We start from the raw sequence: 72089 nt of genomic DNA, 5'->3' as shown, positions 1-72089 counted from the left end.
GCTACTAAAGGCGAAGATCAAGAACACAAACACCGACACAAACATACGTACGCATGAAGAAAATCCGTGGATGTAATCTTCAGCTTTTCTAGCTCCTCCCAATCCTTATTTCTTCGAAGTCGTGATGTTCGATCGAAGTAGAAGAATGCGAGCCCTTTGAAAGTACGTAGCAGTGCCGTAGTACACCTTCTTCTTGTATTCCAGGCTGTCGGTGAAGGAAGAGAGGAAACAAACTAGAGAGCAACATAGCCTGACAAGCGCGACGAGGTACTTGTTGAAGATGTGGCGTCTGCCGTTGTAGGAGAGGGAAGGTGTGATGCATGGCTTAGAATGCTAGAACGGTGCATGTTGGTAACAGGTTTGCTAGCTTCCAACGTTGCTCAGTGCCTTTTAATTTGCTTGTGCCTGTTAAGGGTCATCAGAAATTCCTGTCACAATGTAGTCCTCAACTTTCTCTGCGTTTCTTCTTCTTCCATCTTCTTCCATAGTTGAAATTCTAGTATGGTATTAGAGCGGGTTATCCTACATGTACATGTCTCACGGCCACACGGATTCCACGTCACCCAAAGTTATTCATGTGTATAGCTTGAATATTCTCCACACGTGTTGAGAATACACACACACACACACACACACATCCCACATGGGAAAAAATGAGATATTGCTTGTGAGTTTATAAGGGTTTGAACCACTTAATCCATTGCCAATTGATTCTTGATGTGAACCCCAGTGTCTTCCATAGTTGAAATTCTAGCAGTGCCTTCCTCTTTTGTGGTGGAGGAGGAGGAGGTGTTGGCATGGTGTTGATGGACTGAGATTTTGTTGGTAATTAAGAAGGGGCAGTGTTGATGATTTTGTGTAGCAAAATGGCTGAGTTACCTTGAGGTTTAAGGTACCATGGCATGATGCTGGTACTGGTGGGTTGGTTTTGTTAGCTTTAGCATAAGAAATAAATAAGCAGAGAGAATTGAAGAAGCAACGAACTGGTACGTATCAAGTATTTGTGTAACTTGTTACAGAAATAGGAGTACAATTGCATCTATTTATACATGTAGCTAGAGATGTAGTACAGCTGTAAAAAAGTCTCCTAACTAACAAATAAGACTATACTAAATTTTTACTATTTTGCTAACAATTATCCTTAACACCCTCCCTCAAGCTGATGGGAGAGAAGATACCATCAGATTGCATCAACAAAGAGCCAAAGACTTCAGCAATATAGTAACGTACCCATGATATTGGTTTCAACAAGGAGTAATGAGTGGCAGTGATTGGCATAGCTTCATAGGATAAGCTGCCTGCCTACAATGTAGTGTAGTTTGATCCAAAGGAGTAGATAACAGCCGCCAAGTGCCTTGCATCGGAAAAGCTTCAATTTCCTTGAGCAGTTCTTGTTGCCATTTGGAGAGGTCAGAGGGAGCTGGAGTTGCATTGTTAATATGCAAGGGAAGACTTTTACTAGCATCTGAGACATAATTTGGTGGCTGAAAAGTATAGTTATGCCTGTACAAGCATTCAACTGCACTGTGACCTGACTTCATGCAAATCTGACACTGCATATAAGATCCAGAGGCAATAATTTGCCGAGGAGCAGATCTTTGAGGACAAATTCCAGCAATGTGTCCAAATCATTTACATATTTGACAAATTTTGCTAGAACACACACTTTGAGAGTCATTAGATCTTGCTTGAGAAACTTTATTATTGTGCACAAATGGATCAATCCTCCCACCATCAGAACTAGACTTATGGACAGAGACTTATTTCTCTGTCCATAGACACCATTATTCTTATCTTGACCACAAGAATCATTGCTTTTCAGAGAATTATCAGGAGCTTGCTGCACAAAGCCATCATTTTGACATGAAAAAGTACCATGTGGTTCAATAAATCCTCCATTATGTTGAATTTTACCATTGGGATGAATGAATTCTGAGTTGACTTGTGACTGAACCAAACCATTATTATAAGGAGAATAACCAACATCTTGAGTTTAGACATTGAACATGTATATATGGTGAAGGAGAAGGATAAATGATGCAGCCATTTAATGTAGCAGGAGCAACACTCATCATAAACTCAAAATTAGGCATGTATTGCATAGTGCATCCAGTAGGAGAAGCAACACTACTCGTAAGCATCATAGTATTAGAGGCATGTATATTACTAGTAGCATGAGTTGATGCAGAAACATACCCAGGTGTGGTAGATATAACAGTCGGTTGAGGTACACAACCAAATTGAGTAACAGGTTTTGAAGAATTTCTTGTAAGAGTAGCAGCAGGTGTAGTAGATGAGCTAACCATTTCGGAATTAGGTAAATTATTATTCAAAGAATGAGAAGGTAAAGTACCTCTGAAATTATCATCAAATGCAGCAATAGCAGCCTCCAAAGACAAAGAAATGGACTTCACAGATTGATTAATCTCATCTTCCGCAATTAACAAGAGAGATCTTAATTCTTCCATTGAAACAGGGGATTTTTGTGTTTTGAACCTTATTATAGTTTTCATGGTAGCAAACTCAGAAGGCAATCCATTCAAAATCAAAATAACTATATCTTCATCAGGAATAGAAACTCCAGCTACTGAAAGTTGATCCCTCATAGTTTTAAAACGTTGCATATACTTGTCAATACTATCATTACCTTTTTGAATTTTCTGCATCGAGGTCTTGAGCTCAAAAGCTTTATATTTCAAAAGTTTACCATATCTCTGCTCGAGTGAAAACCACACTTCTTTAGATGTTTTACTCCCAACAATGAATGAAAGTGCATCAGATGACAAAGTAGTAGCTAGTAAAGTGATCAAAGTAGAGTCATTCTTCCTCCATCCTTAAAGTCTTGTGTAAGCTCTGAGCTAATACAACCCTCTATTATTGTTTTGTATTGTGGGGGACACGGAATATACCCATCAATGTATCCCATTAGAGCACACCCTACCAACATTGACTCGAGCATAAATCTCCAAGTTACGTAATTAGTGTCATCCAAGCGAACTGTGATTACATTGCTAAAGTTGGAGAGTAAAGAAACTTGTAGCTCACTGTTCTGATGCATGATTCAAGGTGGGAAAGTCTGACAATATGATTCTTTTAATGTAGAAAAGCAGAGAAAACAAGAATTCCTATCTTGAATAACCAGCAAACAACCTACTCCAAAACCTGGAGTAACAATAATATGAAAGCTACTGAAATTTTCTTCACAAAACTGATAACCAAGACCAATTGTTAACAAGTAGTACTGAAGCCCTTCTTATCTTTGTATGAAATCATTGAATGCAAAACCCAACTTCTCAAATGGTTCATATCTTGATTTGAAGTCAAAAGAACCCGGAGCTATACCAGAACCCAATCTTATCAAGACACCAATACAGCCACGAATTGAGGGCAGAGAGAACACCTCAACAAACTTCAATAATTGGCAGAAAACTTGTAATAACTGACTATCATTCTTCAATAGGAGCCCAAAATGAGCATATACTCCTCTCATACAGAAATACCCATATACAGAACCAAAGAAAATTATCCCAAAAATTCAAGGAAGTTCTGGGCTTCAATCAAAGTTCCCTTAAATATAATCGATTCTAGCAATAAACTTGTATGGAATTCAGGCAGTGAACATGAACTAGTATCAGATTGTTCAACAAGTAGTAGAATCAAAGTATGCGTTTCTTCAACAAATCTAGGGTTTTCACTTTTCTTCAATCTTTTAACAAATCTCTAGGAATAACCTTTTTCAATCAGTAATAGAGTGCATAGAACACAATTTCAAGGCTCCGATGTAAGAAATCAACAGCAAATGTCAACAATCTTGATGAAATTTCATAACTCGATCTATGAAAATGAACGATGAACTTTATCTGAATAGCTTGAATGCTTGAATCATAAGCAGACAGAAATAGAGAGGATGGATTTCTTAAAGGAAATCTAGGTCGCCGGTGAAAAATTTCAATCCCGATCGAACCTGGCTCTTTGATACCATGTTAGCTTTAGCATAAGAAATAGATAAGCAGAGAGAATTGAAGAAGCAACGAACTGGTATCAAGTATTTTTGTAACTTGTTACAGAAATAGGAGTACAGTTGCATCTATTTATACCTGTAGCTAGAGATGTAGTACAGTTGTAAAAAAGTCTCCTAACTAACAAATAAGACTATACTAAATTTTTACTATTTTACTAACAATTATCCTTAACATGATAAAGTAATCTGGAGTTCACATCCAAAACCAATTGGCAATGGATGAAGTGGCCCAAACCCTTATAAACTCATAGGCAATGTCTCATTTTTCCCATGTGGGATGGTATATATTCTCAACACGCCCCCACAAGTGTGGCGAATTTTCAAGCCATACATGTGGATAATTTTTTGGTGACGTGGAGCCCGTGTGGCCGTTAGGCATGCACACGTGGGTAACCCGCTCTGATTCCATGATAAAGTAATCTGGGGTTTAGAGATCGAAGATGATGTAATGGTATGGGAATAAAAAGAATTTGTGTACTGGTACGAGGCAAACCTTACTCCGTATAGATAAGGCGTGGGTGGATATATAGCTTGGGTACGTATATAAGAATGATATTTGCTAGTTTAAAATTGACGTAGAGGCGAGGAGCCGTTATTAATTAATAATTAATCTATTAATTATATTTATATGGCCAAATTAATTTTTCCACCATGCCATGAGAAACTTGATCAAAGCCTCATTCAAAGTTCATAATGTCAATAAAAGGAACAAACTTTGATCAATATATGACTTGCAGCCTTTCTTTCAGAATCATGATCTCATCCCATTTGAAACCTTACCAAACTCAGTCAGGCCCTCCAGTAAGTACTACGTACTCCTTCACGTACCAAGTAATAAGCCAATATTTAGCCATTCCGACCTTTCAATCTCCAACGCCCATTCTGTTAGTATATCATGTTTGGCATTCCTCACATTAACAAAACATTTCTACCCGAGAGTTAGAAGCCTAAATATGCAGCCCAAGCCCATAATTGTTTAAATACAATTGTTGTGGTTGTCTTGCTGTCAAAAACTCATTTGAAGACTTGAAGATCAGTTTGCTGCCTTGCTGTCAGCTTCCCTATCTTGGCATAATAGTTTAATTGTAACTTGGTTCTTCTTCTCTTTTGTGTGGTTGTGTTGCTGTCGAAAGCCAAGGCCAAGTTTGAAGAATTAGTTCAATTACAACTTGATAACCTCATCACAGTTTGCTGCGTTGCTGCCTTGTTGTTGTGGTTCCCAATCCCATCTCATCTTGCTATCTTGTCCAAGATCAAGCTTCAAACTTGAAGATCAAAAGAAGACCAATCTTCATCATGGCTCAAGTAAGCTCATACATGGCATCTCTTTCAAAAAGTCAATGGTTTTTCATGGGTTCCCTTCCTATGTCAGTTTTGATTATGGAGCTTGAGTGTTTTGGGTTCTTGAATTGGTTTCCCAATTGAAATTAGGAGCATGGGTTTACACGGGCAATCTGAAATTATGGGTATGGGTTTACCTACTCCAATTGAGATTAAGGGTTCTTTGAGTGAACTGTCCCTTCTCTTCTTCCTCTATATATATGGGTTCTCTGTTCCATTTCGGATATTGAAAACACTTGTGCTTTTCAGTCCCTTTGTTTATCAAGAGTTTATCTCTTTGGTTTTCTGCTTTTCAAAAATGTCTTGTTCCATGTTGAAAACAATTTGAAAAACACAAAACCATTCATGCATATTCATCTCTTGCATCCCATGAGTTCAGTTGGGTATTGCAAACTTCAAAGGTGAAATCTCCAAGAAGGACTTGCTGCCTTCATAGCTTGTTTCATTGTTGGGATTCACTACTAGAAATCTGTTCATTTACATCACGTCATTTAAATCGGTCAAACTTACACATGATGTAAAAAAGTAAGTTAACATCGTTTTAGAAAAATACCGATTTAAATGTATACCATTAATATCGGTTGTTAAAATGACCGATGTTAAAAGTTTTGTTTGAAAATTTGCGGGAACCTCATTTTTGTGGACGCGCTAAGTGTTTTAATGAATTCAAGGACGCGGGGACTAAACTTAAAATTTTCACACTTAGAAAAAAATAGAGCCCCCAAAACTGAAACAGAAACCCTAAGCTCAGTCTCGAGCTCCTCCCAAACTCGAGCACCTCTCTCCTCACTCGAACTCGCCGCTCTTGTTACCTTAATCTACCTCCTCGCCTCCTTCATCTACCTCCTCCAACCTTGACCCCAACTTCCTCCTGCTTTCTCCGCCTCCTACCCCATCTTCTGATAACAACTATAATCTGTGATTGAAAGAGGTTGAATCGGTTCGACCTCGACCCCGATTGCAGTTTCTCCAACTATAATTTCTGACTACCGAACTCGAAATCGAAGATGGGCACAACCGAAATGCCATTTGATGCCCAGATCTAGAGTGAAGAGAAGTAAAATGAAAAGCGAAAAGAAGTAAGTGACCACGGTGAAGTTTTGTTTGCACCAAGACTAGATGTTCTGTTTCACCTGTACAGGTTAGTTTGCACCAAGACTTGGAACCCACCGCTTCCTCTTCTCTTAGTTTGAGTTTCTCCCGCATCATTCAACAGAAAAACCTCTCAAATCTTTCTCCGGCCATCGATGTCAACCCCCGAAAGATTATGTTCGGGCTGTTCAATCTATTAAGGTGAGTATGTCTTTGACTTGCTACCATTGTATATAACATTAGATTTATGGTTATAATTTTGATAGTTTTATACATGTGGGAAAGTTCGATTCACGATGTGGATTAATTGTATAATTCACCCCCACTCCAACCCATTTTGGCCTTCTGGGAATCTGTATTTATTGTCCACAAAAGGTTTCATCTTTATTTGTCATAGAATATAGTAGCTGAAGCTGTTGATTTTGTGTGTTGAAACAGGCCGCCATAGCTGAGAGAGCAAATGCCTTCAGGCGACAGTGTTGCTATCTGAAACTGATGTTAGGCTGGTGTATATATATGTGAACAACATATAAGTAGTAGCTACTGTCAATCTGTAGTTTAAATAAAACAAAATTGGTTCAGAACAAAAGAATTGCAAAATAGTGCAGATGATAAACATTTCATTTAACTGAAGTAGGCTGGAGTTTTGCACTGTTATTGATTGTATGGCTGGAGTTTTGTTTCTAATTGTGGCAACATGTGTGGAGAAGGCACACTATAAGTTAGATTTTTTCGCTCTGCTCTTTAAGTAACTTTTTGATTCATTTTCTGTATTTGTTTGACTTTGATTGTTGTATAGTCTTTAACTAATTAGTGTTTCTTATGTTCTGTTTTGACAAGTGATGCCCAAGTAAGTCTATTTATGATAGAGTGATCTTGCTTTTAGTCAAGGGTATTAGTTGTACTTTTGACATGAAGGATGTTATAGGTGTATATTGAGAATGATGCAGTATATTGTTAACTTCGGCTAGTTTCTGAGATTAGATATGCTACATCAAGAAAAATAATCAATGATTTAAAGTCAATTCTGAATCACCAGTATCAAAGGTCGTTCCCCATTTTAAGTTATCAATTTTATTTCATAACAGTTAAGAAAGAAAGAAAAAATAGGTTGTTAGATATATGAAGCCAGCACATGTTCATGAGGTTGCTTATAGCTCGAGATATATTCCTCCTTCTAGAATAGATTAGCTTTGTGGAGTCTCATATGCAGATTGCATGTTTTGCTACCTCTTGTGCAGAACTCGTATATAACTCCTTACTTGGAAGCTGAAAGTGCATGCATTCAAAATATGCAGGATATATCGCAGCTAAAGTATGGCAGTGCTTCTAATTTGAGCAATACATATATTGAAATGCTTGAAGATTGTGATAGATTGGACAATGAATCTGTTATGCATATTGGGTCAACCTCTTATGAAGTGATAAATCCTTTCATGTTAAACGGGTATTTCAATTCATTCAATCTTCTTTCATGTTGCAAGATTAATTTGTTTTGGTTGGTTGTTTGAGTTCATGTTTCTTTTTCTGTTTGTTCCAGCTATTTTGATTATGGGATAGAACAAATTGAAATTGTTTTTGTTCCTAGAATCACCAGTACCACTTCTCTTGAGGAAAAGAGAGGAGACAATTTGTGGGTTCTCTTAAAGCATCAGCTGTGAGTCATTCTCTGCTCTTGAAATATACCAAATTTAATTTGAATGTTCAAGTGAATTGTTTTGTTTATTATCTTCATTGTCTTCCCCTAATTTTACATCACTTTCCATATGCCTATTTGCTAAGAAAGTTCGGTAATTTTGAGTTCTAGGTAGAATTCATACGAATTCTAAATTTGAATTCAATATATATAAACCTAATTTTGTTTTTTTTTTCTTTCACACTCCCACAGATTGACTATGCATGTTTATATATAATCTAATGCCTGGAATCCCTTCTGCCCAGTAATAAATATATAGCTTTTCTTTCACTTTGAATATATATGTATTCCCTTTTAATTCAAAGAAGAAAAAAATGTGTTGTGTCAGACAACATACTTGAATTATTGTCATATATATGCTGAGTGGCTTGCTAGCTAGCTAGCTAGCCAGCTAGAGATCAGACTCGCACTCCGTTTCAAGCGGGGGAGCAGATTGATGATGATTAGAGAAAGATGGGTAGATAGACTGAGGAAAGATGCATTTATAATAATTTGAGGAGTGTGGTATGGATGAAAGGAAGGAATGTGAGGAAGTTATGGCACACATTTGTTTGGGGTTTTGGTTTTGCTTGCATCAATCCCTCAAATAAATGTCTGAAAAATATGGACCTCTGCAACTGCCTAATGCTTTAAAAGCGGCCAGTAAAACTTTGCAAATAAATTATATGAACAGAGCAGCATTTTAAGCTGTTTGCTTGAGCTGAAGGGGAAGAGAGTGGGAGAGGTTTAGAGAGGGTCAGTGGCTTTAACTTTGGACTGGAGAGAGATAACCACATTCAGATTTTCGGAAAACTATGTTATCAAAATACATTCTTTTGATTGTGCAAAATTGTCATCATTATGTAGTACGTTCACAGATCAAAAGCTTTCTTTTAGTCATGTTCTGGCAATTTCATTATTTTTATTCTTAAGATTGTATCCAATGTGTATTGGATTTAAATATCCATTGTAATTGTGGCTTTTGAGTGGTTCTCCAGCTCTTCCTTAGTCACAAATACTAGGTACAAAAGAATCTCAATTGCTGAGAGGAGAGGGTTTATCTGAAATGAGCTGATGTGTTGTTGGTTCTCTTACTTGGTTCTTCTGGTCTATTTTTTGCAGTTTATGTAATGCTCCTCTTAATCTTGGTTTCCAGTAATCTCTCCATGCATATTTTTTCTTCTTCTATTTACCAGTTAATCAACTAATAATCAAGGAAAGTTTGTAACTCTTCATTGTAATTTTTTTTCAGCAATAGGAGTCATCAACCATGCAGAAGATGTTGAAGTGCCATTGGTTTTGCATTGAAACTTGCTCTTTCAACTCAGAAAATCCAGAAAGAAAGCATGGACTATCTAGCTTTATTTAGGGTTGAGCTAAAAGATAATTATTGTTTATGTACTCTGATAAACTGAAAACACATATCGATAATAAAAATACCCGCAGCAAAGCGCGGGCTATCTATCTAGTGAGATAGATTATAATTGCATGTCATTTTGTTTCTAATTTTGTATCTTCATTCGACTACAGGAGGCAAGAGCTGTCAAGAAGAGAAAACAAGAAGGGTATACAGAACATATAAGTTGTGCATTCTTTGGTATGCCAAAATTGAATGAATCTTCATTTTGGCACTCAGTGAGATGCTTCTAAACCTATTAGTTTGTGTATGTTCATAAATCTCAGTACTATCAGCAAGAAGCTGCCAAACTGCTTGCCCAAATAACCACTTTGCAGAACAGTAACAAGTAACCTCAAAGAGACTAGGTCAACCCTATATATATATAACAAAATAATTTCACCTTGGTAGATATATATTGACATACTGTTGATATCCAAGGGTTATATGGCTGAGGGTTTAGCAATATGTCTATCAAGGAGATCAAGGGCGTGGGGACCAAACTTGAGAAAGCAATTAGCCGAATTAGATCCAAGAAGGTATCTCTTCCATCTGAGTATTTGATATTCTTTGTGGTATCTCTCTCTCTCTCTCTCTGATTTTTTTCTTTGATTTGTTGTAACTTTGTTTCGTCTTCTCTTTTCTCAGGATTGGAAGATATGTTCTCTTAAAAGAAAAGCAGGTAAACTGCTTGTTTTTGCAATAAAGAGAGAAGCCATAACTAATTGATAAGAAGCTGTAGGATTTATATTTTATGATTCTTTTGTTTAAAATTTAGTTTTGTCCACTCAGCAAGATTAAAATGGACTGCTTTGTATGTAAAATTCATCTTTTCTTTGTAAGTAACATTGAAATTCATCGTTTCAGTTACTCAAAGCTTAGTTGTGCATAAAAATATAAGGGCAAAGGAGGCATGGTGAAAAAGAAAAGGAGAGGAGAGAGGGCAAAGAAAGACGGGACGACAGGGATTTTAACCATGATGGCAGAAGGGACTTCAACATGCAGCGTTTTCCACACAAATGGAAATCCATTCGTAGAAGTGAAGACATACTTAGCTGCTGACCAATTGCATCAAGGTGGGGAAGACAATGAAAGCCTGGGTGAACATCTCATTTCATCTTCTCATGACGATAAAAATTCTGCAAAAAGTGAGAATTGTGATGTTTTTGTGAAAATGAGCAATTTTATGAAAACTTAATTTGTTTTCTGGATGTGTGTGCACAACCAAGTAGCTAAAACTTTAAACTTGCAGCTTCATAATCTCAGTAAAAAGTTTCTTGTCATTAGAAATCAGTATCAAAATAAAAATCAATGTCTCATGATTATCAACATATCGAAATGTGACCCCAAAATCGATGTACACAAAACCAATGCACATCGATATCCAAACACCAAACCGTTATCTACTATCAACGTACAAATCAGCTATTATAAAGTAAACTGATTTGCCATGAAATACAGGACATCGATTTTGAAAAATAGAAATGATGTCTACAAAACTACTAGACATCGTTTCAACCAACAAAAAGCGATTTTCCTAGTAACATAAAACATCATTCTTAATAGATTAACCGATGTTGCCTAAAGGCACATACATCATTCTCAGGAGAATAAGGCTGCAAGATGCACGTAAAAATGGACACGAACAAACAAAAGTTTTTGGAGACTGATGTCTACGAGAGTATTAGACATCATTTCTGAAATTGTAATCGATTTAAATGTTCATTTAGGTATTGTTTGAGATATACTTTATTAAGCATAAAATGTGAAAATATGAAGAATTAAATATAGTTAACATATAAGATTATGATGATTATAACGATTATACATCGATTTGTGTTTCAGAATCGATGTTAGTTATTGTCTGGGACATCGGTTAAAAACTTGCTTATACTGATGTCTATATCTTTTACATCAGCCACAAAGAGATCGGTCAGAATTTAGTTTTACATCGGTTCTGGACTGATGTAAATGAACAGAATTCTAGTAGTGATTTCAAAGTGTATCACTTGTATAAACAATTAGCAAGGAGTTATTACCACAGCCTAGTGAGTCAGTCTAGGAAGGATTGCCGCGTCCAGTTCAATCCCTGTGTTGTAAACTTGTAATTTGTTTTTCTTTAGTGATTTGGTTTTGGTCTTTCAAGAGTAAAGGCCACGCAGATGTTTCTCCCTCGATAGGATGTTTACTACGTTAACAAAAATCTATGTTCTTTAATGCTTTAGTTGGTTTGTTTGATTGTTCAATACATTCGGTTCAATATCAGCTCTCAGGATTGATCACCCAGTTGCAATCCCTGAGAAAGTTTTTGAACGAAAAAATTGGTTGTGAGCCTATTCACCCCCCTCTAGGCTCCCTCTAGGATCCACACATTCCTCATCACAAATCACTAGCATGCAAAAGTCATGCCAAGCCATCAGACTCTGAAAGAGTACTCGATAACTTACCAAGTTCAACAACTCCATGTGTATGCGTTCAGGGAACGTTCTGTGATGGGTAGGGCCTGCCTGCACTAGCTAGCCAATTCTTGGGTTGCTATATTGCTTCTTTTGATCTTGTAGTAAGAAGACAATTTACTTCATTGTATAACAAAAAGAGAGATAAAATCAATAGACGAATTTACGAGTTTATTGTTGCAGTAAAACGTCTATTTACATCATCGTTGACACACATTATCAATTGACGAACTTTCATTTTAAACTTTATTATAGGGAAAATGATCATTTACCCGATTTTAGGCTAAAAATTGCCCACTTGCTCCACCAACTGTTTTTTAACCCCATTTACCCAAAACACTCTAAGGGATTATTTCCCCTTTACCCAATTAATTCTTTTTCTTTTTTTGAGACTTTTTTGCCCTCTCCTTCTTTCTCACTTGTCTCTCCTTCCACCTTGCTGTGCTACGGTGACTAGTGGCCGGCGCAGTCTCCGGCGACCAGACTCCGGCAACCGGTGACCGGACTCCGGCGAACGGTGACTGGACTCCGGCGAACGGTGACCGGATTCTGACGACCGGTGATCGGATTCCAGAATCCGGCTATTATTGCCCCCCAGTAATCATATTATTGCCTCCCAAAAATCATATTATTGACGTCCAGTGAATTGTATGAACTCCCAAAACCAAAATGAATACACTACAGGAACAATTGATCAATTTATAATCATATTACTGCCCCCCAGTAATCATATTATTGCCCCCAAATACAAAGTCTAATGTTTCTACTGCCTCCCAATAGACCACCAAAAATGCACATTTTTGTAGGATTCACAGATAATTTGACTTTAATACACAGAAAACAACATGTAACTTATCAAAACACCACACTATAGTGATCCATGTACCTCGTATCAAAGTCTACTGGGGGCCAATAATGTGTCTACTGCCCCCAGTAATCATATTATTGCCTCACAATACTCACTTTTATACGTTTTCTTTCCTTCTGGGCATTCTGCCCCAATTTTACCAAAAAAAAAAAATTACGGTGAAGCAAACCGAGCTTCAGATCCATGAGCAAACCGAGCAAGCAAAATTGGGGCAAGCAAACCGAGCTTTAATCTTTCCTTCTCAGATCCATGAGCAAAAAAAAAAAAAAAAAAAAAGAAGAAGGATTACGGTGAAGCAAACCGAGCTTCAGATCCATGAGCAAACCGAGCAAGCAAAATTGGGCAAGCAAACCGAGCTTCAATCTTTCCTTCTCAGATCCATGAGATTCAGATCGCCGCACTCTTCATCTCCACCAAGCAAACCGAGTTCCAGACCTCACAGTCTCATCTCCACAAACTCATCGCCCTCGAGAACCCGTCTTCCACGGCAACGATAACGTCGTCCACTAGCTCACCGCCACCGATTGCCACTTTGCCTACCTCGACATCCCCGCTGCCGACGGAGTCAAGATCGCCACCACTAGCTTGCGCGGCGACGCGAGCCCCTGGTTCTGCTGGTATGAGTCTCGGCACCCGGCGAGTTCACCGTGGTCGATTCATCGCCACCGTGTGTAATTTGGAGCAGAAGAGGTCGCTGAAGGAGTATGAGGTGGAGTTTCTGAGGCTGGCTGCCGGAGGTGGACATCTCAGAGCCGTGGTTGAACAATTCAGAGAGAGAGAGAGAGTCTGGGAGAAGGGGAGTCGAGAGAGAAAGAGGGCAATACTGTCAAATATTGTTTGATTGGGTAAATGGGGTTAAAAAACTCTTAGTGGAGTAAGTGGGCAATTTTTAAGCTAAAATTGGGTAAGTGGTCACGACCCCTTTATTATAAGTTGTTTACAATATAATAAGTAACTCATTTTTCCGTGCACCTGATGGGTGAACCATTATATGTAATTTAACTAACTCTACTGAGATATAGACATTTCTGCTAAAACAAAAATGAAAATAAAATATCTAGTTCAATTAGGATTCAGAACAGAACGACCACACAAAAAAATCAGAACATGATCCGTTTGTGAAAAGAAAAAAAATCGTATCATAATTCAACTATGAAACATAATATATGATAAAGTATAAAACCCTACGGGGTAGAGGTTGTAATGGAGGCCCTGGCCTCAGCCTCGGCTCCTCCTACGACCACACTCCCCATTTCCAAGTCCGATCTTTTGGACGTGGTCGTGGTGGTCGAGGTCATGTTCCCACTTTTTTTTTCCTTATTTGCCCGGGGCTGCGTGTATCCTATCCCTCTTCGAGTAGTCGGAAAAATTGTGAATAAGAAGGATACGAAAACCCCAGCTCCTAGAGGCAAATTGATAATGATTTGATTGAGATCATCTCCCGCTTCCGGAAAGAAACAATTTTTCACATTGAGGTCGGTAAGAGCAAATATCAAGAACACAATTAGTGACAAAAAAGCGTGAAAATAATCTATAGGCTTTATTCTATACTTTCTCAAGCGCTTTGTTTCGTCATCAGTAACCTCTTTGGCTCTAGGGTTTAAGATGTGCATGCCGTCGCGAGTGATGATACCATAATAGAATTTTCCATCGGTACTGTCTATGAAGCTATCAGTAAAGGAGGAGAAGAAGCAGATAAGGGCACAGATTAAAATGATGGATATTGAAAGGCCTATATTGGCGGGATGGCATGCTCCGTTATTGGAGAAACTAGGAATGAGGGTCTGGAATGCGAGGACGGTGCCGGTAGGTAGGAGGTTAGCAAGATTGGCTGCACTGGCTATGGTCTTTTGAGTAGGTGTTGAGTCTTCGTCTTTTGTTACGGTAGTCATGGTAAAGAAGAAGCTAGCTAGAGAGATAAGAAATGCGTTCTACGTATGTTGGGTGCTGAAATTGAAACTATATATGCAATCTGTGATTTATATAGGGATTTTCATGTATTGGATCACGACTCCAAAGTTCAAACAATTAAGGGTTCCACTTAGGCGGCTTATTAATTACATATTAATGTATATAGAGCTCGATCAATTATGGGCAAATTAAGATAGGAATAGAAAATGAGAGATCTAGGTAGGAGAGACTATAGAGACTGTAGTAGGTTATGCTGGGTCCAACGTACGTATTGAAATTTTCCTGCAACTAGTCTCTGAACTTTCAACTAGTCTTTGAACCTTCCAAAGTCTTTGTTATATTGGCTGCAACTAGTCTCTGAACTTTCAACTAGTCTTTGAACCTTCCAAAGTCTTTGTTATATTGGTCATGATGAACATTCCACTAGTCTATCTGAAAACGCAAATTTCCTCCAAAATAATCTTATCGTATTTATTGTTTTGTATTGCTTTAGGCCAAATAAACCTTTCAACTTCTAGGTGATCAAAGGGGAAGAAAAATGGCATGGCTTGGGTATGCTTTGTCTTTCCCTAATAGGCCTGTGTGTATTCTTTGAATTGTCAAAAGCACGCACTTCGACCCGACGACATTTCCGACACCAACTGTGTAATTAATTAATCAAAAGCAAGAGAGCACAGAAGTCATGCATAGAGAAAGATCTGCATGAAACCAAACTATTTGTACGTACATGAGTTTGAATTGACTCCTCTAAAGCTCATTGATTCACTGTAAGACCATTTTTATTCTAGGCAGAAATATCACTTTGGTCATCGAACTATGGCTCGCTCGACACTTTGGTCATCCAACTTTTAAAAATTTCATTTTGGTCATCGAACTATATCATCACATATCACTTTGGTCATTCTGTCTGTTTTCTCTGTTAACTCCAAGGGTATTTTAGAGATTTAAAGGTTTACTCGCCATTTTTATAACTTAATCCAACTTTTCCCGCCTAAACATAAAACTTTAACCAATTTTGCCAACTTTTCCCTCCTTTTATAATTCCTCAATTTATTAAATCAATATTTTTCTTCCTATTATATTCCCTCACTTTGAATCATTCTCTGACTCGATTATTTTTCTTTGTTGCATGCTTTGATTATTGATGATGAATGCATGAATAAAAGGAAGGAAAAGTTGGCAAAATTGGATGGAGTTTTATGCTTAGGCGGGGAAAATTAGATTAAGTTATAAAAATGGCGGGTAAAACATTTCATCTCCAAATACCCCTAGAGTTAACAGAGAAAACGGAGAAAACTGACGGAATGACCAAAGTGATATACGGTGATATAGTTCGATGACCAAAATGAAGTTTTTAAAAGTTGGATGACCAAAGTGTCGAGCGAGCCATAGTTCGATGACCAAAGTGATATTTCTCCCTTTATTCTAATTAAGTACAGAGACGTCAAGAAAAGGAACAAACTTCAATCAATATATGGCTTGCTTACAACTATTTCTTTGAGAATCATGACCTCCGATCACCCCTTTGAGACTTGTCAACGGCCAGTTAGGCCTTCCGGTAAGTACTCCTTCAATTCACGTACCAATAAGCCATTCCGACCATTCAATCTCCAACGTCGATTTCTCACAATACATCATTCACTTACAAAATCCATGCATGCCAAGCCAACAGTTTCTGAAAGAGTAGTCGATCACTTCCCAAGTTCAACAACTCCATGGTGAGCATCCGGGTGATCAATGACGTGGAGCCTAGCCCAGAAGTTGAGCCAACTCTAGCTCCTAAGAGCATCAGCAATGGGGACTCAAATTTGGGTCCAAAACCTAAATTTGAGTACAAAAGTAATGGATTGAAGTTACAATGAGTTATAATAATTTGAACCTATATCTGTCGCAGACCAAAATAAAAAATCAAATCTGATCCAAGAGAGGATCAAAAAAAAATTGGACCATAATCTGATGGGACCCACCACATTGCATTGCTGATGCATGCAAGTGAGCTATGGGATCAGAAAAGCCTAGGCCCCACAATTTTTCTTAACCAAACGGCTGTTTTTGAACTAAGGGCTATGATTGAATGTTTAATTCAATCTAACGGCCAGAAATTGATTCAATCAATTATATAAAAATTTGTTTTACAGTTTTTATTTTGTTTTGAGAAACGTAAAATTTTGAATTTTACTGATAAAACAACTTTCTAATGAATTTTTTTTAATGTTGCAACGGTTATGTTTAGAAAAAAAATTAATTACTTTTTCTATATAAATTCATTTTACTTCACCATTTTTCTTGGCTCGTTACACTCAGCTCAGGAGTAGCCGACACCACGACCAACTCAAACAAGATCTTATTGAATCATTTATGGAATCTTAGAGGCGGTCGGCCTTAAGCAGTTCTCATTTTTCAAGTGTGTTATTGTTTTTATTAGTGTTAGTTGTGTTATGTTTCTTTAAATAAAATAAGCACAAGGACGGCCTCCTAGCTTGAGCGGGTTTCGGTCCTCGTTTTTTTATATTGTAATGAATAAATTTAATGAATGTTATGTTTAATGTTTGATGATTAACTTTTATTTATCCTAATTTGTTAGGAATTTTTTTATCTTAATTTAAAATATATGTGTGTGTATTAAAACAAATATAAAGTAGAAGACTCAAATATGAATTTGTTCCACAGTGGCAAAATTTGTGTTCTGGACCCAAATTTGAGTCTAAAAAAATGAGTCCAAAATATGGGTCATAAAATATGTCCTGCACCACTGCAGCACCAAATGAAAGTAAGTCATTTTGTACACTATTCAGATGGACTCAAATTACTATTCCACCTTATTTGGACCCAAATTTGAGTCTAAAAAATGAGTCTCCACTGCTGATGCTCTAAGGCATGTGATGAGGCCAATACCATTGCTTCTTTTCTTTTTTGTTTTTTTTTTTTTTTTTAAAAAGAATAACTTTATATTGAGAATATGAATCTCACGTGAGAAAATATGAACTTACCAAATTGATATTCAATTTTTAGCATTAAGTTTTGATCAAATCTGATCCATGGGCAAATCTACCTAAAATCTATCTAACCTCAAACATGCACTTGTATCTTATTTTGTTATAGTAAATGTTCTAAGGGCAACCGAAAACGTGGAACGAGTCAATCTTTATACATAAACAGTGTGTGTAAGATACACTAATGCACACTAGCATTTTTCCACTTATACTCTGAATGTGCAAGTTATTAATTTTTTTTTCTTTAGAAAATTAAAAAGAAAAAAGTTGGTTGTTGCAGAGAAAAGAAAGTGGGAGAGAGAAAAGTAGGTTGTGGATACTTTTTTTTCAAATTTTTTAAAGAAAAATACATTTTGTAAATGTCTTAATTATCCTTGTGATTTAATTAATTCTCAAAGTTTATTAATATTCTAGGGTCAATTATGTCAAAATTTTAGATCTTGGTTAACAAACCATCTTCTCTCAATAATAGTATAGATATATACTTAACTATATGCCCATTCTTAAGTTGAAGATGTATAAACAAAAGTAACAAACTACAACTCACAATTAATAGTGATGACTACAAAGCGCTATAGACAATGATTCTCTTTACTAATAAGAGCGGCTGCCGGAATGGTTGAGGATTGGAGTCGAGGTTGTGGCCAAGGGCTGGGCATCGGCTTCTATTTCAACTACAACCTCCTTTTTCAAGGTTAATCCTTGGGGTGTGGTCGTGGTGGTCGAGGCTTGGCCCTCGGCTTCTTTTACCTTTTCCGGAGGGTGAATCCAATTCCTCTTCTTGTAGTTGGAAAAATAGTGAATAATAAGCATGCGAAAATCCCAGCTCCTAATGGCAAATTGATAATGACTTGAGAAAGATTATCTCCTGCTTCGGGAAAGAAACAATCTTTCACGTTGAGGTTGGTTAAAGCATAGATCAAGAACAGAGTTAGTGACATAAAGGCGTGAAAATGATCTACAGGCATTCTCCTATACCCTTTCAAGCGACGCCTTCGTTGTTTACTGTTTTGTATCTTCTGACGTGGAGTTTAAGATATACATGCCTTCACTAGTGACAATACCATAATAGAATTGTCCATCGGTACTGTCTATGAAGCTATCAGTAAAAGAAGAGAAGAAGCATAAGAGGGCACAGATTACAATGATGGATATCGTAAGGTCCTTATTGGAAGGATGACATGATCCGTTGCTAGAGAAGCTAGGGATGAGGGTCTGGAATGCGAGGACGGTGCCGGTAGGTAGGAGGTTGGCAAGATTGGCTGTGCTGGATATAGTCTTTGGAATGTGTGCTGGTGCGAGCGTTTCGGGTTTTTCAGTAGACATGGGAACGAAGAGAGGAAAGATAAGGGTTTACTTACATTACGTAATGGAGCTGAACTCTGCAATCACTCATTTATAGGGATTTATGTATAACATTAGGACTTCAACAAAAGCCTAGTCTACTTGGGCATAATATATGACAATAATGTATATGCAGTTCGATCAATTAAGGGGGGTGTATTGTATTTGGATTTGTGCAGACTTTTTTTAAATGACAGACTTTTTGAAAAGTCCATAGACTCTTTAAAAAGTTGATAGACTGTTATGGATTTCTTAAAACCATTGATTTTGGCAACATACTTTTATTGATTCATGAAAATCTATATACTTTATTTTGAATGACTTCTACAGATTTCCTAGGATGTACAAAATAAAATAAAATTAAAAACAAAAAACAAAAAAAAACAAAAATAAAAATAAAAAAATAAAACAAATGCAGCCCAAACACAAAACAAAATAATAACTTGTTGTCTCTTCAATGCTACAGTATCTTCTAATAGAAATTGACTCAAATAAATGATTGTTAGTCTGTCTAGCGAGTTAATTTGTTCTCATTCCTAATCTCCCAACAACATAAATATACAATATAGATCACTTGATGTTTATGGTTAATTATTCTCATTAATTTTGTTTTCGCCGATTAACATATATTGTAGCAATATTCATCAATGTCTTGATCTATAATCAATCAATTTAAATTCAATTGTTCAACCTTTTTTTGAACCATAATATAAATTTAAATTAATTAGAATAATTAATTAATAAAATAAAATTTAGTATGGTTCAAGGTCTTAGGGTTAGACCACAATATTTGAGTTTTAGGGTTTCATAAATCATTTTTATTGCTATTAGGGTTCGAAGTATCACAATTGAAAAAAAAAATCACATTCAATAACTACAATGAACATGTTGGGTATCAAAAAAGGTTGATATCATAAAAGATTAGAGAAAAGACAAAAAATTAAGAGAGGGATGATGAAGGACAAACTTCTTCGTGCGTAGAGAGAAGAACTTTGATAAACTTTTTTTTTTTTTTGAAGAGGAAACTTTGATAGACTTTTTGAAATCTTTGGTCTGGAGGCTGGAAAATTATTGGAGTTTGGTATGTATAGTTAACACTACAAAGTCCATGATTATCCATGATTTTCTAATTCCATGAGTATGAATGATATTTTGAATACATCTGTACTTTTATTCATTTTTAAAAATCCTAATTGAATACCCCTAGATTTCGGTGGAATTCATGAAGTCTTTAAAAATCCTAATTGAATACCTCAAGACTTTTATGGACTATTAAAAGTCTATATTGAATACACCCAGACTTTTAAATTATATAGATTTCTTTAAAAGTTCCACTAATTCTATATACAATACACCCCCCTAAGGCCGAATATCAAGAAGGATAGAAATTAGAAAATGAGAAATGGAGGTGGATCGAGAGTCTGATAGAGATGGACTTACGTACAGAGAGAAAACTGAGGTTAGCTGGAGACTGGAGTGATAGAGAAGCATGCATTGCTAGGTCCAACGTAATTAAGATTCACTTCCCACTAGGCCTCTTTTTTTGGGGACTAAATCTTCAGTAGTCTTTCTCTTTTTTCTTTTTTTTTGGCCATGAACGTACCTTCTGTTAAGGTGATATAAGGGAGTCAAAGGTCAAAAGGTGCATCAGCAGCAAAGTGGTATAAATAGGGAAAACCTCTCTTATTGTAGTTAGTTGCAACCATTTTGTAAAGTTACCAAAAATTGAATACCAGTTCCTTCTCTGCTTTTCTCTCTGTTTTTTCTTCGTCTTCTTCCTCAGCTTAGGGTTTCGTTCACCACCATTGTTACTTCAATTTCAAGCTTTTTCACTGTGACTATGAATTTTAGCATGGTATCAGAGCTCATGGTAGCCGGACCTGTGCTCATTTCGTTTCTATCCGCTGCAATCTTCCTTTTGTTTGAGTACCAAACAGAAATTCCCAAATTACCAGATCAAGAACCCTAGAAATTGCATCTTCTTCATCATTTATACAATTACCAAATCAAATACCAAATTCCTGTACGACTACGAAGCAAAATCATCAAGCACCGATTTGAAGAAATCTCAGAGTTTTGATTAGATTTGTAGCTGTTCATTCTCGATTTCTCAGATACTTTACTCTTCACGAAGTTCGCTCGAAGATTCAAGGTGAATTTCATCCTCAAGATTCATTCTTGTAGCTGTTCTCATCAAGATCGATTTGGTATGGCAAACTCAAATCAACTTTGTGATGCTATCTCTATTCGACTTGACGAAACAAATTACCCGACCTGGGTTTTCCAGATGCATCACTACCTTCGTGGCCATGGTTTACTGAAATATGTTGATGGGTCTCATCCTTGCCCACCCCAATTTCACGTCTCTGGTGACAGTTCTCTCATTTCTGATAATACTGGAGCTTATGAAAAATGGTTGGAACAAGATAGTTTACTCATCTTCATGATCACGACTACACTTTCTGCAGAAGCTTTGACTTGGGTAATCGGTTGTCAAACATCTATGGAGGTATGGGTTACTCTCAAGCATAGATATGCTACAATTTCAGAATCTCATGTGATGAAATTGAAAAGAAATTTGCAATCTATACACAAAGGTTCTGATAGTATTGACTAGTACTTGTTGTGTTTTAAATCAGTTAGAGACAAATTGGCTGTTGCTGGGGTGTGTATGTCTGACCAAGATATTAAAGTTTTTATTCTTGCTGGATTACCTAGTGAATATGGCCACACAGGACAAATCATAAGAGGGAAAAATAATATAGCTTTGGAAGAAGTTAGGTCACTATTGCTCTCTGCTGAATATGAGATTGAACTGGAAAATAAAGCATTACCATTGTCTTCTCTTGCTGCTATGGTAGCACAAAATGGTGTTGTTAATTCCTCTCAAGCTATGCAGTATGGAATACCAAATACAGGGACATCATCTCATGCCATTTTTCCATCTCAATATGTTGGAAATTGGTCTTTGGCATCTACTCTACACACTGCTGCATCAAGTATGGGTTTAATGCCTACTGACTATGGGATACCACAGAATTACATGATTTCAAGTACTGCTATCAATGTGCCTAATGTTACCTCGAGTTGTCAAGACATGACTCCATTTACTACCAATTTTGGTGCCTCTCAGACAATGCATACTTCTGGATACATGTTGAATTACAATATTGGTAATGGAAGTTGCTTTTCTGCACCTATACCTTCTTATGGCTATGCACCTCAAACTCGTGGTTTCATGCCCCAACATGACAATGATGTTCATACTCCTGTTTCTCAGCAAGGTTTCTCTCAGAATAATGTGTCACAACAGCAGGATTCATTTTCACAAGCTTCAAACAACTCACACTCTGATGGCGGCTATGCAAAAGACAATTTGGGTTATCCCAATTTTCCAAACAAGGGTGCAAACTACTCTGACAGGAACCATGGCAATAGGATCGACAACAATAGGCCAAGAAACAATGACATCTCATCTTTCAACAATCCTATTGTGTGCCAAATTTGCGAAAAAAACAGGGCACAATGCTTCCATATGCTATTACAGGTTTGGTGTTGAGGCTTCCACATCTATTGTTAAGTGTCAAATCTGCAAGAGACTTGGTCACAGTGCTAAAACCTGCAGATATAGACAACAATCAAACAACTCTGAGAATAGCCCAATATCTATGGTTGCTCGTAATAGCATCAATTATTTCGAGGTTCCATTATTTCACTCAAGTTCATCTCCTCTTGGTTCTGTTACACAAATGGAGTATTTGCCATCATTGAATTCCATGCCTACAAGCTCAAGATGTATTCCTGCACCTGGTATGCCAATTAATTTGCCTCTCAATGACCTCAATACTGCCTATGTTGCAAATAGTGGTCAGCATATTGGTTTTTCTGGCCAGCCCCAAGTCTATCATCAAATCAGTAGTCCAGCCCAGAAAAATAGTGGGTTTTCTCATAAAAATGTCTCATTTCAGTCAACCACCGGTCTCACTCAACAGCAGCATTACCCTGCAATCAATGGTTATGCTACTAGCAATATCTATCAACAAAGTCAAGACTATATTGGAGACTTCACTTTGAATCTACTTTCTAATCCTCCATATGAGCCTAAAACGAAATGCGGACACGTGTATCAGTTCATGGACATAATGCACTGGCTGCCGCTAATTCCTACAAGTTGAAACAAGTGTATTTGTTTCTTGTTACTGTTTTGTGCAACCTGATGATTGGTCCCCCAACCATCAGTTTGAGGGGGGATGTTAAGGTGATATAAGGGAGTCAAAGGTCAAAAGGTGCATCAGCAGCAAAGTGGTATAAATAGGGAAAACCTCTCTTATTGTAGTTAGTTGCAACCATTTTGTAAAGTTACCAAAAATTGAATACCAGTTCCTTCTCTGCTTTTCTCTCTGTTTTTTCTTCGTCTTCTTCCTCAGCTTAGGGTTTCGTTCACCACCATTGTTGCTTCAATTTCAAGCTTTTTCACGGTGACTATGAATTTTAGCACCTTCCACTAGGGAATCCACCTCACAAATAATTTCTGTGGATAATTAACATTTAGTTTTGGGTTCACGCCAATCAAGCCTTTCAAATTTGACGTGATCCTACGACGTAGGGTTGTATGGAATGGCTTGGCTATGCGTCGGTTACCTGGCACTGTCAAGTAGGAACTTATTAATATCAGTACAGCCTTTGTGTCCCCGGCCTTCTTCATTTCTACTGTAAATATTCATTTCATGGCCAAAAAACTCTGCGCACAAGTCAGAAAGTCCGTATCGTTTAAATATTTTGTTTGAAAGGAGATGCTTGAACAACTAAATAATCCCGTGGAATCTAGCTTTTAAAGGCATGGGAGGCCAATGTCATTTCCACCGTTACTCTTTCCCAAACACCTGTTATTATATATATATATACACACACACACACACACACACATATATATATATATATATTATATAATATATGAAATCCGGATTAAATGCCCAAATTTAGCCTAAAAACTTACTTACCTGGCAAAAACTCTCTGCTAGGGTTTTCTGAAAAAACTCTCTTGCCTCCGTCTGGCGACGCGTCAATGGACGCTGTAGTCGGACGAGCCTTGTTGTTGGGTGATCGTGGTCCCTTGTTGCTGGATGGCTGGTGGTAGGGGAGATCAGAGTTGCTGGGGGGTGGTGGTTAAATACTTGCAGGTGGAAGTTGTGGGTTGATTGGGCGGCTTGTCTGGGGATGAAGAGGGCAGGGGAGATGGGATTTGTGGCGGGTCAAATCCTGGATGGTCAGAGATGGTGGACTTCTGGATTAGGGATTTTCGATCCATTCCGGGTTGGCGCTACGAGTCCTCGACTTGATCTGGGTTGGGTGGACTTCTGGATTGGGGTGTGGGCTGTGAAGCTCTAGCGGTGGCGCGACCGAGTTGGTGGATCGCTGGCGCTGGTGTGAGACAACCGGTTTAGGGGCTCGCGGATGGTGGCGGTTCGTCACAGGTGGTGGCATGTCAGGAATGAGGGGACGAAGGTGGGGGTCGTCAGGAACTGGGCTGGGCCTGTTTGGTGGCTCTGATTTCTCTTCTACTTCTGCTGGATGTGGGGTTTGGGCTCAATTTTGGGCCCTGTCTTGGTTGTTTTTTTAATGCTTGTTTTTTAAGTTGTTTTTTAGTAATAAGTCTCTACCAAGGTGGTGGTGCTACCAAGGTGGTGGTGCGATGGTGGATCGGGTTTGCCATGGGTTTGGTTTTATTTTATTGTTGGTAATATGACACTACTAATGGTGTGGCAGAGACAATCTTCTCTGTCGCGGTCTCGGAGATCGTTCTTGTTCTGGAGTTGGGTCAGTAGCTGTGGCGAAACAGTTTGGATAGACAATCATCCTTGGCCTTCTAGTGGGTCCTTCCTCTCTGGGATCGGGTCGGAGGCGATGGCGTTTTGGAGCAGTGGTGGATGGATGGTGTCTACAATAGGGTGGTGATGGTGTTGGGTTTTCTTTAGTCCCAGGTTTGAAGGTCCGGCAATCCTTTTGGTCAAGTTTAGGTCACAACGAGTGTTGGCTTGGTCAATCAAAAGCTGGTCAGGAGGACTCTGGTTGGTGAGTTAGTGTCGACACAAGTGAGTTGTCTAGTTTTAGAGTTCTTACTTGCTGGATGAGAGGTGAGATGTCAAGGATTTACTGCTCCTGCGCTTGTTGTCTTTGTCATACAGTTGTAGTGCAAGTTTAGAGTCAGTATATAGGTTTCCAGTGGGAAGTCTAGTGGCCATTTCTGAGTAAGAGATGTCGCCCAAAACTCGTTGTAAGCAGTTCATTATTAATGAAGTTCTTATTTGATCAAAAAAAAAAAACTTACTTACCTCATTAATAAATTTGTGTGTCTGTTCACCTCATTTAAACGGAGAAGGACAATCTTAAATTCATCTCATTTATCAAATTACAATGCCTCCCCCCCCCCCCTCACAACAAACGACGCCGACTCATTCCGTCTCTCCCTCCGGAAACTGAGCCTCCTAATGCTTCTTAACCGGTGAGGGAGCTGACGATAGCCTCTACGACGGGACAGCTAGCACCCGTGCAGTCACCGCCGGAGAGGAGGCAGCCTCCTAATGCTTCTCTCCCCGATTCAAATCTTAGACCCACAGCGTCATCAAAATCTCAGACCCTCTTGTGGAGGAACTGCCTGTAATCGACGGCCACCATGGCTCGGGTTTCGAAGGTTTCGGTGAGAAAGTTGATGGGCGGAGTTCCGAGCTCTCATGGCTCGGTGCTGTAAATGTCGAGTTTCGATCTATTACGTGTTGTGAATTTCTGATTTTAGTTTCGAACTAAGGTTTTGGTGATTTGCTTATTTTTTTCACTTGTGGAATTATGAACGGAATTATCAATTTGGATTGGGTTTTAATTGCGGGGTTATGCTGGTATGAGTTTGTGATTAGTGTTTGTGGTGATTGTTTCTACGCTTGCAATGGTGTTGATTGTTTCAGAAGAAAAGGAAGCTTGGGTTATTATCAAATCAGTGTTGTCCCAAAACGTAATATAGTGCATGCTGACTATGATTGCATTTACTATCAATAATCTCCAGTAATAAAACTGTTTGGCCCCAACACCAGTTGGCGTGCAAACTGTCTCTTTTGAGCGTGTGCGCTGGTGTGCCAGCACCGTGGGGTGCAGTCGTCGGGGGAGTCCCTTGCAATGGTGTTGATTATTTCAGAAGAAAAGGAAGCTTGGGTTATTATCAAATCAGTGTTGTCCCAAAACGTAATATAGTGCATGCTGACTATGATTGCATTTACTATCAATAATCTCCAATAATCAAACTGTTTGGCCCCAACACCAGTTGGAGTGCAAACTGTCTCTTTTGAGCGTGTGCGCGGGCGTGCCAGCACCGTGGGGTGCAGTCGTCGGGGGAGTCTCTTGACCTGACTTTTTCTTCAAACGTTGTGGACGAGGAGAGCACCAACCTCGCCACAAGGTTCTTCTCTAGCCTTCCGAGAAAGGACTTTTTGCCTTATAGATAAGGACTTTGGATGTGATCTCTTCGCGTCACCGAATCGATACTCAACTTTGTAGGCTGAGCAGAGCAATCACTGGGAAGTTTGGAGAAAGCACGGGTTTTGCTAAAGCGTGACTTTAGCTTTGCTGGGTTGCGAGGGCGTTACCCTTGCTTCGCTAGTTGAGAGAGTCTCGGTGGCAGTGGTACTGACAGTCGGCTCTTGGAGAGACTAGGACTGGAAGTACGATCGCCGGGTTGATATGGTGATACTGACAATCGGCTCTTAGAGAGACTAGGACTTGCGCGCGATCACCGGGTTTCAACGAGGTTGAAGGTTTGCTCCGGGGAGGCTTTGTAATCGCTGGGATTGATTGATTTGAGAGAGCTCCATATTTGTCCTTTAAACCTGGTATTTATACCTAGGGTTTCGAGTGTTCCTTGCTACAGAAGGATTACTGATTGAAGTTTCCTATTCAATCTCTGCTACTTGACTCCAATAAGGTTTCGTTTTCCTTATGGATCACGGAATAGGCGAAGCTATAACCCAAACCCAAGTAGACTTATTTTTGGGCCGCAGGTATCGGCCCGCTGTGCTAAATCCACTAAAGTATCTTGCTAAAATTACTTTTGGGCTCAAACGCAAACTACTCCTACTGCTTTACATAATTGGACAAGATTACGGTTTACCGATGATGACTATGTGCTTCACAAAAATTCTCGACTGTGATACATATACTAGTCAAGATGTGCTGGAGATCAAATTATTCTGGAACCAGATGCATTATGCAGGGTTGCAGGTGTTAAAGGGTATATATTTTTCCCAGATTGAAATTTTTGTCAGCCACAAAAGGCTCTTGAGTAGCTTAATGGTGAATCGATCATGATCTGGTACGGTAGATGGGTCCCTGGTATTCCTGCTGGAAAACTAATTGCTTCTGATCTTGGAAGCGTCAGACCTTGTTATCATATATTTGGGTTTCAAGGTCCAATCATTTGGGGCACTTATTGCGGTTTTATTCTATGACAGTCATTGTTTTTTTTTGTTTTTTGTTTTGTTTTTTTTTTCTGAAAAGGGCAATCATTGTTTAGTATAACTCAATTTCCATTAAGCATATAATGAAGGGCATGTGTTGGGTTACAATCTTTGCCTTCTTTATTTTACTAGTGCTTTCATGTATTAAGCTCAAGATAAAGCAATTTTTGAGTGCTTTCAGTTTCTGTGCTGTCATCAGAGCTGGTTCTGAGATTTTGAAGCCTCAGGCAAGAAAAAAATTCGGTACCCAACAACCCATATATAAATAGACATATAATGTTTATTTAAAATGTCAAACTCTATTTTTTTTTTTAGAGATTTAAAACCCAGTTAAGCTGGGTGGCTAATTTTCACGTCGATTTTATTAGATAAAAAATATGAATTATGCATCAATTTCAGGTTGCAATGCGGCGATTGTGAATTATCCACCAACAGATCTATTCCAAATTTAAACGGAAAATTTGTCTGATTTCAGGGTTTTGGAGAGAGTGGGAGACTCTTAAAATTTGTTTGCTATAATTGTGTTTATAGTTCTCGAAAACAATAGAAGAGAATACGTAAAAATGTTATATTGTGTCTGGAACACTACTAGAATTATGTTAATAGACATCACAACATTTAAATCGGTCAGACTTGCACACGATGTAAAAAAATAAGTTAACATCGCTTTCGAAAAATACCGATTTAAATGTGTATCATTAACATCAATTCTTAAAATGACCGATGTTAAAATTTTTGTTTCAAAATTTGCTGGAACCAAATTTTGGTGGAAGCGCTAAGTGTTTAAGTGAATTTTGGGAAGTGGGTTCTAAAACTTAAAATTTTTACACTTACGAAAAAAAACGGCCATCCCCAAAACAGAAATAGATCTACAAACCCTAACTCGTGCTCTGTCTCAACTCTAGCTCGACCTCCATTCTGAACCATCCTGGAGCTCCTTCCAAACTCGAGCTCCTCCTCCTCAGTCGAAGTCGCCGCCATTGTTACCGTCTTGGGCTTATTCATCATCGACTTGGTCCAGTCAGAAGCTCACGACCCTCCCACTAGGACGGCGACACCGCTTCTGCCCTCCCCTAGCCAACCCCAAAATCGTCGGCGCCGACTACTCATTGTGCTTCGAGGAGGACGAGGACATCATCCAAGCCGTTCTGAACAGCAGCTTTCAATCTTAGTGAGACCTGCCACTTGGTAGCTCATTGTCTTGTTGTTGTTGTTCCTGAAATTAAATAAACTTTAGTAAAAAATAGCCAAGAAGAGAAGAATGAATGACCAAAAATAGCTAACTACAATAGTTGGTAAAATTTTGAAACCAGTAGAGACCATAATATGTTTGTTTTCATTTCTCACAATTTGACGTCAATATGTTTAGAATGCTGGCATGTAAATTCTAACTATTTGGATTGGCTATGGTACCTACAAAATTCTAGCTATCATAGTTTAATTATATAGATTCTTCAAAGTTCATGCATATTTTTTGGTTAGGTATCAGTGCTCTAGAGCACTACATAATATCTCCTAACTTGGGTTAGTTTTGGCACATGATACACATGCATGTTTGTAACACTTTAATTATTCAAAATTTTGTTGCCCAATGTCTACCATGCTCTCAAGTCTATGAAACTACAGGACAAGAGAATTGAAGTGGAAAGAAAGAAATCCAACAACCAGATGGTTAGATAGCACACTAGTTAGCACCAACCTTTCAAGCCATACCAAGTTAACCAAAAAAACTACAATTATAGAGGAGTAACTATTAACGTATAAATGACAAAAACTGAGCTCCTCCAAAAGAAGAAACAGAGCTACCAATAAGGTGCGGAAAAGAATAGATGTAATAACTGTAGAATGATAATTCTCAAAGTTGAAAATTTCAATAATTTACCTTGTGCATTTGCAAGTCTTTTAGTCTATGTAATTCCTTGATAGGACTCCCTTCCTTATTTCTTCCATAATCGAGATAATCTTCTACTTGTAATTGAATGCTAGAAATATGATGCATAATGCAAATAGGATAATTAAGTATGATACAATGGTCAGTGATTTTAGGGTTTACATTGGAGGAGAAGGTTTTCTCTAAGTTGATGACTACTGTTGTTCATAGAGGTAAGAAGAGAGCTTCCCCTCCCCCCCCCTTGTGTCTTTATTGATAATTTGATATGAGTTGACAAAGTAAACTATTACTCGAAAAAGAGAGATCAAAATAACAATTTTTGGAGGTATAAATAGAACCTCCCGTATTAGGTATTAGGGAAGAAAATGAGTAATCTTATAAATAAGAGTGCAAGTTTATAATGAGGTTAGTGGGGTCATTAGTGTATCTCTAATTAGAATAAAGGAACATTTTTCCTAAATTAAATTGTAATAAAATGCAGGGCCGGTTCTCAACAGGTGCAATAAGAGCGACAACACAGGGCCCCAAATTGAGAGAGCCCCATTTGTTTTCTTCTAAAGGCTTTAGGTTTGTATAACTAAATATTACAGACTAAAAGTAATATGAAATTGGGCCCTAGAGGACAAATTCTTATCCTCTTTTTCTGCGTTCACTCTCTGTCTCTCTACACACTGAGAGGTTCCAATTTTTTTAAAGGCCTTATATTTATATAATAACATATTAAAACTAAAAGTAATATGAAATAGGGCCTCATGCCTCTCTCCTCTATTTTTTTTGCGTTCACTCTCTCTCCCAACACCCCCCCCCCACCAATTCTCATCGACCTCTGTCTCTCTTCCCATCGATATTTTTTGTGAGTTTGTCCTTCTCCATTCTCTGCTTGCGCTAAAAAATTAAAAATCTCAAGTTAGAGTGGCCCCAGTTCTCTCCCACAGTGCTACTTCAAGTCTTCATTCTTCAATTAGAAATTTATAAGCTCATCAGTAATCCCACTTCAACACTTTGCTGGAAGAATGTGTTATTTTGAGGGTTTTATGTGAGATCTTTTTGTAATTTTTTCTTTTGCTGTAGACTTTTCATTTGTCTTTATTTGGCGTTTTTTGCAGCTCATCTTAGTGAGGTATCATTGATCACACATTGTTGGTTATTTGATTTGATTTTATTAAATTAGATATTGTCAGTTAGTTCAAGTATAAATTTCAGTTATGAATTTGATGAGATTTCGGTGATTTTGTCTTCCTAATATTTTTATATAAGACTACAACGTAGAGGGCCGCATTTAAGCTTTCGCACAGAGCCTCCGAAAAGTTTGAGACGGCTCTGATAAAATAGTTAAGCATATAAGCATAAAAGGTCATCATTACCATGCATAATCTTGATTTCTTTCAGGCCCTCCAGTAAGTACCACGTACTCCTTCACGTACCAATTAACCAATGAGCCAATAAACCATTCTGACCATTAATTCAATCTCCAACGCACATTTTTCACCACAAATCACTAGCATGCAAAAGTCATGCACTCATGCCAAGCCATCAGACTGAAAGGGTACTCGAGAACTTACCAAGTTCATCAACAACCTCATGTGTTTGAGTTCAGTGAAGGTACGGTGATGGGGAGGCCCTGCCTGCATATTAGCCAATTTTGGATTGATACATTGCTTCGTTTGCTCTTATTGTAAGAAGACAATTTACGTCATCGTATAACAAAAAGATAGATAAAATAATTATAGGGATCAAGGGACACACAATTGTACACAATTTTTTACAGTCTTCTTGAGTCCTTAGATTTTAAAACATTCAATGGTCTCGATTAAATGTGAGAATGACATGGCATAAATAACAAAAATAATAATAATTTGTTTTTCAACCAAAATTAATAAATAAACTTCTTTTTTTTTTTTTTAAGGAAAAGTAAAATAACAAAATAATAAAGTATAATGAAATTAAACAAATGGAGAACGATAAAAATGAAAAGCACTTAAGAATAGAATAACAAGAACAAGAACACCACATTGCCTTCCCTAAGCTCCATCCCCATGCCCATCCGCTTCCTCAAATTCCAAATATAGGAATTAAGATTTCACAAGATCGCCCATGTGCAATTTTTTCTTCTTTTGTTTTTTGGAATATGGAGAACTTCAATTCATTACCAAACAAAGAAGAAAACAACATGAAGGGCACACAAATCCCATAATTCCAACCCAATACAAGCTGAGGGAGGATTATGGGAAGCATTAACAGAGAAAAAATCGGATATTTGTTTCGTACTTGGGAAATTGCTTTCTTTTGCTGTTTCACTCTTTATTTTGTTCCGCACACAACAATAATGCATATATTGTGATTTGTCATATTCAATGAATATCAGGTACATTTGAATGTTAGAGAACATATGTCTGAGGATTAATTCAGTAAGAGAAATGTCATGACCATGGTTTAATTGATCTCAATGTTCATACTAACCTGTACGAGTCTAGATATAGATCCAAGAACAACAATAGGTAGTATCAAACATACAAGATCGAAAAAATTTCAATCAAGGGGTTAATAATTGGGAAGAAGGAGTTTAAACTGATTTTAGGAAAAGGGCATGAAAATTACTTAATGACGATGAACACCATTGTTTTTTTTCTTTTCTTTTGGTGTTATTGTAGTTGTTTTGCTTCTTTAATCATATTCTTCTAATTCCAGTAATATTTATTTTTGTATTTTACTCTTTATAAAAATAAAATAAAACAGTTTAATTCACTTTTATTTATCTTTTGTTTTTTTGTTGGGAAATAATTGAATGCCATGTCATTCTCACATCTAATCTAAACCATTGAATATTTTAAAATCTAAAGGCTCACGAGGAGTGTAAAAAATTGTGTACAATTTTGTGTCCCTTGATCCGGACCCATTTAGAAATTTATTGTTGCAGTAAGTAGTCTATTTACCTAATCGTCCTAATCGTTCACAAACCTAAGCAATTGACGATTTTCAGTTTATAATAAGTTGCTTACAATTGAGTAAGTGACTCAATCTGTCTTGAACCTGAGGGTGAGTTATTATTATATGTAATTTTACGTACTCTATTAAGATATAGAACTTTATGCTAAATATATATATATATATATATATATATATATATATATTTCAATTAGGATTTAGAACAGATTTATAAAACAAACAAAAAAATTCAGAACATGATCCAATAGTGAAAAGAAAAAATTGTATCATAATTCAACTATGAAACATAATATTTGATTATGTTCTAATAACATAAAGCACTATGGGGTAGAGGTTGTGATGGAGGCCCTGGCCACAGCCTTGGCTCCTCCTACGACCTCACCTCTTTTTCCAAGTCCGTGGTGGTCGAGGTATGGTTCTCACTTTTTTTTCCCTTATTTGGCCGGGGCTGCGTGTATCCTATACCTCTTCGAGTAGTTGGAAAAATTGTGAATAATAAGGATACAAAAACCCCAGTTCCTAGAGGCAAATTGATAATGATTTGCTTGAGATCATCTCCCGCGTCCGGAAAGAAACAATTTTTCACGTGGAGGTCGGTAAGAGCAAATATCAAGAACACAGTTAGTGACAAAAAAGCGTGAAAATAATCTACAGGCTTTATTTTATACTTTCTCAAGCGCTTTTTTTCGTCAATCGTAAGCTCCTTTGCTCTAGGATTTAAGATGTATATGCCTTCACGAGTGATGATACCATAGTAGAATTTTCCATCGGTACTGTCTATGAAGCTATCAGTAAAGGAGCAGAAGCAGCAGATAATGGCACAGATTATAATGATGGATATTGAAAGGCCCTTATTGGCAGGATGGCATGCTCCATTGTTAGAGAAACTAGGAATGAGGGTCTCAAATGCCAGGACGGTGCCGGTAGGTAGGAGGTTAGCAAGATTAGCTGCACTGGCTATGGTCTTTTGAGTAGGTGTTATGTGATCTTCGTTTTTTGTTTCGTTAGTCATGGGAAAGAAGAAGCTAGCTACTAGCTAGAGAGATTAGAAATGCGTTCTACGTATTAGTTGGGTGCTGAAATTGAAACTATATATGCAATATCTGTGATTTATATAGCCATTTTCATGTATTGTATCGCGACTCCAAAGTTCAAACAATCAAGGGTTCTACGTACTTAGGCGGCTTAATGACATGTGGAGGAGAGTAATCCATGTGGTAGTTTTACGTACTACATGAGGACACATGTTTTCTACTATTCCTTTGTTATATGGAGTTCAATCAATTAGGGCGCGAAGATCAAGAAGTTTAGAAAATGAGAGATGAAGGATCGAGAGAGTCTGATAGAGATGGACGAAGAGAAAACTGATCGAGCTTAGCTGGAGTGATAGAGTTTGCATCGGTAGGTCCAACAAAATTAAGATTTGCTTGCCTGTTTTTTTTTGGGACAGAATCTTCAGTAGTCTTTCTCTTTTCTCTTTTCTCTTTTCTTGTTTTGGCCATGAACGTACCTTCCAATATTATATCTAAACGGAATCCTCCTCACAAATAATTTTCGTGGATTATTATCATTTTGTTTTGGGATCAGGCCAATCAAGCTTTTCAAATTTGACGTGATCATATGACGTAGGGTTGTATGGAATGGCTTGGCTATGCTTCTGTTACCTGGCATTGTCAAGTAGGAACTTAATACTAATGGCCTTTGAGTCCCCTTCTTCATTAATTCTACTGTAAATGAACCCTTCTTCATCTGATGGCCGAAAAAAAAAGAGATCATACTATATGTCTAGAGAAAAGGAATGATCTAAGGCTTGCTCAATAACCTCTTCTTTGAGAATCATCACCTCGATCTTTATCCCCTCCCTGAAACTTGCCAAACCAATCAGGCGGTCAGGCCGGCCATCCCATTCCTATACGAGGCACTATGATTACCCTTCAATCCCAAACTCCATTAATTTCTCTCCAAAAATCTCAACCACTTAATTTTCCGTGCCAAGAAAATTACTGGATCAACCGGTCAGACTTTGAAACTGAAAATTCTTGTATACACGGCGATACAAGTCCACATACAACAAACATGCAAATCTCAGCCGTCCATATGTGGAGTCAGTTATTTATTATTCAAAATAGTCCTATCTCAGCAGTATGTAAAGTTACACGTACCCAAGCAAAAACTCTTGCACATAACACAAATCAGAAAGTTCATATCGTTTACACATTTGTTTGAAAGGAGATGCTAAATAAAATCCTAACAAGTAGTTTCTGTATTTGGGGTTACTTCCATGTCATCTGTAATTGCTAAAACTAACCACTACGAAAAAAATGCAGCGGATCGAAAAACATGAACATATTAGAGTGCTACTTCAAGTCTAGCACTTCATTATAAGTATTACTATTTAGGCAAATCATTCTTTCAATTATGTTTTTGTCAAAGTCAGTTTTCAGAACTACAGACTGATTGAGGTAAACAACATACCCTAAGGGTGTACATGAGGATGACAAGTCAAGAATTGGATAATCCCTCGAAGGCTTGAACTGAGCCGTCTGGAATCTCTCTCAGACTCAAACCCTCTCTACCTCCCATTGACTCGATCTCTCCTTCGAAACCCAAACTATCCAATAATCAAACACATAAAGTGTTAATCTGTTCATTCAAATCGTGTCTACAGCCGGTGAGTCTTTTCTTTTGGTTAATTTTTGTTTTAATTTTAGTTAGAAGCTCTTGGATTCATTCAATTCATGTTCTAAGTTGAGTGATTTCTAATGTTTTTGCTGTTTTACATCTTGCTTACTGATGTTGAATCTCAAGTGGAATCGATCTCTGTTGCAGTATTGCCATTAATCTCAAGTGAAATCGAATCGGTCTCTTTCAAGTAGATATTTTATCTATGAGTTCTGAACCCATTACTTTTTTTTTTTTGGTCGGAATCGATCTCTGCAGGGTCTCTCAATTATGTGATGTTCTAGGTTTTCAAGTTTTGGAGATTAACTAATTCTGGGCTTTGTTTTTTGTTTGGGTATTTGCTTTTGGATATCAGGTCCCGATTGGCATTGCTTTTAGATAGTTGGAAAGCTAAAAGCTCATCATTATTATAGAGGTGAGGTGAGGTCCAGTTTGTGACTTTGTTACTTTGTTTGATAATTGATTGTTTCTGTCATTTTGTGGTTGTTGATATACTTATATAGAGCTCTTATTTTTGTTTGATTGTTTCTGTGGTCCAGTTTGAATGTTTGATTAGGTTGCATTTTTGTGGTCCATTTTTAATGTAATGTTTGATTAGGTTTTAATGTAATGATTATGTGGTCTAGTTTTAATTTGTAATGTTTCGTACTATTAATCAGGCATTTTCAAACTTAACAGTTCATGCTTCCATCATCATTGATGGAAGGTTAGTCAAACTAAGGAAACTTCCTTAGTTTTGATTCTATTTATCTTTGCATCTTGTTGCTGTGAATTACTGAATTGAGTGAATTCTGTAATCAGAAATCAATCAATGACAAGTCTTTTGTTTTATTTTTTGTTCCAATATGTTCTTTTTTTTTTTAATGTGTCTCTTACTCTGTTTTTTTTTTCCAATCTCAAGCATTGAAGGCTTCAAGGTCGAGCAGAATAGGAGCATTGGAGCAAACGTTTGGAACAAGAGGTCAATTTATGTACTAAGCTATGGAATGATCAAGGATGTGATATGTTATATATGCTAGTGCTAAGAATTAGACAATTTGTGAACTGTTTTTCACCTTTTTGTTATATATGGAAGGATGTTACGTGTTATAATGTTACATATGCTAGTGAACTGTTTTTGACCTTTTTGTTGAATTAGACCAATTAGTGAACAAATTTGTGAAGCGTTGATGCTGTGTGAACTTGTGATGTGTGAATTGTTGTTGGGTTTGTTAATTTATGGTTTTTGTTTTCTTCCTTTTTTCTGTAGCTATGGGTACACAAAGCAGAAATCTGAGTCAAACCAGTAGCTTAAGCCCTTCTATTAGTTCTGCCATGCATATAGAGTGTACTGCAGCTTTAGGGCAATCCCCTTTAGGACCACCCACTCAAACACTCCCACCTTCAGCTATAGGTTCAGGTTCAGGTGTTGAATCTGAATCTGGCAGTGACAACATACAACCCCCTGCTGTAATTGGGCAGAAAAGAAAAAAGCCTGCTACCAAAAGTCCTCTTTGGGCATAGTTTACTAGATGTAAACTCCCGAACTCAGACCAAATAGATACATGTTGGTGCACTTGTAAATATTGTAATGAGAAAGTCTTGTGTGATAGTAAAAAGAATGGGACAAGCTCAATGTGGTCACATACTAGGAAATGTGGCAGTCATCCGTTACACGCAGAATCTGATCCCAAGCAGGCTAAGTTAAATAAGGATAATGTGAGTGGAGCCTCAACATACCATAAGTATTGCCGGAAGAGGTGTGATGATAGGTGCATAGATATGATTATCAAGGATGAACTTCCTTTTAGGCATGTAGAGAAAGAATGATTTCAAGCTTTCTATAAAGAATTAGAGCCTCAATGGCCTGGAATGAACATAAAGCAGGTTGCTAACGGTGTCTTAGATAGGTTTAATTTTGAAAAGGCTGTATTGTTTAGTCAATTAAGGGCAAATGAGACAAGGATCTCAATTACCACCAACACTTAGATCTCGATCCAGAATATAAATTACTTGGTGTTAACTGCCCATTTTATGGACAGTGACTGGAAATTGCACAAAAGGATCATAAACTTTTGTACAATTACTAGTCATAAAGGATAGGAGATTGGAAGGGTAGTAGAGCAGTGTTTGAGGCAGTGGGAGATCACTAAAGTGTTTACCATCGCGGTAGACAATGCTAGCGCTAATGATGTAGTTGTGGCATACATGATGAGAAGGTTGAGGGGTTACAAGACTTTGATGTTTGGGGGAGAGTTTCTACATTTAAGATGTGCATGCCACATCATAAATTTAATAGTTAGGGATGGTTTGAAGGAGTTAGAAGCTGGGATTGCTGCTATATGGAACTGTGCTAAGTATGTTAGGAGTTCATCGCAAAGACTTGACAAGTTTAGGGAGTTTGTTGTTTTGGAACAATGCAGGGCAAATGCCAATATTCCATTAGATGTAATCACAAGATGGAATAGCACATATCTCATGCTTGAAGCTGCACTCAAGTATGAGACTGTGTTTGAAAGAATGGTTGAAGAAGATAGTCAGTTTAAAGCATATTTCAATGAAACTGACAAAAATGGCAGAAGCAGGGTTGGACTCCCATCTAATGAGGACTGGAGGAATGCACAAGCCTTTTGCTTGTTCTTGAAAAAGTTTTATGAAGCTATGGTGAAGCTTAGTGCTTGGAAAAAAATCACAGCAAATATATTATTTGTTGAAATGATAACTTTACAAACTGAGATTGACAAGGCCATGAACGCAGAAGATGAAGTTTTAAAGAGGGTTGCTACTTCAATGAAGACCAAGTTTAACAAATATTGGGGAAGCTTTGAATCGGTGAACAAGATAATTATGATAGCTAATGTTCTTGACCCAAGATACAAGCTACAGTGGGCAGAAGTAGCTATGGAAAAGGTCGATGCAAGCTATGAAACGATTAACTCAATACAAGGGGACTTGAAGAAAATATTGTTGAACATGTATGATGAATATAAGGGCAGCGAAGGTAGCAACCAAACTGAACAAAGCATGGCAGAAGATTTTGGATTGGAAGGGGATGACTTGGAGAACCTTGATGAAGTCAGCAGGAAAATAGCAAGGGAGAGGATGGCAGAGCAATCCCAATGCATAAGAAATGAAGTTGATCAATATTTATCGGATAGGTATGTCAGCCTCTTGGCAAAAAAAATTGAAATTCACAAGTGGTGGAAGGCCAATGAGCAAACCTATCCAGTCCTATCAAAGCTAGCAAATGATATTTTTGCTATTCCATGCTCAATAGTGGCTTCGGAGAATGCATTCAGTTTAGGATCAAAAGTGGTGGATCCTTTTAGAGCTTCATTGACACCAAAAATGGTGGAAGCCCTTGTTTGCACTTCGGATTGGTTAAAATATGATCCCCCAAACTTCTATAAAGATCCCGCTAAAGATGACCTTGAGATGCACCACACTTTGGAGGAACTTGAGAGCGGTAAGCCATTGAAAATGTGGATTTTCTGATTCATAACTGAGCAAGCATAATATTGTTATTAACCTCTTTTTTGTTCTTTTCCATAAAATGCTTTTAATTAGGGAATTGATGCATCAATTAACAGTACCACTTCTGTTCAAACTGATGTCTAGCAGCCTACAGGTGCTTGTAAGGTATGCAGCTGTCTAATTCCATCTCTAACTAGCTTGTTTTAATTATTGTATGTTTGTGAAGTTAAAATAGTTGTTTGACTTACTTCAAACCTAATCGAGATTATAACTGATAAGTGTTGTAGTCTTCTCTTAAGTGTTATTAGATTTTTGGTTCATTGCTGAACTTCATTGACACCAAATTTCATGTGTTTGGCAACATTGCAGTTTGGCAGATTGTAGATTGCAGATTTTTGGTTCAACTGCTACTGTCTATTTGTTGTTTTGTTTAATTCCCTTGTTTTTTCATATGAACTTTCAGTTTAGTTATTCAGATTATTGTACATTTATTTGAACTTTCAGTGAAGTGATTTTATGAACTATGAATTGGAATTCTTGAATTTGTATGAAGTATGAACAATTAAGTGATGAAATGAAGCAATGAAGTTGATGTATCATGAATGAGACTTATATACTTATTTTCCAATTTTTTTCCTTTACTTATTAATCTGGGCTTTTTAAAATTACAGATGGGTCACATTGGAATTTTGGCCCAAGCATAAACTTGGTTGGAGGCCCAACCAACCGATACCAACCAAGTCTCTCGGTATACCGACTTCGGTGGCCGGTAGTGGTTTTCCATTTTATGTATCAAACTAAGCCGATACGGTACATGATTTTGGCCCTGCGACTCTGGTACCGAACCGAGCCCAGCCCTAATTAAGCATAAAAGGTCATATTACCATGCATAATCTTGATATCTTTCAGGCCCTCCAGTAAGGACAACGTACTCCTTCACGTACCAATTAAACAATAAGCCAATAAGCCATTCTGACCATTCAATCTCCAACGCGCATTTCTTACCACAAATCATTAGCATGCAGAAGTCATGCCAAGCCATCAGACTCTGATAGAGTACTCGTCAACTTACCAAGTTCAACGACTCCATGCAAAAATTGCCTGCACTAGCCAACTTTTGGGTTGTTACGTTGCTTCTTTTAAGTAGGAAGACAATTTACGTCATCGTATAACAAAAAGATAGATAAAATTATAGGCTGCAATTGACGAATTTACTAATTTATTGTTGCAGTAAGAAGTCTATTTACTAATCGTTCACAAACCTTGGCAATTGACGATTTTCATTTAGAACTATATTATAAGTTGTTTACAATTTAATAAGTGACTCGATCTGTCGTGGTCCTAGGTGCATGGTGAGCTATTATATAATTGTAATTTTACGTACTCCATTAATTAAGATATAGACATTTCTGCTATTAAAATAATAATAATAATAATATAATAAAATAATCTAGTTCAATTAGGATTTAGAACAGATCGAAAAATTAAAAAAAAAAATTCAGAACATGATCTAATAGTGAATAGAAAAGGCTGAATCATAATTCAACTATGAAACGTACATAATATCTGATTATGTTCTAATAACATAAAGCACTATGGATCGGAGTGGAGGCTGTGGCGGAGGCCCGAGCTTGAGCCTGAACTGCTCCTTCTACGACCACATTCACCATTTTCGCGTCCGGTCCGTTGGATGTGGTATGGTTCCAACTTTTTTTTCCCTTATCTGCAGGGGCGGATCTAGGTATGGGGTGGGGAGGACTCAAGCCCTCCCCAAACTTTTGGGTTGAAAAAAAATCTATATATATGATGTATATTTTTTGTTTATATGTATGTTTGTTTAACGAAACCCACCCGAACTCCCGAATTATCAAAGTCAAACTCTCTAGCTCTCCCATTCTCTCCGTCCATCACAAATTCTCATTCTTCGTCTTCTTCTTCTTCCCAAAAAGGCCTAAATTCCTAACTAAATTCAATCTTTAAACACTTGAACTCTCAAGTTCTCATCTCCCCACTCTTGCATTCCCACACTTGTGCATAATTGTACTAAAAAAATTTATGTAGCCCTCCCTATTTTCGAATCCTAGATCCGCCACTGCTTATCTGGCCGGGGATGCGTGTGTCCTATCCCTCTTAGAGTAGTTGGAAAAATTGTGAATAATAAGGATACGAATACCCCAGCTCCTAGAGGCAAATTGATGATGATTTGATTGAGACCATATCCCGCGTGCGGAAAGAAATAATTTTTCACGTTGAGGTCGGTAAAAGCAAAGATCAAGAACACAGTTAGTGACAAAAAAGCGTGAAAATAATCTATAGGCTTTATTCACCCTTCAATCCCAAACTCCATTGATTTCTCTCTAAAAATCTCAACCACTTAATTTTCCGTGCCAAGAAAATCACTGGTTCAACCTGATAAAGTAATTTGGGGTTCACATCCAAAACCAATTGGCAATGGATGAAGTGGCCCAAACCCTTATGAACTCATAGGCAAGGTCCCATTTTTCCCATGTGGGATGTATATATTCTCAACACGCCCCCGCACGAGTGACGAATTTTCAAGCCATACATGTGGACAACTTTTGGGTGACGTGGAGCCCGTGTGGCCGTGAGGCATGCACACGTGGGTAACCCGCTCTGATACCATGATAAAGTAATCTGGGGTTTACATCCAAAACCAATTGGCAATGGATGAAGTGGCCCAAACCCTTATAAACTCATAGGCAATGTCCCATTTTTCCCATGTGGGATGTATATATTCTCAACACAACCCGTCAGACTCTGAAACAGTACTACTCACTTTCCAAGTGCAAAAACTCCTGCACACAAGTCAAAAAGTCCGTATCGTTTACACATTTTGTTTGAAAGGAGATGGTTGAACAACTTACCAATCCCGTGGAGTCTAGCTTCTGAAGGCATGGGAAGCCACTGCCATTGCCAGCGTTACTCAGTCCCAAACACTTATTACATATAACGCACGTATGATGTACTACTTTAAATTTTTACCTCAAACTTTACCTAAAATTAGGACCGTCATTTTATTTGGATTGGATTAACATAAATCCACTTTCTTTTTATTCAAATCTTTGCATAATTGGTTTCGGAATGTATTCAAGGTACCAAATTTTACTCATTAATCCATATTTACTAACATAAAGTAGTGATCAAATATATCGGATATAAATAGAGTATAGGGTCATTGTACCTTGTCAACACAAACATAAAAGCACGAATAAAAGTGCGCTCCTAAATGGACGAGCAATTCTGCTTCACGAAGAGTTTATATAGGTGACGTGACCGGGTCATTGTGCCTTGAGTTGTGTTCCCCACTTCCTTGCAGTTCTGAAGAGTTTCCAATTATGTTTTCTCCTACTTTTGAGGTAAATTCTTCCTTTTCCCATTTATATTTGGACTGGACTCCTCATGTAGGCCTCATCATGGGTCGGGCTAGGGCCAGCCCTACCCTAAATTTTAGGGCTTAGCGTAGGGCTGGGTTGGGTTTTGACCAAGTCAACAAAATTTAGGGTCGGGCCGGGCCGAGGCTTCAATACGTAAGCCCTTACCCGCCCTTAAGGCCCATTCCGCAAGGGCCGAAAGGGCGAGCTGGGCCAGCCCTTTTCAAATAGGGTAGGGCCGGGCCTTTGTTTAACTCTCATAAAATAGAATTTCGGTAAAACTGTATCGTTCATATATTCAATAATCTGAAACTCAAAAGAAAAGGGAAGAAAAAAAAATCCGAACTGAAAAACAACTTCAATCATCATACATTCATACTTGAGAATATGCTACTTGAGAACCTAAGGTTCTAAGCTAATTACAAATAAGTGAACTGTGAATAACTAAAAATCCCACTGAACCTTTAATTACACATTCTCATTGAAATTGCACTGAGACTGAGCCACTGAGGCTACAAACAATACTATTCATCAATTAACAAAAGTTGCAATCTCTTTACAAAAACTAAAGCAGTGTTCGATTTAACACTTGCAATCTTCCTTCTTAAGCTAAGCTTCCTTCATCTCTTACTAAACAGAGAACCAGCAATAGTGCAATACATACATATATTTCAGTTCATTTTCACTTTCTGCAACATTAAAGTTCCACGCCAATCCATTAAAGACATATATTCTTAAATCATGATCAATTGATGTAACAAATTATATGGTAACCAAGAATTTGGAACACTCACCAACGACATCAATCAGTAGCAAGATGACCTTAGTATGATGTGCCAAATATTCCATGAAAGATTGTACAACATAAGTGCAGCCTTGCACATTAAACATTACAAATTAATGCAACAGCAAGAGAATCCAACATGTGGTAAAAGAGATCAGATATAAGTGATCAGTAGCACATCAAACATCAAACATTGGGAATCTGTGAACAACAATAAAAAAACTCTATATAAACTAACTTACCCACTGCCCCGCTCCATACAAATTGGGTAGTGATAGATCATATATGTTTCAACAACCAAGATAACTTTCATTGCCAAGAACAGAAATAAACATTTAGACTACACTCACCAGATTAGTCACACACAATATTGCCGGCATCTTCTTCAAATCTGGGAGTCTCTTCTTCCTTCTCTCTCAACCCAACCAGAAAACCACAAACGTCACTCAAAAACTCAAATTGAACAGTAACTATGTAAAAAGAGTACCGAATGAACAACTACTGCACGCTGAACAGAAAACACAATTCCTCCTCCTTGCAAGTCTGTTATTGCTTTCATCTCTTCCACTATTATAAACTTATAACCAAGGTTCAAAAAATCGCTAGGCGCTAGTCGGGCGGTGACTAGGAGATCAGCACCCAGGCGCCTAGGAGGTTTTTATTTTTTATAAATTTTATTTTATTATATAACATATAGTTATATAAAATCTAAATATATTCATCAATCCCACCTTTGACTTGGTCAATTACTATCATGAATGTTGCAAAATGTGAGTAGTGTCATAAAATATAATTTTAGAGCTATTGTATCTGACATAAGCCTTTTTTTTTTTCACCATTTTAGCAAACTATGCCTTAATTGTCTAAAACAAAAAGCAAACAGTGGAAATCTTTTAAGCATTCCAAGTTTTTAGTCTCTCTCTCTGTGTTCTACGATCTAAAATCTCCAGATGCCTTCTTCTCTCTGTTGGTTACTCTCTCAGTGAGTCCTACATATTTTAGATATTAAATTCTCAGATCCCTTCTTCTTGCCAAGCCCCTCGCTCACACCAAGCATCTGGATCTTCTTCATCTTAAACCCAGATCTTGATTCTTGAACTTCAATTTCCTATGTCTCTTAAATCCTAGGCAGATATGGCTTCTCTTTCAAAAGCAGCAGCAGGAATGATGCACGTATGGTTAGTTACAAAAGCAGCAGCAGAAATACCCAACCCCGCCTAGCCCAGACACGACGACTGAGCATCTACCGCCCAGCCACCTAGGCAGTCTGCCCTCCCAAAGCCACTGATTACACATTAATCGAGTCAGGAAGCTGCCGCCCAGGCCGCCTAGCCCAGACAAGATGATTGAGCATCTACTGCCCAGCCGCCTAGTCCGCCCAGGCGCCCGCCTAGGCCGTCTGCCCACCCAAAGCCACTGATTACACATTAATTGAGTCGGGAAGCCGCCGCCCAGCGTCTGGGCGGCCGATTTTTAGAACACTGCTTATAACACACACAAAAGAAAAGGGTAAGGATAAAGGATGTAACCAGATATAAACAGAGTTTAGCTAATCAATAATCAATATATAATATCACCGACATCAACAAACTGAATGGGAATGAGAGATTACCTCATCAACCTAGCTCGAGACAGAGAAAGATTCGAACCCAGCTCGCGCCAACAAGAATGTTCAAACAAGCTCCTCATAGCCTCATGCGCTCCTCGATCTCGATCCGTCGCAAACTCCTCGATCTTCGATCAGTCGCAAACTCCCCAGGCTCTATTTTCGTCCCGACTCATCCTCAGCTCACCTCGCTCAACATCACAGGCTCAGCTCGCCTTGTGTCTACTCCACCTCGATCTTCGATCCGACTTGTCGCAAGCTCGCCTTGCGTCTACGGGATATTGGGATAGCGTCTGGCCGTCTGCCGTAGGTGGTGGCTAAGAGAGGCGGTCTGGACTTTGATGAAGTAACAACGGGTTTGAGAGAGAGGCGACCTATGTTTGAGAGAGACTCGACAGCGTGAAACTGTGAAGGTGGGATAGCGTCTGCTACTCTGCCGTCTAGGGTCTGCTTTTGCCCTATTGCTACTTGAGTTGGACTTGGACAGTTGGGCTTCTTACCTTCAGCCTTTGGGCCTTAAAGGCATAGACTCGATTTAAGAGACCAATTTTGTACATATTCAAATAATACATCAAAACTCCCTTAGTTTTTTACACATGTAAATATGTAATATTGTAATAGAAAATAACAAAAATATAATTTTAAATTTTAGGGCCGGGCTTTTAGGGTAGGGCCAGGCCTAGCCCTAAAGGCACTACAAAAAAAAATTGCAATAGCCACGGCGCCCTGCCGTAGCGAAAAGCTGTTTTGCCGTGGCAAAAAAGCATTTGCGACGGCTCTGCGACGGCAAAGCTTCTGACGCCGTTGGTGGCGTCGCCAATATCTTTAGCCACGGCAAAATGCCGTCGCAAACCACTTTTGCGACGGCAAAGATCTTTGCGACACTTACTCTGCGACGGTTTCATGCTACCCCTAATGCCGTCGCCATTACAAAATATACTACGGCAAATTTCCGTCGCAGCATAATTAATAATAAGATAATTATATTACTTCGTGCCAAAATTTGTTTCCTACCAAATTTGTTTCCCGCCAAATTTTTTCCCGCCAATTTTTTTTTGCTGCCAAACTAATTTGCTTCCCGCCAATTTTTCAATATCAAATTTTGCTACGGTCTCGTTGCCATAGCTTCGGTGTGGTGTTATATAGAGATATATTCTTGGCTACGGCAATTCACCGATGCTAGTAGCCAGCCAATTTTTTTTTTTTTAACAAAACCTGTCTTTTTGCAATATCCAAAAATGGGATAAAAATATCAATACACAACACATATATTGTTCATTAACTCATCTATTTCATTGCAATGTAATTAAGTTGTTGCACTACCATTATAGGTAATTAAAAGAAGTACAAATTAAGTTATGCCCAAAACCAAGTTCCTAATGAAGACAACCAAGAGTAACACTTAACAAAAATATGCAATAACATATTGAAACTTAGCCCATTGCTCTATCACTGCTTGAATCTGGATTCCCTTCTTCTCCTACAGACTCCCTCCGAATTTCATGGTCACTAGTTGCATCTGAAACCTAAGACATCAAAAAAAAAAAAATTAGATATATCATGTATGGCTTTGCATATCACCCTTTTTCAATGTCACACCATAACCCAATTCCAATAACCAGACACGCAGATTCGCAGGTTGCATCATTTTTTATAATCATATTACAAAGAGAATGACAGTATGAGAGGAAATTTCAAACCAAGTGTCATCAAAGCTAGTGTTTCTTTTACAAGTTGATCTAGTATGTATATTCATCATTGATAAAATAACAGCAAAGGGGAAACAGATCAAATAATAGAACAATTGTAGGACTGAGGACACTTGAAACAATTGTAGGACTGAGGACATATATGATCATAATAAAACATTATCATCGACCTGCCTACTATACACATACAGAACTAACAAAAGTGACATACTTAAACAAGGAAAAACATCCCACTAAAAAGACCTTTTAGAGACCTTTATACAAAACCAACATATGATCTATATAGGGAAGCATATTAAACTAAACAATTCTTGTCAAAGCTGAATAGATCTTATCACCAACTATATATTTCTTGTCAAAACAAACTGAAATCTCAATGTCTCCGCATTACTTCATATTTCTTGTCTTGCTATATTATCTCATCAATACCATCTAATAAATTGTGCACATCAAATAAGAGCTAAATATTCAAACAATTATTCTTGTGATGACAAACCTGTCCATTTTGATCTATGCCTCTCTTCTCTTTGTTCTCCAAAAAATCAATTCGAGCTTGTAGCATATTAAGCTGATCCTGAAACTTTTTTGCCACAGATTCAGTTACTTTCTGTATTATATCATCAGTGGTTTCAGAGGAATTTGGTGCATGTGGGTAGACAAATCTTCTAGGCACGGCAGATCCATAGGTGCGACAATATCCATGGCCATCCTCTCCAATCAATTCATGAAATATACGGTCTTTGACAGCCTGAAGGTTCCTTTGGTCCTCAGGTTCTAATAAAAGTCGTTTTTCATATTCTTCCTACATTCAAGTATAGAATTACCAGCTTGAAAAGAACATATAAATTAGAAACTGAAACATTATCATACAATATACTAAAAATAAAGCTTACAATGACTTCAACTACTTCTGGTTTTGACTGGTCTCGTGCTTTTTTCCACACATTCATCTTATCAGTTTCTTCTCCATTTTGCTCCATCTATCAAATGCAAAATAATAGCAAACTGAATCTATAATATTCCAATCCAAATTTACATATTTTCAGATTTCAATACAAGAATCAAATTTATAGATGAAATGGAAAAAAGAAGAAACTCATCTCCTACCGAAGAAACACATAAATGTAGAATGCAGTGGAATACCTCAAATCGTAATTGAGCAAAGTGTTTTCGACCAGTAGTATGAACTGGTCCACGAAGCTCCCTATTGATAGAATTTCTTCTTGCTATCATCTGCAACATCAATGTCAAGGTTAAATGGTAGTGATTCTGGTATTCGATAATCTATTTATAAAAATTGTGCCACTAATACCTTAGCTTCCTCACTACTCCAATAGGCAACTAGCTCACTCCATTGCTCTGTCACAATATTGGCAGGAACTTTTGAAAGAATATCTAGATCTTCTTTGTTTTTCTCAAAGAAGTTGAGTTTCGTTTTGCTTTTATGATCCTTCCACAGACTATTGCAACATCTCAAACATACAGTTTTATATCCTTCTGGAACATTCAGCAAATTATCCTACGAAACATTGATAGGTTAGGATTAGTCTATACTTGAAACTAGTACTTATGCTTCATAATTTTAAAACAAATCAAAACCAAAAACTAATTGCAAATACATGGAATCAAGTTTTTTTTTCTTTCATTCAAGTGTTTACCAACAAATATAAATGACATATGTACCTTAACTTCTTTCCATATTCCATCTTTCACTTCAGCTCCAACAGACTTCCAATCAATTATTGTAAGGGGAATTCTTTGCCCATCCCTTACAATTTGTCCTAACTGCGACTTTAATTGGGCAGCCTTATCTCCCACAGGTTGGAAGGTAGAATCAAACTTGATTTCGACTTTAACTCCAGTATTCCATTCTGAGATACCCTTATTTTGACCTCTGGAACTTTCAGCAGTAGCTTGTACTTCCATCTCTAACCAAGTGTTAAAAATATCAAATTGTAACTTTAAAACAAAAAAGATACTACATTACAAATATATTAGATATTGATGTACCTGCTGGTGGAGATGGTAGTGCAGGGGGTGGCGGTGGTGGAGGAGGAGGTGGAGGAGGTGGAGGGGAAGGAGATGGTGGTGGCAATCTTGAAGACGGTGATGGCTGTTGTGATGAGGAAATACTGTTGCTTGAAGATTGAGAGCTGCTGGAACTCAAATATTCAGACATGGTGCGTGGTCGACCAATCTTCCTTTTCTTCATGGTTAACTGAAAAAGGACATTTACAATTATATGAGAACATAATGTTTCGAATTGAAATAACCAACAAGTTTTATATGATAGAAATACCACAGTTTATTATAAATTGAAATGACAGAATCACATTCCATTGTCCAAAAAAGACCGTAATTAATATCATATATTCCATACACGAATACCAAGTTCCAGCAAACAAAAAAGACCTACGCACACAAAAATCTGCACCTATAAGTGCCATCTTAACCTACATCTACTATATTACAAGTTACGGTCTCAATCATCCATTTCAACATCCATTGACTCGCTTGAAATACTAGCTTCTTCAGTATTGTTAGTTTGCACAAGGGATAAGTCTCTTGAAGGCATGTCAACAACATTCAGCCATTCTTGCGCTGAAGGATCTAGAGCATACCAAACTTGATGAGCTTGAGATGCCAATATGAAGGGTTCATCCCCTATGCAATCATTTTTGTACAACAAACGCTTGAAGTTAACTAAAGGAAAGTTAAAATGGTCTAACTTTATACCTGTAGCAGGATTAACCCAATCACACTTAAACAAAACATATTTGATATCAATACCATAAGAGATTTTGATAATATCTGTCAATCTCCCATAGTATGGTGAGGAGTCAATAGAAAGATTCTTGTCTGCTTGTAAAGTTACACCACTATTCTGTGTTGAGCGATGATTATCAAGACTTTTCACTCGAAAGAAAAACCCATTCGCATTGTAAGAAGTCAATCTCTTTGCTGATGGACTAGGAGAATTAGACAAAGCAATAACTTCTTCTGATAACAATACAGAACTTGTTCTTTGCAAATTGATAACCTGATTTAGGTAGACAATAGTTAAAAACTGCACACTATAAGACACCGAAAGATGAACTAAATATATCTAATTATAGCTAGCAACATACATGCTCCTTAAACTAGTTTGCAAATTCCCGAAAATGAACTCTCTGAACATAGTGTTCATTTGCAGCAGGAAATTGTCGTCGAATAGTAATAAGATGTTCACTGCAAAGTAGTAAGAACATCATTACTTTTCTGCCCAGAAACTCAGAAACTATCCATTAAGTAACTGACCATGTAACTAAGTAACTGACCATGTAACTGGTCAAGTAACTGACCATGTAACTGACCAAGTAACTGAGTAACTGACCATGTAACTGACCATGTCACTGACCATGTAACTATAACTAGTCAAGTAACTAACCATATAACTGGTCAAGTAACTGACCAAGTAACTGACCATGTAACTGACCATGTAACTGACCATGTCACTGACCATGTAACTGTAACTGATCAAGTAACTGACCATGTAACTGACCATGTCACTGACCATGTAACTGACCAAGTAACTGACCATGTAACTGTAACTGGTTAAGTAACTGACCAAGTAACTGACCATGTAACTGACCATGTAACTGACCATGTAACTGTAACTGGTCAAGTAACTGACCATGTAACTGACCAAGTAACTGACCATGTAACTGTAACTGGTCAAGTAACTGACCAAGTAACTGACCATGTAACTGACCATGTCACTGTAACTGGTCAAGTAACTGACCATGTAACTGACCAAGTAATTGAGTAACTGACCATGTAACTGTAACTGGTCAAGTAACTGACCATGTAACTAACCAAGTAACTGACCATGTAACTGACTATGTAACTGACCAATTAACTGTAACTGGTCAAGTAACTAACCAAGTAACTGACCATGTGATTATATACAGATTATAAAAAAACAAAACAATAAGCAACATGACATACTTGAGAAATGGTGTGACTGCCTCTGTATGGAATAAGATCCATCGATGAGCTTGTGTCCGAGTAATTTCCTCAAGTACAAAGTCTTTTCCCTTGTTTATATCGTCATCATTTTTTTTCCTTGCTGGTCTATTAAACTTGCTTTCCACATCATTGAGATACTGAGTACAGAAGTTCATGCACTCTTCCATCAAATAACCTTTAGCCATTGATGCTTCAGGACAAGCCCGATTCCTCACATATTCCTTCAAGGTCAGTAGATACCTCTCAATAGGATACATCCACCGAAAAATTACAGCACCAGCAATTAATGCTTCATCAGCTAAATGAATTAGTAAATGCTCCATTATATTAAAGAATGATGGCGGAAATATCTTCTCAAGTTCACAAAGTGTCAGCACTATACGAGCACGAGCCTTTTCTAGATCTGCTGCACAATTATCCATTGAGCATAACTGTTTAAAAAAACTACCCAGATCAATCAATGCCTGAACCACATTCTCTGGTAAAGAACTTCGTATAAATAAAGGAATAAGTTGCTGCAATAGAATATGGTTATCGTGGCTCTTAAGACCTCCAATACTACGATCATGTAAACGTACTCGACGTGCAATATTGGAAGCAGCTCCATCTGGCATTCGTGATCCTGATAAGGCTGAAAAGAACATATCTTTCCCCTTATTGTTCATCTCAAACTCAGCTGGATCAGCATACTCTGTACCAGACTCTCTCCTCTTTAGATGATATTGCTCCCTAATTCCCATAAGTTCCAGATCACGACGAGAATTCAAGTTGTCCTTAGACTTTCCAGCAACTCCTAATATTGAGAAAAGAACATTATCACAAATGTTCTTTTCTATATGCATCACGTCAAGGTTGTGACGTATCAGGTTGTCTTTCCAATATGGAAGCTCATAAAATATACTTTTCTTCTTCCAATTATGCTTCTTTTTCATCAAAGGATCATTATCAGGTTTTTGCACCCCAAGCACCTTCATTCGCTCTAGATCTTCCCGCTTGTACTCTGTAAGAACACCATTTGATTCCAATTGTGCAAGAAGATCAGCACCAGATAAAGTTTTAGGCTTCCTTCTATATTCTGTATTGCCATTAAATGACCTTGAATCTGCTCGATACTTGTGATCATAGGGTAACCACCGCCGATGAGTCATGTATGAAGCTTTTTTACCAAACTTCAACCGTTGGTAACCACTTTCAGAGTTGCATGATGGGCAAGCAAATTCACCTTTTGTACTCCACCCCGACAAGTTGGCATAGGTAGGAAAGTCATTAATCGTCCACAATAATGCAGCATGCATTTTAAACATTTCATTGCTGAATGCATCAAATGTTTCTACACCATCTTCATACAGTTCCTTCAATTCTTCAATAAGTGGCTGCATGTAGACATCAATTTTATCACCGGGTGCCTTAGGACCATCAATAAGAACAGATAGAAATATAAAGGGTTGCTTCATGCACATCATATGTGGTAAATTGTAGGGAACCAATATGATAGGCCAGGTACTATGAACTATATTCATAGACCTAAATGGGTTGAATCCATCAGATGCTAACCCAAGCCTTACATTGCGAATGTCTCCCGAAAAATTTGTGTGTTTTTGGTCAAAATCTTTCCATGCAAGAGAGTCTGCAGGATGCCTAAACACACCATCATCGGTTCTTTCCTCTCCATGCCATCTCATAAGCTTTGCTGTTTTTGAAGACATAAACAACCTTTGTAACCTTGGTTTTAAAGGAAAATATCTTGCTTGTTTTGCTGCTTTTCGTTTCCCAAGTGCTGCAACATCATTTGAACTACCATTGTTATCTTTCCATCGAGATGTCTTGCATATTCTGCATTCATCCAAATTTATGTCTTCATTTCTAAACAACATACAACTGTTAGGACATGCATCTACTGTTTCATAAGTGAATCCGAGATCTTCTGTTAACTTCTGCGCTTCATAATATGACTTGGGAAGTTGCACACCTTCAGGCATAGATTCTTTTGCTATCTCAAGTAAAGTTTTGAAGGATTTATCTGTCCATCCATGGAGCACCTTCGCTTGCAAAAGACGAACTGTATATGACAAAGCTGTGTGTCTTTTAGAACCCGGATACAATGGAAGGTTTGCATCCTCAAGAAGCTTCAAGAACTTCTTGGTAGGTTCATTTGCCCCTACATTAGGATTAGTTGAGTTTTCTTCACTAGTCTGATCATGTGTTCCTACATTAGGAGCTCCTAAAGCTTCTTGGACAAGTCTGACCATATCATCCTCCATATAAGAATCTAACCCAATACCATTTTGATTTCCATCCACTGGATGAACATAATGATTAGGCTCACCATGTTTATCCCATTTCCTATACTTCTTAAAGAAACCATAATCACGAAGATGCTGCCGCACAACTAATCTTACATAGAGATAACGATTTTCGCACTTTCTACAAGGACAATAAATCCTTGAACCCAGATCCCTATTGATGTATGCAAAAGTCAAAAATTGATCTATTGCATCATAATATGCTAGAGAATGCCTATCTGCTAAATCTATCCATGATTTGTCCATATTTCTCCTTAAGCAATCAGATTGAACATCTACGTCAAATAGCCAAGAAAAATACAGTTTATCAAATTATAACCATGACTACTAACCAAACAAAGGACTTCAAATAATTAACCAAAGTGAAGAAACATTGCCTACAACTGAGCTGCCATCAAAATACAACACAAAAACTATAAATTTCCAACATCAAAAGTATAAAATTACTATAAGCTAGTTCAGTCCCTAAAAGAAGGTAATTAATTAAGCAAAGAACATATACTCCAATTGCAATAAACATATAAGCTTTGTTCAAAAATACATTAAACAAAAATATATATAAAAGCAGCAAACAAAAAAGATAAAGCAGATAGCTTCTGCATTTATACCCAACAATCTCATCCAAGACACAAAAAAGTTGAGGCTTACCTTGAATTTTCTATGACGAGTGGAAGATAGATGATAGAGAATAGAGGACAGAGCAGATTAGCCTCCAAGTGATACGCAAATAACCTGCAAAGCCAAACAATAAGATGCAAACAGGTTATGAAGTATCAAACTTTAGTGCTTCAGGCAAACAAAACCAATTAACTGAAAGGGAATGAAATTCAGAAAAATCAGTAAACATGCATGAACCAAACACAATACAAAACTCTTTGGTGCTTTGCTGAAGATTTCCACATTTGTGGAAGCTTCTAAGTTTTCTAACGACACTAAGAAAACTGGACAAATTAAACTGACCATGTCAAAGTAACAAGAACATCATTACTTTTATGCCCAGAAACTAAGAAACTATCCACTAAGTAACTGACCATGTAACTGACCATGTAACTGACCAACTGACCATGTAACTGACCAAGTAACTGTAACTGGTCAAGTAACTGACCAAGTAACTGACCATGTAACTGACCAAGTAACTGACCATGTAACTGACCATGTAACTGTAACTGGTCAAGTAACTGACCATGTAACTGACCAACTGACCATGTAACTGACCAAGTAACTGACCATGTAACTGACCAAGTAACTGTAACTGGTCAAGTAACTAACCAAGTAACTGATCAAGTAGCTGTAGCTCACCCTAATCTTGAATACTTGCAAAAGAATACCAAAATTTCGACAGTCAAATCAGAACACTAGCAATGAAATCATCAAACAAAATTTCGTCCCGTTTTGTCCCCAAAGGCATAAGCATCATTTTTTTTCCCCTTCCAAAATGATCCATAGGGAGAGTGCTAAAGCTGGAAGGACTATATTACATATCATATACTGCTATTCTACATAATATGACAATTAAAAATTGAAGACAAGTTGATAAAGAAATAGCACATATATTCGAGTTTCACATTACATTAGTTCTATCTCTTATAAACAAATAGCACATTATTAGCTAATCAAATTAAACACCAGCCAACAAAACCAAGTATATATCTGTTTTCATTCAAAGAACCCTACAAGCTATAAAAGGCCATTACTCATAATACATATAAATATCCAAGTATCAAAACCAACCACTGAATAGGACCACGGAAAACTAAAACATAATCACAAACACATGCATATACCATTTAGCTGAAAGCTTCAGTGATAGGAGCATTTTAATGCGACGTTTTACTTGCTTTTCCCTACATTTCTTGCGTTATTTCCTTATTAAAACCCTGTTTATGAAAGTTTTCATTCTTTGATTGGGAAAGTTCATATTTGTAGAAAGTTTCTATTTTTATAGTTTCTATTTATCATTTTTAGTAAGTTTCCATTTTCGGTAGTTTCTATTTTTCAGTTTAGGAAAGTTTCTATTTTTCTTATTAGTTTCTATTTTCAGGACCTCCGAGCTAAATATGGAAATGAACTCATAAATGGAAAGAGGAGCTTGCGAACACCAAGGGGAGCAAAGATGAAGGTACATTGGAGTAGAAAAATGGAAATGTACTAAAAGATCAATTTTACACATATTCCTACTCCGGCTAGGAGAAACCAAGCCAAGCAAAGAAGAAGGAGCGGCCGCCTGACCAAATGAACTTCAAATGAGCTGAAACCTTCCAGATCCACTCTAGACACCCAAAGGATCATTTCTTATGAAGAGTGCCAGAGAAAAATATGAGTGGAAGGCCTTCAAACAATCAGCCCAATTCTCTACAGAAGCAAAACCGGAAAACTGGACCTGTAAGAGGTCCAGCAGCATTTCCAGCCCAACCACATGGCAAGAAATTCTGAAATTTTACCACAGTAATCTACACTCATGGTGGATAATTTCATATGAAGAAGTCGAAGGCATATAATGAAGTCTTGTTGGAGAAATAATTGAAGGAATAAAGGGGAAGAAACTGACTTGAAAACAGCTCAACACCACATATTCATGTTTCCCACCCACATGAAGAAAGCATTTCTTTTCCTTGGATACATTTTTCTACTCTAAAAGATCATCATCACTTCCACATTTCTTCACCTTCATGCTTTGCTTTCATCATTACCTCATCTTTTACATATTTTACAAACCACTCTCATACTCCACTTTCATTATTTTTCTTCATCTCATCATTTCACTATTCTTTTTCCTCCCTATTTAAACACCTTCTCCTCTCACTCTCAATCACCAATTTCTGAATCCATAACACACATTCCTTCATCTATTCCATCTTCTTTGTCTCTCTATTTCCCTTCCATTTTCCCATCCATCCTCTAGTCATCTCCACGAGTTCAAGCAAGGCCAAAGGAAGAAGAAGAGAAGCCGTGAGCATCACCATCCATATCCATCCTTGAAGCTTGCTTTCAAGATTCAAGAGCCCACAACGTTTATCATCCATCTCATCTTCATCCACGGTGTAATCCGATTCTCCTTTGTAACCTTTGCTTTGAATTTCGTTGGTTATGAACTAGTTGACACATGTGTTTGAACAAATATTAATTTCTGAAATTTTTATGATTAATTGAGAATTTTCAGATTCATATTATTGTTCTTCGAGAGTTGCTTATGTGGGTTTGTTTAATTAAATTTGCATTATAGATATCCTTTGTGTATTAATCTTATTTGGGTCGACACTTATAGGGTTTATGCATAATTGTTGCTAGGTTTAAGAACATGAAATCGACTTTTCGTTTTTTGTAAACTTGAACCAAAGTAGTAAAGGTTTTGGACAAAGATCGAATTTAATTAACGAGGATTGCAATTAGGTGGACTTTTCCATACTAAGTTGTACACTTGAGTTGATAGCCTTTCTCTATGTGTAATGCGTTAAACATGACATGATTGACTAGCTTTCTAGGGTTTGATTGCATGTTTAATAGGATTAATCTAGGTGCTTTCACTTAGATTAATTAGCATTGAAAAGTAAAATATGGGAAATTGTTTGCTTTTAACGTTTCACATGATCAACTCCTCTCTCATGACTTAGATGAACAATATTAGGGTTTGAATCAATTTTAATCATATGTTTCGATTTTGATCTTTATTCTCTCATTCCATTCGTATTTTGATGTTTTTGCATTTTAATTATTTTGTTAACTTAGTTTTATTTTCAAAAATCCAAAAACCAAAAATCCCCCTTTTTCGTAAATATGTATATATTTTGTAATATCTTTGTGAATATTATACTTTGTTTTAATTTTAATTGTTTGTTTGTCCTACATTGACAGGTGTACCCTCAATCCCCGGAATAGAACGATCCCTGCTTACTTATATTACTAACGACATTTCAGGGTTAAATTATGCGCTTGCTTTGAGCGCATCATTCAGCAACTAAATGAACCCATATAGTGATAAACAAAACCAGAGCTCTTAATTACTCAGGGCTTGAAAACCATTCAGGGCCAAATTCAAATTAAAAGATTTAGGGCTTGAAACCATCTAAATGAAAAGATTAAACAACCGAGATATTGCTATCTACCATGTGAAGGAATAGATCAGGCCTAGTGCTTTGAATTGTCCACAGAGCAAATTGAAGTTAGCTCCATTCATATTGAGATTTTCAGTACCAAATCGACATACCCAAACACTCAATTGACATACCCAAACACCAAAACCAACAAACATAACGGTTCTTCCACAAATAAGCAAAATTGAAAGTGATTTCAAATACACAAACAAATTTTCTATACTTGGTTCCTCTCAGACAACAAAAATCTCATCTCTTTCATTTGATAATTTGAACTAATAGAATTGAACCCACTGAAGGGAGAGAGAAGATACATACCCAGAGAGTGAGAGAGACGAAGGTGAGTACTGCGTATGAGGTTTTTGAGATTTAGATGAGTCTTTAGAGAAGAGTTTTTGGGTTGAGGGGAGGGGAAGATGGAGTATGAGGTTTCATTCTTCGGGAAGATTGAGTTTTTTGGGTTCACTTTGGCGCGCGGCTATTTTTCGTTTCCCCGCCCCTTGTGAAGCTAGGTCAACTTTGATTCTGATTTTAAGACCCAAATTGTATAAAAGAAAAATAAAAATAAAATAAAAAAAGCTACGGCAACTACAGCGTAGCAAGGATCAGGACAAATTTAACTACGGCATTAAAGATGCCGTCGCAATTGTATCAGTTTTTATGCCACGGCGTTAATTAGCCATCGCAAACCAATTTTAATTTTGCGACGCCTTGTTTCCCGTAGCAAATTTATGACCAATGGCGACGGCATTTTTGCGCCGACGCTAACTGTGGTAGCCATTGCAATTTTTTTTTGTAGTGAGGGCTCAATCGGGCCTGGCCGTAGGGTAGGGCCGGGTTTCATTTGTATGACCCATACCCTACCCTATTTTAAAAAGGGTCAGGCCGACCCGCCCTAATGGGGGGCTTTGGGACCAAGGGCCATATGATAAGGCCTAGACTCCTGTTAAGAGTATAGGTCAAAGTCAATATAGTTGGTCAACGTCAAAAAACAAATTGGTAATAATCAAGTCAGTATAAATACAGAGAATTATCCTTTACCCCTATTTTAAAAACTACCTAGAGAAAAATCAGTAACAGTACATCGATCGCCTTCTTCCTCTTTTCTTTAGTTTAAGGCTTATCTTTTTTCACCATGATCAAAATTTCTAGCACAGTTATAAAAGTCATAGGCAAGATAGAGACGAAGACAACGCCACTGGTTTCACATTTTTTGGCGGTGGTTGACCAGCGGTGCATATGCACGTAGAATAATTTTCCGATATTTTATTTAGAAAATTACAAAGTAGCACATGACTAAAGATATAAACACAGAAAACCTACTTGTCAAAAGATTTATACAAATAAGGACATGAGCACAGGCCCAAAAGTCAAATGATGCAGGCATAACCCCCAATTTTAATGCAGAATAACCAAAATACTCAGTTTAATAAAATATTTACCCGTATGCCACTGACCCAATACCAACGCCCTAAAACAAAAATCCAAAGCCTTGCACGGGCTGCCCCCAGTCCCAGACCCGCCAGGGCTCTCCTCAAGATCATTGCCATAACCATACCAGCCAAATCTTCTTCTCTTCTTTTCAAGCCTCTCAGTCTCTCACACTCTTCTTCTTCTTCTTCAATCCCCACTTCCCAATTCTACTTCTTCCTCAAGTCTAGGCCTTTCTCTGCAATCCCATCTCGAGTCTCAATTAACCCGACTGATTTCGAATTCGGGCCTGCCTATTGTGCTCACGAACAACCCAATGAAGATGATGAAATAGAAAAAATCCCCATTAAGGCATATTTACTTTGCACCAGGTTTGCCTCTGCAGCTCTTAATTTAGAGATCAAATTGCAAATGGGTTATGTACTTCTATGTTTTAGCTGATGAGTATCGTAAAGATGATGCCTTTATGGTTTGATTTTGGGGTGTGTGGTTGTTTTTGTGATGGGTTTATTCTCTATCACCTTTTTTTTGTGCTGGCTATTTTGCTTTACGGTTTGGCTTTCTTAGATTCGTGGTTTCCACAGTATCAATTCATGAGGGTTTGTTTTTCAATTTTACCTCAAATGCAATTACTTTTTTTTTTTCTGAAATTTGTTTGTTTGTGAGGATTGATACAAGTAGTATAATGTTGCAATGATGATTCAGTAACTATTGTTAAAAAAAAAAGTAGTATAATGCATTGATTGATTGATCGATCTGGATAATTATCAATTTTGAGTGGAGGGATTGCTTACTGGATGCTATTAATTGAGCACTTCAACTTCAAGGCGGTTATTTAGTGTTATGAAAATGAAATCTTTAATAGGTTTTGGAAGGTTAATTCTGCGTATGATGTATATGTACATAATAATCAAGTCTTAAGATTTCTTGTTCTTCTAAAAAAAAAAAGATTTCTTGTTCATTAATTCTGCAAGTATGAGTGTAAAAAGTGCAGTAGCAGAACACGAGTACGAGGCCAGTAGCAGAACTGGACGAGTATGAGTTCAGTAAGTGCAGTAGCAGGATTGGACGAGTTCATTAGCAGGATTAGGCGATGACGAGTGCAGTAGCAGAACACGAGTACGAGTGCAGTATCAGGATTAAGCGATGACAAGTGCAATAGCAGGATTGGACGAGTACAGTAGCAGGATTCGGAGATTATGAGTGCAGTAGCAAAACTGGACGAGCATGACTGCAGCGAGTGCAGTAGCAGGATTAAGCGATGACGAGTGCAGGAGCAGAACATGAGTACGAGGGCAGTAGCATAACTGGATGAGTATGAGTGCAACGAGTGCAGTAGCAGGATTAGGCGATGACGAGTGCAGGAGCAGAACACGAGTACAAGTACAGTAGCAGAACTGGACGAGTATGAGTGCAGCGAGTACAGTAGCAGGATTTGACGAATGCAATAGCAGGATTACGCGATGATGAGTGCATTACAGGAAGAGGGGATTTGTGTTGGGAAACGTACTAGTGAGATGAAGTTTAGAAATTTTTGGTACTTCAAAATTGTGGAAATTTCAATTGATATTTTGTGCAAATTAAAATTTAGAAAATTAGATGGAAGTTTTGATATATGGGCTAAATATTCGTATCTAAAGCTAGTTTTGAAGATATTTTGGAGAGTTTAAAATATCGATAAAGCTAAGTTATGAAAAAAAGTAACATAAAAATATTATTCTAAAAAAAATGACATAAATAGATTATTCTCAGAAAAAAATAACATAAAGGGATTATTCTAAAAAAAAAGTAACAAAAAGGAATTAGAAGCCAAAAGTAGTAGTTAATGGTAAAAATAAATTAACTCATGACATGTGGCAAGTAGAGAGCAAATTGTCCTTATTTGTAAGATTTAATCCTTATAAAGGGATTAGAAGTCAAAAGAAGCAGTTAAGGGTAAAAATGTAAATTAACTCATGACATGTGGCAAGTGGAGAGCACATTGTCCTTATTTGTAAGATAAGTTTAATTCAATTTTTAAATGATTTATTTGTTAAGTTATGTTTTGTCAATAACTTATATGTAATTTGTTATATTTTCTTTGTTAACCCATATATAATTACCGATACAAAGTGATCAAATTAATCGGACAAACACTAACCAACTAGATAGCTAGGATTGGGACAATTCCGGGTAAGACAACCATATGTAGCCAATTCCGGGTAAGACAATATCATGCATCTTTTGTTATATAATGCATGAGTGATCAAATTCATCGGACAAACACTAACCAACTAGATAGCTAGGATTGGGACAACCATAGCCAATTCCGGGTAAGACAATATCATGCACCTTTTGTTATATAATGCATGCGTCTCTTTAGGTTAATATGGTTTGTATTTAGTATTATTAATATTGTACTTTTCAGGATTTACATTTATAAATAATTTTCAATGAAATCTTTAACATCTTCTGTAAGATATAAACTTTAAGATTATATATAATTTGCAGAGTCCTTATAATACGTACGTACTCATTACATGTAACACAATATTACAATTCATTAGAAGAGAGGCTCCAGCGAACATTTGGTTGTTGATTATATTTCAAGAATAATCTTAGTTTCTTCAACCCTAACTTACTTTTTTTTTTATATTTTTTTTTTTATTATTTTTACTTACTTAACATGCTTAAAGTTTTCTCTGTCACACATTGTAGGAGTGAGTTATGAACTTATGATGTATAATCTCGCTTTATAAAGAAGTAAAATAATTTTACTAAAGAAAATAGAGAAAAGCTAAGTAATAAATTATATACTTAATTAGGATTAGGAACATAATCCAAATTTGAATATAAAAAATTGTATCATAATTCAACTGAGAAACTAATCTATCGCGCGCGGTGGGGTTGAGGCTGTCGCGGAGACCTGAGCTTCAGACTGAACTGCTCCTTCTACAACCACACCCACCATTTCCGCCTCCGACCCCTTGGAAGCGGTCGTGATGACCGAGGTCTGGTTCCCGTCTTTTTCCTCCTTATTCGGCCGGGGCTGCGTGTATCCTATCCCTCTTCGAGTAGTTGGAAAAATAGTGAATAAGAAGGATGCGAAAATCCCAGCTCCTAGTGGCAAGTTGATAATGATTTGATTGAGATCATCTCCCGCATCAGAAAAGAAACAATTTTTCACATTCAGGTCGGTAAGAGCAAAGACCAAGAACACAGTTAGTGCCAAAAAGGCATGGAAATAATCTCTACCCGTGATTTTATACTTTTCCAAGCGCTTTCTTTCCTCATAAGTGATCTTTTTTGTTCTAGGATTTAAGATGCGTATGCCTGTGCTAGTGGCGATCCCATAATAGAATTTTCCATCGGTACTGTCAATGAAGCTATCAGTAAAGGAGGAGAAGAAGCAGATGAGAGCACAAATTAGAATGATGGATGAGGAAAGGCCCTTGTTGGCAGGATGGCATGCTCCGTTGTTGGAGAAACTAGGAATGAGGGTCTCAAATACGAGAACGGTGCCGGTCGGTAGGAGGTTAGCAAGATTGGCTGCACTGGCTATGGTCTTTTGGGTGGCTGATACGTTTTCGTCTTGTGTTGCAGTAGTCATGGCATGGGAAAGAAGATGCTTGCTAGAGAGATTACGGTTTTACAACTTTACATATGTTGTTGGGTACTGGAATTGAACGGAAGCATTCTTTTATTTACAGGGATTTTTTATGTATTGCATCAGCACTTCCAACATATTATAAAGGTCTACTTAGGCGGCATAATGACATCATAACCTATACAAAGCTCGATGAATTAAGAGCTATCTGACAAAAGGGAGAGAAAGAGAGAGCTGGAGTGATGGAGAAATGCATGGGTAGTCCAAGATAATTAAGATTTTCCTTCCACTAGTCTCTGAACGTTCCCCTGCTCTTTGAACATTTCTCCAGTCTCTCCTGGTTGGTGAAGAACCTTCACCTACTAGTCTACGGATCTAAACGCGACCTTCCTCACAAATAAGCCTTTTTCAACTCCAGTTAAGTGAACAATAAGGCAATATGATGTTTGGGGGGCATTGGGCTATAAATATGCTCGTCTTATCCTAATTGACCGTTGTGTATTTGACAATTGTCAACAACACGCAATTAGAATTTAAACCCCCTACTACATTTTACACCTCAACTAGCTAATTAATAAAAAGGAAAATACAGAGCAGAAGTCGTGAATCATTTGGTGCGATGAGTTTGAGTAGAATTATCTAAAGCAATGCTTGAATTGAAGCTCGTTGATTGGAATTTTCAGTAGCTAGGGAGTTTTAAATACAGTTAATTTCTAACGTACATCTTCTAGAAAGCAGAAAATTCATGGAATTTTTGAGTCGATCTCAACCAGGAAAAAGTTGAATAAATACATAATTCGCAGAATCCTTGTAATACACATTACAAATTATAAGCAGGACCTTGCTTGTTACGTACTTACCTTTCAAGGGTAAATTTAGATGCTCTAATTAACCCTAACTTGCTCATAATGAATGGTAATTACAATAGAGAAAATGTCCATTCACCTAAATTTGAGCTACACTAATCTCATTTACCCAAACATCTTATAAGATTGCCCACTTACCCAACAAATTACATATTTTTTGCCCTAATACCCAATTAAGTTATTTTTTATTAATTTATATTTTTTTTGAGACAATTTTGCCCTCTCTCCCTTTGTCACTTAGAGAGAGAGATTTCACCGAACTCGGATCACTGGCCTCCGGAATCCAGCGACCGGTGTCTTGTTTTATTGTCCCCCAATAAACAGTTTATTACCCCTAATAATACCCAATATACTTTTTATTGCCCCATAATAAACTTTATTGTCCCTAATAATCTTTTTATTGCCCCTGAATAAAAATTTATTAGGGGTTAATAAAAGTTTTTGGTGACCTTTGCAAACTTCCGACAACTTCCGGACCAGTGACCAGAGTCCCGCGTCCTATTTTATTGCCCCCTAATAATACCAAATAAACATTTTATTGCCTCCCAATAAACTTTATAAAAATTTATTGGGGGGTAATAAAAGTCTCCGGCAACCTCTTTGGAAACCTTCGGCGGCCGGTTACCTGATTCCGGCGATCAGTAACAGGATTCCGTTGAGGTCTTTAATGATTTTTTTTAATTATTTAAAGGGCAAATTAACTTATATTTTTACATTTAAATTGGGTACGTGGGCACACAAATCTTTTGGTGGAGTAAGTGAGCATTTATTGGGCCAAAATTGCGTAAATGGTCAAATGCCCATTGCTTTAGCCTTACATTATGAGGAAAGTAATGGGGAAGAAGAAGCTAGCTAGAGAGATTAGGGTTTGCGTTGAACGTATTAGTCGTTGGGTACTGGAATTGAAACTAGGCATGGAATCTCCGATTTATAGGGATTTTCATGTATTGCAATAGGATCGAACTAGAAAAAATTATGGTCTACCCAGGCGGCTTAATGACATTTTACTATACATGAGGTCGATCATTTTAATCAGGCCAAACATAGGGATAGAATAGTAGCTACTAGCTAGATTATGCCGGGTCCAACGACATGATTAACATTTCCCTTCAACTAGTCTTTGTTACCTTGGTGATCGATGAACATCCACTAGTCTATTGAACGCAATCTTCCTCACAAATAATCTTAATATCTTATTGTTTTGCTTTTTAGTTTCAGGGAAAATAAGCCTTTTTAACATCGAAGGGGAAGAAAGATGGCATGGATCGGCAAAGAAAACAACACGCACTTGGAAGTGGAACCCTCTCCGATTACATGTCCGTCACCAACTGTGTAATTAATTAATCAAAATCAGGAGAGCACAAAAGTCACAAAGAAAATTCAACATGAAACCAAATTATTCGTACAGTACATATGCTGATATACATGAGTTTGAAATAATGACTTCTCTACAGCTCGTTGATTGACACAAGAGTACGTCAAGACCATATTTCTCATGCACATTGCATACTAGGGACTTTTTAAGTTTCTAACATCTAATTAATTACTAATTAATTCAGAGTCTCAACCAAGAAGAATTATGATAAAGTAATTCTTTTTGGGGTTCACATCCAAAACAAATTGGCAATGGATTGAGTGACCCAAACTCTTATAAACCCATAGGCAATGTCCTATTTTTCCCATGTGAGATTTATATATATTCTCAACACGCCCACGCACGTGTGGCGAATTTTCAAGCCATACACGTGGACAACTTGGGTGACGTGGAGCTCGTGTGGCCGTTAGGCATGCACACGTGGGTAACCTGGCTCTGATACCATGATAAAGTAATCTGAAGTAATCTGGGGTTTGATAGCTTTGTAAAGAAAATCAAGAAAAGGGAGAAAAATAGAAACTATGGAAACTGGAATTAGAAAATTGATGGATCGAACTACATGAGGGAGCTGAGCAAGTACAGCTATTTATACTAGAGCTAGGATTTACAGATTGATGACACGTGTGATATCTAATGTGTGATATTATATTGCTAACACCCTCCCTCAGCTTGATGATTGGATACAATCTTCAAGCTGACATGAGTAAAGCCAGGATATAGAAGCGTGCAGCAACTTGTGTCAACCAGGAGGAATGAGAGGAAGTAATCGCCATAAATTCGTAGACTCACAAGCTTGTCTACAATTCAATAGATTTCTGTCCGGAATGGAAGGAAGGAGCCAAGTTCCTGGTGTTGGCAAAGCTTCCATTTTCTTGAGAGCATGCTGCAAACTACCCTCAGCTTCCTTGGTATCTACTTTGTTCATAGACCTGCTATACACATATATTTTGTCCGTTCTTATGTCCTCCTTCTTGCGGTCATCCCCATCAACACCCTTAACAACTTCTGGACAACTCTTACTGAAATTTTTAGCAACAGCCCCAACATCCATATCAGTTTCACAAACAAAATTATCTTGAACTATCTTTTCGACATCAGTTTTCAAATTCTCATTTCCTTGAAGTTCAGTAGTGACATAAGAGTTATTGCCATCTTGAGCCTGGGCAGGTGTGGAAATTTTGTTTGCAGAAGACACATAGGCTGCATTTCTGAGTACAGACAATGATGCAGAGCAAGGCATGGCCTGTGAAGAAAATTTCTCCTTACGAGAAAAGCCATTATTTTGCTGAGAACTATTGTTGAATGTACCAGGTTGCATATTTTGTTGAGAGAAGTTTACATGTTGTTGAGCTCCACTGTGATTAAGATTGAACTGTTGAACATATGAAGTGCTAGAACCACTTTGAGGTGCATAATCATAAGAGGGAGCAGATGATGAAAAGCAATTTTCATTTCCAACATTATTATGCAGCATATATCTAGAATTAGGCACTGACTGCGGAACACCAACATTGGTAGTGAATGGGAGCAGGACTTGACAATTTGGAGGAGCATTAGGCATACTAAGAGCTGAACTCGATATCATGCTATTATGTGGTATCCCAAAATGTGTAGTAGAGCTAGGTGGTGTAGCATTATAATGATGAACATTGGAGGCACGAGATGATGTATTGTAATGGTTATAAGAAGGTATACTTGGTATCAGATATTGCATACTTTGAGATGAATTGGCAAGAATATTTTGTGCAATCATAGCTGTAAGAGAAGACGATGGCAGTGCTTTGTGTTGGAGCATGGAAGTAGCAGCAAATGATCTTGATTCTTGAACTATATCGGACTCAACATCCAATAACATTGTGCGAAGCTCGCTTAGAGATATTGGCGTTGTTCAAACTCTGATGACAGTCTTAATGGCCGCAAAGTCAACAGGCAATCCATTTAGGATCAGAAACACTATATGTTCATCAGGAATGAAAACTCCAGAAGCAGAGAGTTGGTCCCGAACAGTTTTAAAACGTTCCATATACTTGTCGATACTATCTTTACCTTTCCGAATTTTCTGCATTAAGGCCTAGAGCTCGAAAGCTTTGAACTTTGAAAGTTTAGCATACCTCTCATAAAGTGAAGACCGGACTTCTTTTGAGGTTTTGCTCCCAACAATAAAAGAAAGAGCATCAGATAACAAAGTACTAGCGAGTAGAGTCATTACAGCAGAATCATGCTTCCTCCATTCTTTATACTCTTCTGTAACCTTAGGGGTAATACCAGTCTCTTTTGTGATTTTATATTGTGGAGGACAAGGAATAGATCCATCAATATACCCCATAAGATCACACCCTACCAACATAGACTCTAGCACAAATCTCCAAGTCACATAGTTAGTATCATCTAACTGCATGGTGATGAGATTGCAGAAGTTGGAGAGGAGACAATTATCCAATCGACTGGTATTCATGATTTTGAGAGCAGAGTTAATAAGAAACACAGAACCAAATACTAGTACTAGATACTTTCCTCACAAGAAAACCAAACAGATAAATCTGGAAATAGCCAATTTCCAAACCTTCCACTTCTTCACAAGAAAACCAGTAAAACTGAATTGCTTCAATTATCCCCAAATTCTGAGAGCTTGCACTATATCTGAGTATATATGATGTCAATTATCTCTTGACAAAGAAGTAAACTACAAATCTGAGTCTTGAATTTCTTCAATCAAAGAAGCTAGGGTTTCAACAAAACTTTTACTTCTCTGAGCTTGTGAGTAGCTATAATAGTGAAATCGAACGATGATTATGAAAAATCTGAGCTTCAAAGATGTACAGCAGTACTGATTCTCAACAAATTTTAGTGAATCTTGAACAAATCTGAGTTTCTGAACTTGATAATAAAGAACTAACTTCCAAAACTGAAATCGAGTGCTAATTATAGTAGATCTGGACTTCGATGATGCAAATCGGAAGAGAAATTTGAAGAAACTAAAAGAAAAGGGCTACTGGATCAGATTGAAGATGAAAAACATATCTGTTGCTGCTGAAAATCGAGGATGAACAAGATCGAGTGTATAGAAAGTTGAATCTGTGCTTGAATCTTCAAGAAATTGATGAAAATTGCGGTCACTGATCGACCTGAGCTCTGGTACCATGATAGCTTTGTAAAGAAAATCAAGAAAAGGGAGAAAAATAGAAACTATGGAAACTGGAATTAGAAAATTGATGGATCGAACTACATGAGGGAGCTGAGCAAGTACAGCTATTTATACTAGAGCTAGGATTTACATATTGATGACACGTGTGATATCTGATGTGTGATATTATACTGCTAACAAGGTTTACATCCAAAACCAATTGGCAATGGATGGAGTGGCCCAAACCCTTATAAACCCATAGGCAAAGTCTCATTTTTCCCATGTGGGATTTATATATATTCTCAACAAATTACACATTATAGAACCCTTGTAAGACAAGATTTATTATCCTGCAAATCTTGCAAGAGTAATCTTAGATGCTTTAACCCTAACTTGCTCATCACGTCCGTTGAATACAATTGCTTTATCGGCAAAGTAATATATCCTTAAAGTGAAAGTCAATATTGCACAAAATAACCAAGAAAATGAATAAAAACTAAGAAGAAAGACCGAGAAAAGAAAAGAGAAAAACGGTTTTCAGCTATTGACTATATCTTAATTTATTAACTTGGTTTTCAATTACAGTTTTACATGGACTTCTATATCAAGTTTTCCAATACCAAATTAAAAATACTAATATGTCATGCATTCTTATTGCATTTTAAAGGTAATTATTAGGTAAAATAATCCCTAACGTACTAATAATCAAAAAGGTTTTTGATCATTTACCCTAATTCTATGGACTTTTTTCCCCCTTACACCACCAACTTATTTTTTTCCCCACTTACGTATACAAACTCTAATAAAGTATTTCCTAAAACTCAATTTAAGTTTATTTTTATTTTTGAGGATATCTTACCCTCAACTCTTTGTTACATAGAGAGAGAGAGAGAGAGAGAGAGAGAGAGAGAGAGAGAGAGAGAGAGACCATATGAGATTTCGCTAGAGTCTCAGCACTGGTTGCCGGAATCCCGTCACTGATCGCCGACATTAGACTTCTTTGAAAACCTCACAAGAGGTCCTCAAAGAGGTAGTTGAGGATCTCATAGGTCACCAGAGAGGTTTATTTTCCTTCTAATAAACATTTATTGCCCCCCCCCCCCCCAAAATAAACATTTATTGGGGGCAATAAAAGTTTATGAACCTCATTGGAGGTCCTCAAAAAAGTCGTCAAAGATCTAATAGGTCGCCGGAGAGGTTTATTATCCCCCCTAATAAACCTTTATTGCCCCCAATAAAACTTTTAGGTCGCCGGAATATGAACTAATCTCTCTAAAATTAGAGATATAAAACTTTGATTAAAGAAAAAAATGAGTAGATCACATCAATTTAAAACTTTTATTGGGAGGCAATAAAAGTTGAATTTTTTTATTGTCCCCCAATAAACGTTATATTTTATTAGGAGACAATAAAATATATTTTTTTTCTTTTTTCTTTCTTTATGGGCATTCTGCCCCCATTTTACCAAAAAGAAAAAAAAGAAGCCAGAACGACGCTATTAGGAGCCTTGACCCAGAGCAAAACCCGGACCCGAACTCCCGTACTAGCGCGTGGAGCTTCAAAGATTTGAGCTCGAGAAGGCGAACACCCTCAAATCATTGGTCCGGAGCTTACTCAGCAAGGCGTAGAAGGTTGCCGAGTCCGACATGTCGCGGGAGTCGGAGTCGAACTTGGACTGTCAACAATTGTAGTTGGTGTTGTCGTAACTACTGGAGGCCACACTGAGGGACTGCTCCTACAAGACCTTGGATGGCGTGCGAGAAACAACACTGGGCCCGGTCTCGTCGTCGTCGCGCCTCTCGCTGTTGGTGAAATGGAAACACTTCATTGCGGGGACCTGTGATTTGTATGTATGTAGGGAGGGAGGGAGAGAGAGAGAGAGTGGGGATCAGAGGAATGAGAGAGACATGATGTAATTGTTTAATTTGGATAAGGGTAAAATTGTCTTTTTACATTAAATTGAGTCAGTGGGAACAAAAATTTGTTGCTGGGGTAAGTGAGATAATTTTAACTTATTTTAGTGTTTTGGGTCGATTCTTTTTGCATGGCAACTCTATTTTGGTTTTCAACCGAATATATATGGCAACTCTTTCGGAATTAGTGGGAGGTAATTATTTCCTTGTGTTTCTCATTCTTGGTAACAGATCGAGGAACAATAACCCCTAGAAATGACTTTTCGATGAAAACATGCAAAAACTAACCGAACCATACCCGTCTAATTTTTATTGCATAAAAGAAAGAAAAATAACCGTCTTTATTAGTTTCATTTTCTACATTTGAGCTTCAGATCATAGATGTAATTGAGAACAACAAAAGGGAAATTGTGTTGGAATTAGTCTTATCTTTTGTCTGTTGATTTGTTATACGCGACATGAATGTTAGATGCTCATTTTAAAGCATAATTAATTAAGATGCTTCCAACGTACGTTCCAATTAAGATTTCAGAAAATCTCTGCTTAATTAATTTTTGTACGTGTAAGGAAAATTAATATAACTGAGTACATCCATCTTATTCTGATTGACTTTACATTTTATTGCAAGAATAAGAACAATATATGACAAGCTTACCAAAAATGTCCATCTTATGACAACTTTTTTCATAAGCTACACCTTAGGCAAGCTTACCAAAAATGTTTACACATCAATAATGCAGCATCATTTAATTCAAGCTGGATTGCTCAACCCTGATAACATTCATGGTTTCTTGAAAGAAACAAGAAGAAGAAAGCGGAGATGAATTGTGCTGAGTTATTTCTATACAGAAAGAAAACAGCCCATTTATAGACAACAATAGTAAATTACAATACTACCCTTTTCATTCCTAATGCACACTTATAGTTTGGATATTGATACAATATGATTTTTTGGACCTTTTCTTTTCACTCAAATCGGATCGAAATGATCCGATTTTCTGGGATGGGAAAAGCAAACTCAAGAGGAAATTCATTTTCCTTCCTCTTTTTGCAGCATATTATCAAATAATGGGTAGGGAAATCTTTTATCAGTCGCAACTCGCGAGTCTCTAACCCTCAAACCAATGAAGGCAGTACTTTATAATATACGTACACACTTACATGTGGGTCAGCCCTATGTACTTCATGTTCTGGTGCATGTGTAGCCAATCCCTCTACGGTTAGTAGGGAAATGGGTGAACAAGAAACTTGACAGCAATCCAACGACCAAAGGCAAATATATCACCATCGAATACTCCAACTGATCTCTTATTCCAGCCGGAAAGTAGCAGGTCTGCACCTCTAAGCTGCTACAAGCAAATATCAGGAACACAAAAACCGAGAGAAACGCATGAAGATAGTCCCTGGGTGTAATCTTCAGCGACTTCAGCTTATCCTCAAGAGCTTTTTCTTCAACCTCACGACGTTCATAGTTGAAAACTGAAAGCCCGTTGAATGTTGCAATGCCATAGTACACTTTCTGCTCATATTCTAGGCTGTCGGTGAAGGAAGAGACGAAGCAAACGAGAGAGCAAGCCAGCATGACGAATGCAACAAGGTACTTGTTGAAGATGTGGCATCTACCGTTGTAGGAAAGGGAAGGCGTGATGGCTTGGAATGCAAGAACAGTGCCTGTGGGTAACAGGTTTGCCAGGCTTCCCATCTTGCTAAGTGCCTTTTGGTGCTTTGTGCCTTTCAAAGATTGTGCAATATCAGTCGGTGGATTAGAGGTTACTTGGTTTTTTGGTGGTGGTGGTGGTGGTGGTGGTGTTGGTGTTGGTGTTGATTGAGTACTAATTGGTTGGTTATTGAGAAGTGGTGTTAACGAGTTTATGTGTAGCAAAATCGGCTCAGTTACCCTGAGGTTTAAGGTACCATGGTGTGATGCTGGTGCTACTGATTTAGTTTGTTCATCATGAGGTGGTGGTAGTGGTGGTGTTGAACTTGATAGTTGTCCAATTTGTAACACAATCTGTTGATCTGCCATTGACCGGACTAATGAGGCGGCCGCCGCAGAGTTTGCTACTGGTGTTGATGACGATGAGTTTATGTGTTGAACAAACGGTTCAGCCATATATGGGATATGGGAACGTTGTGTGGCTAATTTGTGCTTCCTGCCTTCCTGTATTCACTGATTAGTTTTCAGGGAAGACATGGGAATAGATAAAGAGGTTATATTATGCGTGATATTATTTTAGGCTAAACCTCATATCATATTTAGGGATAATTGGGAGGGAATATATGGGTGCGTTATTAATTAATCTCCATCCTTTCATCTTCGTATGAAACTACTAACCATTAATCTTTACTTTTTTATTATTAATTTTTTTATTATAATTTTTATAAAGATGATAAAAGGATTTCACTCATGCCCCCATGGTGACTCGAACTCATGAATTCATTAATCTTTACTTAAATAAACAAAAATTCTCTACCTCGTTCTTTGTTTCATAGACGTCAAGGAAAACAACAAAATGTTCTTCGATCAAATGGCTTGTTTAACAATCTCTTATTTAAGAATCATGATGACCCTCCTCGTCCCCTTTGAACCTTGCCAATCAATTAGGCAATCCATAATCCATTCCTTCACGTACCAGTGCACCATTCTCACCCTTCATTCCCCAAACCCTATTTCTCTCCACAAATTTCAACCACTTTTCAGTGCCGAGAAAATCGTCCACCAGCAAAAGCCAAGCGAACACATCTGAGCCTGAAACAGGAGTAGTCACTTCTCAAGTTCAACAGCTCCATGTGTACGAGTTTAACGAACGTGACCGTGGAAGTCCTGCCTACCCAAGACCGAGTCGAAAAGATTTTCATACCCTCGGCGATCTCGTTCCCTAGCCTTCACTAAGAAATTGTACACGGGATTTGGACAAGCGCATTGGAATAACGGCCGGAATAGTCTTTTTAAAAAAAAAAAAAATTTTTAATTAAATAGAGGATTAAGCGATATTATTTCCTTTGCGACAACGGATTTGGGGTGACTGACACTCACCCACAATCTCAAAAGAAAGGGGGCCATCGCAACCGAGAACCCACCACCCATCCCTTTATTTTATTTTATTAATAAAAGAAAAAGAAAAAATCACAAGAAGAGAGAAGGGGACAAGAACCAAAACCTCTCTAAGAACAAAATGAAATAAAGTATTCAAAGTGAGCACTGAGCTAAAATAGTTACAGACTGATGAATATAACAACCATGCAGCAGAAACCACGTTTGCATGAAATCTAGCAAGCACCTTAGAATCAGCTAATACGGAAATTCGGTAAACCCTGCAGATTGTGAACA

The 72089-nt window shown here is 37.5% G+C and overlaps 5 protein-coding genes across 5 annotated transcripts; 1 reads left to right on the top strand and 4 right to left on the bottom strand.

Annotated features, from left to right (window-relative positions):
• The first annotated feature begins 37304 nt into the window (after positions 1-37304).
• LOC112193948 (zinc finger BED domain-containing protein RICESLEEPER 1-like) lies at positions 37305-38591 on the top strand. Its single transcript, XM_024334213.1, has one exon. It carries the CDS (start codon positions 37305-37307, stop codon positions 38589-38591), a length of 1287 nt encoding a protein of 428 aa, XP_024189981.1.
• Positions 38592-46094: 7503 nt separating this feature from the next.
• On the bottom strand, positions 46095-47422 carry LOC121052065. Its single transcript, XM_040515950.1, has 4 exons — positions 47374-47422; positions 47205-47294; positions 46955-47041; positions 46095-46863 (listed from the first exon to the last, which is right to left on the bottom strand). Exons 2-4 carry the CDS (start codon positions 47292-47294, stop codon positions 46522-46524), a joined length of 519 nt encoding a protein of 172 aa, XP_040371884.1. The 5' UTR covers positions 47374-47422; the 3' UTR covers positions 46095-46521.
• Positions 47423-48543: 1121 nt separating this feature from the next.
• LOC112193947 lies at positions 48544-52618 on the bottom strand. The gene is made up of 2 exons (XM_040516905.1): positions 50126-52618; positions 48544-49101 (listed from the first exon to the last, which is right to left on the bottom strand). The coding sequence occupies exons 1-2, from the start codon at positions 52616-52618 to the stop codon at positions 48544-48546; spliced, it is 3051 nt and encodes a 1016-aa protein (XP_040372839.1).
• Positions 52619-60757: 8139 nt separating this feature from the next.
• On the bottom strand, positions 60758-61483 carry LOC112193945 (protein DMP10). Its single transcript, XM_024334209.1, has one exon. The coding sequence runs from the start codon at positions 61481-61483 to the stop codon at positions 60758-60760; it is 726 nt and encodes a 241-aa protein (XP_024189977.1).
• Positions 61484-69941: 8458 nt separating this feature from the next.
• LOC112193943 (protein DMP10) lies at positions 69942-70784 on the bottom strand. The gene has a single exon (XM_024334208.1). The coding sequence runs from the start codon at positions 70782-70784 to the stop codon at positions 69942-69944; it is 843 nt and encodes a 280-aa protein (XP_024189976.1).
• Between the last annotated feature and the right edge of the window lie 1305 nt (positions 70785-72089).

Source organism: Rosa chinensis, chromosome 3 (assembly GCF_002994745.2).
Source record: "Rosa chinensis cultivar Old Blush chromosome 3, RchiOBHm-V2, whole genome shotgun sequence".
NCBI lineage: Eukaryota > Viridiplantae > Streptophyta > Magnoliopsida > Rosales > Rosaceae > Rosa > Rosa chinensis.
This window is presented reverse-complemented; position numbering and strand designations above follow the sequence as displayed.

Bases quoted from the DNA above. Each gene is read 5' to 3' on its own strand.
- LOC112193948 (XM_024334213.1), top strand. From the start codon at position 37,305: ATGATGAGAAGGTTGAGGGGTTACAAGACTTTGATGTTTGGGGGAGAG.
- LOC121052065 (XM_040515950.1), bottom strand. From the start codon at position 47,294: ATGATAGCAAGAAGAAATTCTATCAATAGGGAGCTTCGTGGACCAGTT. The intron at 47,042-47,204 runs GTATTCCACTGC...TGCATTTGATAG, and splicing joins TTGCTCAATTACGATTTGAG to ATGGAGCAAAATGGAGAAGA. The intron at 46,864-46,954 runs GTAAGCTTTATT...ACTTGAATGTAG, and splicing joins CAGAAGTAGTTGAAGTCATT to GAAGAATATGAAAAACGACT.
- LOC112193947 (XM_040516905.1), bottom strand. From the start codon at position 52,618: ATGGACAAATCATGGATAGATTTAGCAGATAGGCATTCTCTAGCATAT. The intron at 49,102-50,125 runs GTACTTGAGGAA...TACCTAAATCAG, and splicing joins TAAACAAGGGAAAAGACTTT to GTTATCAATTTGCAAAGAAC.
- LOC112193945 (XM_024334209.1), bottom strand. From the start codon at position 61,483: ATGACTACTGCAACACAAGACGAAAACGTATCAGCCACCCAAAAGACC.
- LOC112193943 (XM_024334208.1), bottom strand. From the start codon at position 70,784: ATGGCAGATCAACAGATTGTGTTACAAATTGGACAACTATCAAGTTCA.